This window comes from Phragmites australis, chromosome 11, assembly GCF_958298935.1.
Source record: "Phragmites australis chromosome 11, lpPhrAust1.1, whole genome shotgun sequence".
In the NCBI taxonomy this organism is placed as follows: domain Eukaryota; kingdom Viridiplantae; phylum Streptophyta; class Magnoliopsida; order Poales; family Poaceae; genus Phragmites; species Phragmites australis.
In genome coordinates, this window is record NC_084931.1 from 19531785 (window position 1) to 19603873 (window position 72089).

The 72089-nt window shown below is 41.3% G+C and overlaps 3 protein-coding genes and 2 long non-coding RNA genes across 7 annotated transcripts in view; 3 read left to right on the forward strand and 2 right to left on the reverse strand.

The window, feature by feature from the left end:
- The window catches only part of LOC133884242 (caffeoylshikimate esterase-like), a 6700-nt gene extending 2413 nt beyond the window's left edge, over window positions 1-4287 (forward strand). The window contains exons 4-8 of the mRNA XM_062323590.1: window positions 2059-2205; window positions 2458-2588; window positions 2668-2805; window positions 3530-3628; window positions 3753-4287. Of these exons, the coding sequence (XP_062179574.1) occupies window positions 2059-2205; window positions 2458-2588; window positions 2668-2805; window positions 3530-3628; window positions 3753-4160 (923 nt within the window). The 3' untranslated portion in view covers window positions 4161-4287. The remainder of the gene's footprint in view (window positions 1-2058; window positions 2206-2457; window positions 2589-2667; window positions 2806-3529; window positions 3629-3752) is intronic.
- Window positions 4288-4746: 459 nt separating this feature from the next.
- Window positions 4747-9084, reverse strand: LOC133884241 (UDP-glucuronic acid decarboxylase 2-like). Its single transcript, XM_062323589.1, has 6 exons — window positions 8213-9084; window positions 6788-6934; window positions 5900-5979; window positions 5727-5810; window positions 5552-5626; window positions 4747-5309 (listed from the first exon to the last, which is right to left on the reverse strand). Exons 1-6 carry the CDS (start codon window positions 8835-8837, stop codon window positions 4992-4994), a joined length of 1329 nt encoding a protein of 442 aa, XP_062179573.1. The 5' UTR covers window positions 8838-9084; the 3' UTR covers window positions 4747-4991.
- Window positions 9085-43338: 34254 nt separating this feature from the next.
- On the forward strand, window positions 43339-49264 carry LOC133884553 (uncharacterized). The gene is made up of 3 exons (XR_009903132.1): window positions 43339-44007; window positions 45150-48463; window positions 49066-49264. It is a non-coding gene; the product is annotated as an uncharacterized LOC133884553 (long non-coding RNA).
- On the reverse strand, window positions 45284-53590 carry LOC133884550 (putative E3 ubiquitin-protein ligase LIN-1). 3 transcript variants are annotated; one of them, XM_062324003.1, is made up of 17 exons: window positions 52664-53587; window positions 51496-51556; window positions 51148-51387; window positions 50725-50804; window positions 49463-50644; window positions 49244-49385; window positions 48660-48905; window positions 48281-48578; window positions 47985-48106; window positions 47366-47491; window positions 47074-47205; window positions 46875-46997; window positions 46673-46783; window positions 46453-46599; window positions 46253-46378; window positions 45881-45997; window positions 45284-45790 (listed from the first exon to the last, which is right to left on the reverse strand). In XM_062324003.1, the coding sequence occupies exons 1-17, from the start codon at window positions 53572-53574 to the stop codon at window positions 45773-45775; spliced, it is 4182 nt and encodes a 1393-aa protein (XP_062179987.1). In that variant the 5' UTR covers window positions 53575-53587; the 3' UTR covers window positions 45284-45772. The 3 variants fall into 3 exon arrangements, with proteins under 3 accessions (XP_062179987.1, XP_062179988.1, XP_062179989.1); XM_062324004.1 differs by having other exon boundaries at window positions 47372-47491; window positions 52664-53585; XM_062324005.1 differs by lacking the exons at window positions 45284-45790; window positions 45881-45997; window positions 46253-46378; ... (2 more) ...; window positions 46875-46997; window positions 47074-47205 and having other exon boundaries at window positions 47372-47496; window positions 52664-53590.
- Window positions 50636-52333, forward strand: LOC133884551 (uncharacterized). Its single transcript, XR_009903131.1, has 3 exons — window positions 50636-50917; window positions 51022-51902; window positions 51994-52333. It is a non-coding gene; the product is annotated as an uncharacterized LOC133884551 (long non-coding RNA).
- Window positions 53591-72089: the final 18499 nt, after the last annotated feature.

The window sequence follows — 72089 nt, forward strand, 5'->3', positions numbered from 1 at the left end:
AGAGAAGATGACAGTTATCTAATAATAAGAGATAATGCCGAGCTCCAGCAAAGATTATTGCTTGGCTTATAAGGTTTACCGACGTTCTTGATATCATTTGGCTGAGAGAGTTTCAGTATGTAGGAACTCGAAGATGCTCAATAAATATATTTTCATTTGGAGTTGTCATGATCTGTTGTGTAACATAAGATAATTAATAAATCTACGTTCCATATAACCAAAATAAACATATCTGCCATGGATATCCGGAAACTTTGGTCCTGTTTTGGCTTCAAGCTGTTCTGTTTTCTAGTTATTCTACAAATAGAAAGTAGAAAGGATTTCATATTGGTAGATGTGCAGTTTACTGTTTACAGTATGCCACGAATTTAATTTCGCTGTTAGGGCAATCCTTCCTAAAACTGTGCTGGATTAGGCTTGCATGCACGACAGGTACTTGGTCATAATTTTTTATTCAGGGACCTATCTTCTGCCATAGTTTTCAATGCAAGTCATTTTCATACTTAAAAAAGGAGAGAACTATTCTGACTAGTGTGCTACTCCCATCCAACAGCCTTTATTCCCCTGATCACTTCAATAAAGAGGCATCTTGTTCCCCTTTTAAATGTAGATGTGGTCCTTTCCTGATTCCATGACCTCTCTCTTATGTCAACTTCACTAATTTCAAATTCCAGAGTGCATCCATCACTATCCAGCATAATTGCATTCTGAAAGTTCGTACGTCGCTTCTGATTACAGAAAAGATAGTTGTCTGGCGTGTCCATACAGTGACTAAAAGTTTGTGGGCCTTTTATCTGTGAATCGACATTGCACCAAATTAAGTCCTTTTTCGATATTTCCATGGTACATCAGGCAGATGACCTGTGGATCCCATTAAACATGTTTCGGTCAGGATTTGCAATAGAGCAGGTGCATAGAAACAGCTGCTTTCTTGCTAAGCTGACACCAATTGGTCCCCATGTAAGTTTCACTTGGCAGCTAGTTACAGGTGACGCACATGTAGCCCAAACATAGTACTAGAACCCATTTGTTCATATCCTACGGCAATCATGATTCTCACGTAGCATAAGCTGGGATCCAACCTGCACTCTCAAAACTTATTCACAAGTCTCTCTAGTGAGGCGAGTCGGCCCCTCAACCCACCGCCTCTAGCCTCCGCCTAGATCCGGTAAGGCCGCCGTCACCATGGCCGACCGGCGACAGCGGCGGCGGCCACCCCTCCCTTCCTTCTCCTCCCTTCGTTCCCACCCCTCTTTCCCCCTCCCCACCTCCCCTTCCCTCCTCTCCCCTCCCCCGCCCCTGGCCCGTCCCGCCAGTGTAGAGGGTTGCTCCGATGGACCCACCGGCATGGAGGTATGCTCCAGCTGGATTCGTGCTATAGACCGTCGGATCTACCGCTTCCCGGTCGGATCCGTGGTGTCGTGCATGTGCGCTTGCTCGCTTCTCGCTGTCTAGCTTCAGCTCCGGCGAGGCTTTAGCATGCGGGCTTCCTCCTTCACTGTCTGATCCGCCTTTACTGGCAGCCTCGGTTGGGCCTTCAGCCGGCCGTGATGCACCATGCGTCTGGCGACTATCCATGCTATTTTGGCCAACTGATGGCCTTCTGTGGCCCCTGCGCCATTCGACCATCTCTCGCTGGGGGGTGAACTAAATCACTTTTTCTTCTTAATATAATGACGCGTAGCTCTCTTGCATGTTCGAAGGAAAAAAAAAAAGTTGTCCTGGTGATGATAAACATCTTCAACTATCCACACACTGTGCCATAGAAGTGTTCAAAGCTGAAGCTTATTTTTCACTGTTACATCTACGGTCATAAGAGTATCAAGCTACCAATTCCTTATGTAGCATGATTCTGTAGAATTCTGTTTTTTTATCGAAAAAGAATTATGGTATTTTGCTAGTTGCATCTACCGTTGGTGAGAATAAGATGTTTGAACTGATGAATTGACATTGTTGATCATCATTGTTCACGAGCATTGCTGTTTGGTTACTTTAACTTGAAAAATGCCGCATGCCATGATACATTGTCTAATGGTGGCAAACATTTCTGCCTGGCAGCATGTGGGATCAAGTTGGCCAAGGCAAAGTATGGTGTGTTTGGGATTGATTACGAGGGCCACGGCAAGTCCATGGGTGCCAGGTGCTACATCCAGAAGTTCGACAACCTCGTAGCTGACTGCGACCGGTTCTTCAAGTCCATCTGTGGTAAAAACATCTTAAACATTTACTTCAATTACCTCCAAGACTTCACCGGCACAAGTGAAAAATGCTGTTACCGGTACAAAGTTACAAAGCTTATAACGCTGCATATGATTCTCTATATATTCTGCTCTGCTTAGATGTCAACCTGGTTTTGTATCTCACATTTTGACGTGTCCTAAAATTCATATGAGCGTCAAGTTTTTTTTTTTTGGACTACTTCCATAGGATCGGTGAATTTACTAGATCCTTTTGCAGACATGGAGGAATACAGAAACAAGAGCCGGTTCCTGTACGGCGAGTCCATGGGCGGAGCCGTCGCCCTGCTGCTGCATAGGAAGGATCCAAGCTTCTGGGACGGTGCAGTCCTCGTGGCGCCAATGTGCAAGGTGCTGTATTAGACTGAACTGCCATGAGTTTGGACTTTACTGCTTGGTTCCTGAAGTGTGAACTGACCGTATGATATAGATATCAGAGAAAGTGAAACCGCACCCGGTCGTGATCACCCTCCTGACTCAGGTGGAGGAGATCATCCCAAAGTGGAAGATCGTCCCGACCAAAGATGTCATCGACTCCGCATTCAAGGACCCCATCAAGCGCGAAAAGGTTAGTAAACTCTTGGGGTCACTCTGTTGGCTCCCGTACATATGTTGATGGTGGTCACGTGATCTTGTGTCATTTCACCGAAACATGAATTTTCACTCATCGACTTTTTAGGAAGAGGAATGTCTTTATTCCGGCATTTGCATAAGTTACACACTCAACTACAAATTATTACAAAGTACAGTCATGGTTGTAGATAAGGGACCAACAAATAGCTTGAACTTTTAAAAGTAAATTTGGTGACAATCAAACTTAAGCACAAAGCCTATTAGTAGACATCACCTGTGAAGATCTTCATAGCCGTCATTTCCTAGGCGCGGCATGCTATTTTCATTGCTTCCCTCGCTTGTTCCTTCTGAAGGAGAGAACAGTATCGTGCCTAGTGAGTACTCTGAAGATAACCTGCATATAGGAGTTGAGTTTGTTTTACCAAATACAATATCATTTCTACTTAATCATATAGCCAAACAAAACGCATTTGCTCCAACAGACTTTGATGGCGCCAAATCAATAGCAATGTGAATTGCCCTCCATACGGATTTAGCAAATTGGCAATAAAAAAAAGTGCTGGATCGTCTCATTATTACTACAAAAGCAATATTGTTGGCTACCTTTCCAGCTGCGTTAGCTAAATTATCTATAGTTTGTGGAAAAACCATATTGACCTGCAACATATAGGAAGTTGAGACTTCATCCCTGAGTTAAGTTCTTCTGCAACCATGAGCAGATCAGGAAGAACAAGCTCATCTACCAGGACAAGCCCCGGCTAAAGACTGCGCTCGAGCTGCTGCGAACCAGCATCGATGTGGAAGATAGTTTGTCAGAGGTACTCACTCTAACCTCAGGCTGCTACATGCAACAAGGATTTGTTTTCTATAACATGTGTTTGCGTATTCAATCCAGAGGAGTAAAAACACTTGGTCCTTCAATTTCTTGATATGTTTCTACAGGTGAGGATGCCATTCTTCATCCTGCACGGCGAGGCCGATACAGTGACAGATCCGGAGGTCAGCCACGCCCTCTACGAACGCTCAGCTAGCAACGACAAGACCATCAAGCTCTACCCGGGGATGTGGCACGGCCTCACTGCCGGCGAACCTGATGAGAACGTTGAGCTAGTGTTTTCCGATATTGTGGCGTGGCTCAACGAGCGCAGCCGCCATTGGGAACCCGAAGAACGGGTGAGAACGCCGTCGGAGCCCGAGAAGCACCACCAGGCGGCGTCCAAGAAGATCGCCCGCGTCAGCAGCAGTAACGGCACGGAGAGTCCGGTGTCGGCGGACGGCCGGCCTCAACGGCGCGGCAACTTCCTCTGTGGGCTAGGCGGCCGGCGAAACCACCAGCAATGTAGGATGTAAATACGAAAACCACACCCTTGATCAGTTGTGATCAGTTGTTCATTCAGAACTGTACATGACGTAAGAAACAGATCTGATGATGTAAACAATGTGCTGAACGAATGCTCAATAAAAATCTTGTTTCATCGTATAAAAATCAAAGCCAAATACTTACATGCAGGTAATCTTCAGGAGAATACACTGGATCAGACAGTGATCCTTGCTTCAAGAGAAGGAAGCAAGACACCAAATGAAGTGGGCGTGCCGAATCCTGGAGACCAGGATAATGGAGATCTTCGCCAAACATGGGTGGATGTTTACTTAGGAGGTTTGGTCCGTGAAGTTGCCATGTCATTACTTATGTTTGGTTTCGTTTTAGTTGTGCCATTTGTTGGCTTTTTTTTAGCCTATGGCTTTAACAATGTAATAATGAATGGCTGTGTGCATGCCTAATGCAGAGGCTGGAATAATAAAATATTCCCTTATCTAAAAATATAAAAATTGCTGTTTGTTTCAGTGTAGTTTCTGAGTTCATGAGAAACATCCTCTCTGCCCAAAGCAGGACACAGTTCACTTGTGACAAGTTGTGATTTATACCACGTAGTGCTATGCTCTCAACAAAGAATTAGATCTTCCAAATTTATCTCCATCGGTTCAACTGAAAATTTCGTATAGCTGAGACTCAAGAGAAAGAAGAAGAAAATACAAGAAAAAGAATAACATTACAGCAGCTACCAAGGCATTTTAGTAACACATTCCCAAAGAACTACGCGGCCATAGCTTTGTCAGTAAGGAGAGTAACCAGGCAGCTAGAAGCAGGCCACCAAAATTTCTCGAGTCTTATGCCCTTTCCTAGCCCTGATGGTTTCCGGTGGCGGCGGCGGTGTCTTGGTCACCGAAGATGCGCTTGCGGAAGTTACTGACCATGAGGGGAAGGCCCTCACGGAGGGGGATCTTCGGCTCCCATCCGAGGAGCTCCTTGGCACGGCTTATGTCGGGCTTGCGTTTGTGTGGGTCGTCCTGGGTGTTGGGACGGAACTCGATCCGTGCATTCGGGTCAATGGTGTCCTGGACAACCTTGGCCAGCTCCAGCATGGTGAACTCGCCAGGGTTACCAAGGTTGAATGGGCCAACGTGCTCCCCTTCCATCAGCCTCATCAGTCCCTCAACCTGTGTGAAGACCCAAATCAGGACAAGGAATGAAATGCCATGACTTATTGCCATATTGATAAAAAAATCGTCTAGCTTCCTTGTAATGAATAATTCAGTCATCCCACTTGTTTTAAGAGTTGGCTGAGCCACTGGCAAAGCTAATTTCTTTCATTCTAATGTTTTGCCAATTGCTTTTTAGATGATCAGATAACATTGTTATAGTTCACCTGTAATAATCAGTGGGGTAGAGAAAGACCTACCAAATCAGAAACGTATTGGAAGCTCCGGGTCTGCTTGCCATCACCGTAAACCGTCAATGGTTCCTTCCTAAGCGCCTGTAATCATAATTAAAATAGTTAATTCCAGATTTACATTGCGAATTAAAAATGCTTCAGGTTCCATAACTAGTATAGCAACAGCAGAGCGAGAGTTTACCTGAGCAACAAAGTTGCTGACAACACGACCATCATCGATGCACATGCGAGGGCCATATGTGTTAAAGATACGTGCAATCCTCACCTGGAAACAGCAAAATTCACCAAATACGAACATTTCAACAAAGGTGAAAATAAATTTTAGCCATCCAAACAATTTGGACGGCAAATTACCTCAAGGTTGGCACCACGGTGGTAGTCCATGGTCAGTGTTTCAGCCGTACGTTTGCCCTCATCGTAGCAGCTCCTGACACCTGTTTTTGGGAAATCATAATCATCAGAAAACATATTCAGAAAAGGCAAGATCTTGCTCACCTTGCAAATAATTCAAGCAGTATGTAACAATACTAGATGTACAAATCTAGCTCAACAAACTTCCATGATTTTTCTTCTCTGCTATCTTGATAATCATAGACGTCTTGGTTGGTGGATGTTTGGTTAGGCATAATTGATCAAGTATAGCTTTGTTCCCCTCTTGCTTTATTAAAAGGGATCCACAAAGTGGCCCTCTTGGAGCAAATTCCACCTACCAACCATGCCCGTTTCCACCAAAAAGAATCAAAGCATGCAAGAGCCCACCCAGCTAAGATTCCGCAGCCAGCATCTCCAGCGAGTAAGATCCCAAGATCCCTTTTTTGCAATTGCTTATATAACAGTCTAGAACAAAACTGTATTGAAAAAAAGCACATTCCTGCTTTCTATTGCCTGGGGTGAAAAAAAAAACAAAGATTGGACAACCTATAGCTTTTCTACCTGTAATTTGTTCATAGTCCAGCTGGTTTCTCTCTATTTTCTTTTCTAGGCTTAGTCTACCCCACAATCAAGTCACTCAATGCTATTATTATGCTGCGTCTTGGTCTTTCAGTATCATACAAAGATCATTCGTTTGGTGGCCAACAGTGCCCTGCTAAACAATACGGGGCGATTTTTACCATAAGCATGGCCCAACTAACACTAACAAGAAGCTAACCTCATCATGCAGATCCAAGGAACACGAGAGAGTCTCACTGAAAGCAATGTACTTAAGGAATTCATCCGAGAGAGCATGAGGAGAATCATTACCGATGGGATTGACATTGCCCCAGTAAGTCTCCACCTGAGGGTGCTGGAGGGGATCACCATAGACCTCGCTGGTGCTGGTGAGGAGGAACCTGGCATTGATCCTCTTCGCCAATCCGAGCATGTTCAGGGTCCCCACCACATTGGTCTTGTGCCATCTAAAAGGTTAAGGCTCACAGAAACCATTTACCAAAAGTAATTACAAGCAAAACTGAAGAATGGATCAATCCCCCTTTTTAACTTTTGATGCTATTACTTGATTGTCACTACTTGTTAGTAATAACGCACAAGGAAGTAACGTGAAGTGAACAGTAAGCAAGGTGGGGCTTAGAAAGAGAAAAGAGCAAAAGCCACTTGGCCCGCACTTTTTTGTAGTTGAACATTGAAATGCGTACTTTATGTCAGCATTAAGCAAACTCAACAACTAACCCAGATCCAACGACAACGTGCGCTTGCTTTCTACTTCCATTAGAGAGCATAAAGGGAAGTAAAATAGTACAGAAAAAGATTGTAGTGGCCAGTTTTGGATTGATCAAAGGATGTGTTATCTTAAAATTGAGTCTAGATGCCAACAGCAACTTCAGCTCACGGTAAAACCTACTCAACAAAAAAAAAACAGTTTTTATGCAGACGAGTGTATAATTTCGACAAAGAAATGATCTGAAGACTTGAGATCTTCAGCTCCATCTCAAGCATCTGAACTTGACCGAACACTAGACGCCACATTTCAACATGCAAAGAATAAGAGTAAATTTAAAAAATCTATGACTATTTTGACATATATTGTAAAAAACTATAACTTTTAGTTCTCATTTTAAAAATCTACAACTATTATGACATATGTAATAAAAAACTATAATTTTATCAGCATAGACATATCTGTAATCCTCTGGTAACAAGTAGGCTCACAGTTAATACTTTTATTGTCTATCATAGAGGATGATATATGAGACTATTGTGAGAAAATTATAGTTTTTTTAATATGTGTTAAAATAATTATAGTTTTTTAAAATTTACTCAAAGAATAATTTTAGATCAAACGGGATGGGAGCAGAGATCTGAAACGGCAAAACTCTGCATCAACTCCTCTGCTCACCGTAGCAGAAAACTCCAAAATTCATGGCGAAACGTGGCGCAAATCTGGGGGGGCACGTTCCATATTCCCATTTCAGGAACGGACACGGAATCTGGGGGGGCAGGGGTTAATTTACTGCTCCCAGATGCACTGCGCGATAACTGACAAAGCCACGCAAACGAACAAGCTTTCCACCAGAAAAGCAATAAAAATCAAATCTTTACCACGCAAAAATCCAAGAAAAATAAAATCTTTTTTTGTTTGCCACCACCAAAAAGAAGCGATCACGATTCAAGCATCAATCATGGAGGAACGGAATGAATTCAGAGAAACAGCGGGGAAACAAAAGGATATGATTGTCTTGACGGGGTTGTACTTGTAGTGGACGGGGGACGCCGGGCAGGCGAGGTGGTAGATCTGGTCGACCTCCAGGAGGATGGGCTCGACGACGTCGTGGCGGATCATCTCGAAGTTGGGGTTGCCGAAGTGGTGCACGACGTTGTCCTTGCGCCCCGTGAAGAGGTTGTCCACCACGATCACGCTGTCGCCGCGCTCCAGCAGGCGGTCCACGAGGTGGCTGCCCACGAACCCGGCGCCGCCGGTGACCAGCACGCGGAGCCCCTTCCGCTTCAGGCCGAGGGGCACCTTGCCGCCCACGAAGTGCCGGGCCACATCGCGGTGGGCCGGCTCCACGGAGAAGCGGGCGAGCGGGTTGTTGTTGGAGGAGGAGTAAGATGAGACGGCGGCAACGGTGGAGTAGCCGTAGCCGGACGAACCAGAGGGTGAGGCGATGGAGAAGACCGCGGCGGCGATGAGCATCCCGGCGAGGGCGAAGATCGGGCGGTGCTCCGCGGCGGCGTAGCGGGCAGCGCGGTGCAGCCACGCGAGCGGCTTGGACGGCTTCGGGGAGTAGCCCCCCGCGCTGGCGCCGGCGACCGGGGACGCCCCGCCGCCGCGGTAGGTCAGCTCCGACGCCATCTCTCTCACCGGCGGGCGAGGGACCTAAATGCGAGAACGGAACAACTCTAGGGGCACTCTCCGCGGAACTCCCAGGGACCTGGACGCGATTCGGGCAGGCGGGGGTGGCAGCGACCGAAGCAGAGGTATTTATGGGCGGGGGCGACGGCGAGGACGTAGGCGCGGTGTGGTGGCTTGCCGGAGGAGGGAGGGGGGTTAGGGCCGTTGGATTCGGGTTGGACGGTGGGATAGGGTGGGCGGTGGCGTTGTCTTGAGATTGCGAGTGAACCGACGAAGGAGGGAGGGGGGGGGGGGTTGACTGGTGGTGTGATCAGGTGCGGCCGCCGGGACAGCTGGGCTGTTGTGTGTGCGTGCCACCTGGTTGGGCCTTGAGGGTGGGTGGGGTCGGCGGCGGCTACCACCACCCTATGATCCTGGCTGGACTGGCGGTGGGAGCACGTGTCACAACCTGCAACAGCTCATTTGGTAACGGTGTGCTTGGAACTGAGATGGTGTTTGATTCAAAAAATTGTAATGCTAATGTAGATGTTTTTCAGAATGCACGGTAAATTGCAAATATAGGAAGCACGTCGCAATGCTGGGAAGAATAGATCTAAAATGTAAATAACCTATCATTTCTCGTGTGACGATCAATCGACCAAGGTTGCAAAATGAAACCCTAACAGACAAGGTGAGAATAAAAGTCTGCTATGAAGGTTCCTAGAAAGACGACGATGGGGGCACATCATGGGTTGTGAATGTCACGTGGTCACCACCATGTGACCGCAATTGGGGCGGCTCTCGTGAGCTGAGCGATGGTGCCACGAGCAAGCTATCTTCTAAGTAGACAACGAGGGGTAAGGGAAGGATGAAAGATAGTGGCCATGGGCAAGAGGAGGAAGCCATACAGGGATAAAGGATGGGGAATAAGTCGTGTGGTGGAGGCCTAGAGAGGCAAACAAATGCCACTAACTAAACTAAACACAATTTGATGAGATTTATTACCGTAGAATCAAATTAAGAGCAAAATAAACGAACCACACACCTTCTAATAAGTTCCATAGTAGTCTTGCAGCTATTTCATACAGAATTAGTTTAATTACCGTATGATTCAGAAAGATTGGCTCGGTCTATAAAGAAATATCAAATTTATTCTTTCTAAAACTTGTTAGGAGAAGATGTGGCTACTCATTGGGTTAATTGGAAGTGATTACACGATGCTCAATTTGGGAAATCTAAAATGACAAGCAATTTGCTCGGTGTGCACAATGACGGTACTATGAAATTTGGCAGCAACAAATTATGAGATTGCCAAAAATTGAACGCCAAAGCTTAGTAACGTCGGTTATCCAAAGTGACCATAACAGCATGTGAAAAAGAGTGAACGTGGACTGTATGCCTTTCCCACAACAATGGAGCACGATTAGTGATACTGTACCTATTAAAACCTACCGATTTTAAGCTTTGCTCAATTAAAATTCCTATTACCTCTCACAAGTATACATGCACATAGCCACATGGAGAAGCAACCGTATAGTATATGGGCCGACTTGTGTTTGTCAATTGTGCCTCTCAGTGTCGATTTTCCACCGATTAATTTTTATGGAAAATTATGTAAACACCTCTAGAAGTTGGCTTGAAGCGCAAGGACGCCATGAGAGTTCTACGGAAAACATTTCTTTCATGCGCACAATCCTTCTTCCCAGCTAATTCTTTAGCAGTAGAAGCGGTACTAAAATTTCCATCACCATTTTTTACATTACCATAACGGTGTCATAAATAATTGCATCAGCAAAGAACTGGTGTCCTCTCATGTGAAAAAAGTAAAAATCTTATAATTAGTATATAAATCTCTACTATATAAAATACGAGTTAGTTCTTGTATCACTTCTTCGTCTGCTCTCTTTTTATCTAATAAAACACTTAAAATTCAAATAATTTACTCACTTTTATCATCCATCCTCATCTTGCAGCCTTCCCGTCTTATTACCGACTATAAATATATGACTCATTTTACTAATAAAAATAAATAAATAAATTAGCGTATAACCTTCTTCTTTTTTTCGAATCTCATTTGAAATAAAACTACCATATCGCTCTTGATGTATTCATTTGGCGACGCTCTAATGACACATCCACATCTCAATACTTTAAATTTATACTTAATATTACTACATCTAATATTTATATTTTCGTTATAACATAAACAACGTCTTTTTTTTTCCTAATGCAGTGTCATTGTCCAGCCTCCTAGGCCTCCTGGGGCCTGTGTGATGGAACCCCGCTGGCCCCAACCCCCAGGGGCAGCTGAAGGCGGTGGGCCACAGATCCACTGTACCGTGGGCCCGTCCTGGTGCACTGCACCGGTGGCGGCGGCGGCGGCGGCGCGGCAAGGCAACGTCGCGGCTTCCGGCAACGTTTGACTCGATCGGCTCCACGCGGGATCCTGCTTCGCCGAAGCTGCCGCCCGGGTCTCTTCGCGAGGACGCGCGCGTGAGCCGAGCGGCAAGTCGGCAACCGGTCTCACGGTTCCGTTCGTTCGCCGGTCAAGTCATCCATGCTCGTCAAATTGTTTTCTACTTTTTGTGCTGATGGGAGTGTTGAATCGTTCATGGACTCGTATCTCCTTTTTATTTTCCCGGCTGATTTTACTAGTTTAGCGCCTTCGTTTTTCATCCCTCATCTCCATTGTTTATGAGAGAAATATTGATCCAAACCTACAGATATAGTGACATTTAGTATTAATAGATTCGAATGCTTGGTCGTGATCGTGATCGTCGTCTACGATATACGGAGCAAAGCGGAACTTGAACCGTAGGGCTTTTGTGATGTTTTCCGACAACACTGCGACGGAGCCCTGCCACCATACCGTGCCATTTCAAGGATTTTTTCAAGCCCATGCGTTTTCCTTGAACCAAAGGGGGTCTGATAAGATTCCTTTGCTTAAACAACATATTTGTAGCTGTATATATATCTCTACTATATACGAGTTGATTTTCACATCTCTTCTTCACCATACTCTCCTTATATATAATAAACACTTAAAATTTAAATAATTTATCTAATTTTATCATCCATCATCATTTTTTAGTCTCTCTATCTCGTTACCAGCTACAGATATGAGACTCGTTTTATTAATAAAAATAAATTAGTAAATTAGGAGTTTTTTTCCAGATATTATCTGAAATCAAACTACGATATCGCTCCCGATATAGTCGTTCGGAGGTGCTCCCATATCGTATCCTCATCTATATATATATATATATTGAGTTTGTGTTTAATATTACTATATACCGTATCCAAATTTATATTTTTTTTAAACACGCTAGTACTTAGCTAGTATATGTATAATATAACTGTTTTCCTCGCCAAAAAATAATAATAATCTAAAAGTGAATTGACCAGATCATGCGTGTCAGCAAGGGAAGGAGAAAACGGCATGGTCAAGCGCATATATATGCGTACGTTGCATCATGCATGCATGCATGTGGGAGACAGCTATGGTATATAGGGTGCGTGGAGGCGACGGATGGATTTGACTAGCTCGACATGATCCCGCGTTTGATTAGGTCGCCTAATCACACTCGAACAACGTACCAACTATAATATATATGGCTCATCGATCATTTGGGGACTGGGTCGGCGTGGTTTAATTAAGATGGTGAGCGAACACAATTGGTCTCAGCACAATGAAATACTAGCAATTAACCAGAGAAAAATAAAGTGCATGTCGCGTCTTTGTGTGAAGAGGTACTACATGCATGTCTGTCCTCCTGCTGTCACCTGAACAAATATTGCTACGAATAAAAACAAAAAAGAAAGAAATGCTCTAAATTAGGACAAGTAAGTTTAACGAACATGAAAGGCTTCTTGATGCGTGACGCATAGATTGGTCAAATGAAATGCCGTGCGAGTCAATTACGCTGCACGCTTAGCCAATAATGGCGGGGAAAGTTCGGTAAGGAGAAGCCTCAGATCTATAAGTAGTTGTCGCAGTGCCATCTTCTTTTTCTTCGTGTTCTTTGTCGTAATGTAGACCGACTACGACGCATTATAATATGCCAATGCTCATAAATTATACGATGTCATCCACAGGCTAGCTGATGGATATCAATGTCCAAGTTAACATGAATCATATCATGATGTTGATTGTCAATGAGACTAACGTATCTCTCTGATCATAAATACATATTATTTTAAATAAGATATGATCTATAATACATAACTTTAATAACTATTTTTATTAGAATATATTTATAAAATATATTGAATCTATAATATTATGAAAGTATTTTTCAAGACAAAGCTACGCATATGATTTTAAGAGTTTTAAACTATTTTTTTTAAATCTATTGTTATTCAAAGTTTTAAGAGTTTAATTTAATCTTTTTTTAAATAATATGTATTTATGACTGAATAGAGTATATATTTTACTGATGCTCCTATCAATACAAAATGAGATGCAATTAATTGATGTAATTTAGGTTTTCCAGGCAGCATTTGCACCAAAATACATATACACTAATTCCTTAAGGGGCGGGCGTTGGCGGAGACCCGGGCGTGCTTATATATCTCTCCGTCACATCTTATATTTAGAGCTTGGTTCGCCACTAACTATACGATCAACATGATGGTGGCATACTGTTTTAGTTTTGAGGAATCAAAATATTATTCGTGTGCAATAATTGGGAGGTAAAGTTAGGCTTTGATCGCTAGATCAGCATAGACTAAGTTTGGAGTGAAAGAATCAGCACCTTTCAGCTCCAAAGCAACAAAAGCAGAAGAAACATCAAGCGCTAAACCTTTGACGCATAAAACTATTACATACTGCTGAGGTACAGATACCAAGTCATTTTCTCATCTCAACTTTACAACTGTTATGACGAGAGAAACACTGACACCAGACAAGTGAACCAAGTCAACTAACAAAAAAAAAAAGTGACAAGAGACGTGGGCATCTGATCCGACCATGTGCAGCACTAGCTAAAATAAAAGTGTTGACGCTAGATCATTGGGCGAAAATTTAAAAATAGACAATATATGCACCGTATATTAAAAAATAGATAATATATTATCGTATTTATAAATTTAGTATGTGTATTTGGTATCTTATTTACTAAAAACGTGATTTTAGTATCTAAGGTGCTGAATACGTCAATGATGCCAAAAACAAACTATATTCGGCACATAAAGTACTCAAAACGGTGTGTCAAATATAGCCTTTGTCCGTGAGTCACGCTGGTAAGAAGAACAGAAAGAGAAGCTAGAAGCTAGAATCCACATGAAAATTGAAGTTTTTTTATTTAACTCACGATTTTATTTGGGAGTAAAAAATAGTTTAAAAATTCTAAACATTTTTATGAGAAAACTAGAGCTCACTAGCAACCCATTTTAATTGGTTTGATAAAAAAATCTAAGCCAATATTTAATTAAAGTTCTCCAAATAAGCCAACTTTTATAAATTCTAGTAATTTTTCATGCCTCAAATAAATTCTCAAAAATCTAGAAAAAATAATTAATATTCTTCTCATGTAATGTACTAATTTATAAAAATATTTCCAACCCTCAGTTATTTGGTGAAAAAACGAGTTCTTTTGTAATGCTACATTTATATACATCTTTATCATTTCATGTGATATTCTCTTTTTAATTCAATTTGATTGAATTATATTGACTTTACGTTGTGTATGACAACGCAAAAGTATGATTGAATCACGCAACAAGTAGTAATTAACAATTTAATGCCTTTCAAATTTCTAAAAAACAGTTTAATGGATATCAACAATGTGAAGTTCAGTTCCATAAGCTAGCATTGCTTATATCCTTTCACCTAATCAGCATCATACTATGATACTTGTTTTTTTTTTATCTTGGTACAATACAAATCTTGTTGAAGAACGAACAGAAAGGGGCAGTTTCTCCTTGGCGAAAAAGGTAGGAATACCAATTCAAATGTCGTTCTTTTATCGAGAAAACAAGAACAACTTTTGATTTTGCATTGTTTATTCAATCTCTTTTTGGAGGATTTGTTGTTTATTCAACCTTTAAGCTAGGCTTCTTCTCGAGGTCTATTAATTCGCGCGCGAGCCAAGCCTCTCACGCTGCTAACGGTCAGTGGAGCATGGTCTTATTGTGCCGGTCTGAGTTTGAGGCGCGGCATCCTCTTAATGACAACCTGGGGGTCAAGTCTATCCCTCAGCACGTCATTTTTTCCACTAATATTCTTCTCATGTGATGCATGATAGGTTAACAACTACTACTAAGATGATAAAGTCAGACACTTAAAGAAGAAAAGAATTTTTGCAATTGTGAATACATATTTACATTCATCTTTTCAAAGTATGTAGTAATACAACAAGTTTTAATATTTATCAATTAAATATGGAAAATGATATGTCCAAAATTTAAACAACCATATAATGAGCATGCAGATGAAGATGCCATCTTTCAAAGCAGGAAGAGAGAACCAAGAAAGAAATAGAGCACAAAGAACAGCAAGAAGAGGCTTAATATTAATATGAGAGGTTGCCTGATATTTTCAGCTTGGCACCAGCAACAGATTAAATGGAGCATGTTTGAATTAATCTGAGAACCAAGGTTATGTGTATATTAAATTTGTTTTACTCAAATTGAATTAAAAAGAGAATATCACATGAAATGATAAAAATATATATAATGGAGTATTATAAAGGCTTAATATTAATCTGAGAACCAAGACTTTGTGCATGTTGAATTTGTTTTATTAAAATTAAATTAAAAAAGAATATCACATGAAATGATAAAAATATATATAAATGGAGCATTACAAAGGAACTCACTTTTTCACCAAATAACCTAGGGTTGGAAATATTTTTATAAATTAGTACATCACATGAGAAGAATATTAGTGATTTTTTCTAGATTTTTGAGAATTTATTTGAGTATTAAAAATTGCTAGAATTTCTAAAAGTTGGCTTATTTGGATAATTTTAGTTAAATATTGGCTCATGCTTTTTTTTATCAAACTAATTAAAATGGGTTGCTAATGAGCTTTAGTTTTCTCAGAAAAATGTTTAGACTTTTTGAACTATTTTTATACTCCCAAATAAAATCATGAGTTAAATAAAAAACTTCAACTTTCATACTGATTCTAGCTTCTAGCTTCTATTCCTGTTCTTCTCGTGAGTGAGGCGCACGGGCACATGCTGTATTCGGTAGGTGAGTACCGAATACAATACTGTACATCATATTTTGCATATCAGATGTCGGTAAATAAGATGCTGAATACAATCTATTTTCAGTATCTAAGGTGCTGAATATGGTGCACAATGCCGTATTGGCACATCAGATGTCGAAATCACGTTTTCGATAAATAAGGTACCGAATACATACATTAAATTTATAAATACGATAACATGCTGTCTATTTTTACAATATACAGTACATATGTTGTCTATTTTTTAATTTTTCCCCATCATTGGTGGCGATCGCTAACACTTTTCACTAACTCATGTTAACATGCAGTATCTAGAATATTATTACGGAAATGCTATTTAGCTATCGACTTTAGAGAGGGGAATCTGTTGAATTTCGTACTGTAAGACAAACTTGGAGATTCGTGTAGCCATCTCCTCCGGTGAGCTCCTCCGGTAATGTCTTCTTCTCCAGCGACGACAAGGTTAGGGTTAGAGTTGGGGTTCGGGTTTTTGGGATTTTGAGGGTTGTCGGTTTAGAGGGATGCTCAGGGAGGCTGTCGGTCTGGCGATGGTGGCGAGTGGTGGGCGGGACGGTGAAGCAGCGAGGGCGCTACCTGCTGCAGTGGTGGGGGACAGCCGATTGACCTGTGGTGGTGGTGGGTGCGTCAGGATTGAACATGTTAGTGGTGGCCGGTGGCTCCAGTGACGGTGGCATTGTCGGAGCCGGGTGGGGTGGCGACATAGGCGGGCGAGCTCGGATTCTTGGCCAAAGATGGCAACGGAGCACGGCGGAGGTGGAGAGAGGATGGCGACAGAGGGGAGCCAAGGCAGTAGGGAAGCACGACGGACGATGGAGGGGAGCCGAGGGAAATGGGGAGGCGGCTGGGGTGGAAGTGAGGGGTGACGGCGGCGGGGGTGGAAGTGAAGGAGAGGATTATGGTTAGATTTTTATATAAAGTTGAGGTTGATCTGGGATGTCTGATAAATATCTAACGAATGGAAATTTGATAGAATTTGACTCATAAATCTTTTGGCGGATAACTAGATAGACCCATATTATTATACAGCATCTAAAGCAACTTTCAAAGATATTTTAGTTCTCGCGATATTGTGTTAATGTCCATAGATATCACTGTGCGAGCAATAATGTTTCAGTCGCCCGGTGTGACAAGAAAATCGAGGGAGAGCCATCAATAAAATCACCAGATGTTTGGCATTACAATTAAAAAATGTAGATGGTTGTTTGGAGAGAATTAAAATGGTTAATTTTTAGTCCGACCAACATAAAACATTTGCATTCCTATTTGTGCACAAAGTTGGCAAATGGAAGGGGCAGTTGCCCAGTCGATCGATCTGGCCTCTGTTAACCCTTGTTGCCCGTACAACCAAGGGGTGGTACCGTCTTTTAGACTATAGTGCGTCTTAATTTTCGTTTATAGTATATGACCTGAATTAAAATTTCACGGGAAATCAAACAATTTGGCTGGGTGGCCTATGGAGGGGTGCATCGTAAAATCTTTTATTTGTTCACGGGCACTCACGGGATCACGCGTTATGAAAATTCGACGGTAGACAATACTCTTAACAAAATATAGTATCCTAGATAAAGACGGGATTGAAGGGGTCGGAAAAGCCTATTTTGCTCGTCAGTTACTGAGGCCCGCATCCGAATCGGGTGCTTCTTGACCTTCGTCATCCACTAACTGACAAGGGCAAAACAGACTTGTCAAAGACCTTCCCTTAATTCTCTAATCCGGATATTATATTTGACGAGGGGAGTGCTCACCAGCAAATTACCACAGTGCCAACAATGACCATTAGCAACCTTAGAGCATCTTCAAGAGTCTCACAATCTCACTCAATTAAATTTAGAGAATTTCATCTTAAACCCTAACTCCAATAGCTTTCTAATCCCACTCATAATATTTACTAACCTCAAAATTGTCCCTCTCGCTAGCTACATATGGGAATGCTCCCTCGCTCCCAAAACACCCGACCGGCCCAAGGCCCACCCCTCGTCCGCTCGCTGGGAGCTCGGCCCCGCCCGTCGGAGCTTAGCTCCGCCTCCCTATTCTATAGAGGATAGCTACGATGGAGAGCAACACCTTAGGGGTGGGCCCGATGCGCTCGAAGAGGCCTGCGGAGGAGAGCTGCGTGAGGAGGAGGCAGTAATTGGCCGATGAAGAAGCGGCGGAGGAGCAAGCGAGCCGAGGGCAGGTGGTAGGTGGCGTCCTGCTCGGCCATGATGAGGAGCGGGAGGTCCATCTATCGGTGGCGGTGCCATAGATATGTGGGGTCCATCTGTCGGTGACACAACAGAGGACACATAGGGAATGGAGTTTTGGATGTCTGTTAGAGATGAAGAAGATTTAGAGAGAGAATCTTTTAGGTATGGCTTCCTATATAAGAATATAGAGAGTGATTTTTTAGAGAGTCTCTTGGATTTGCTTTTAGGATGCCCTATCATCCGGTGAACATCACAAAAGCTGATGCCCAACACCCAATTTTGCCATTGCATTTCGACCGGAAAAAGTGCAGCAAAGACCATTGCATTTGGATGCAACACTGACAAAAGCTTCTGGATCTTCAACAGAAGCAGCCAAGCACTACTAAGATCGTTTTTGAAACGTAGGATTCTTAAAACGTAGGAGAAAAAAAATATAGGTTTGGATTTGTCTATCACTTGTAATCCAATAGGAATTTAGAACGCGGGAAAGTTTCTAATGGAGCGTTTGGATGGAGCGCAGGAAAAATACAAGAATTTGAGGACAGAGATTGACACAAAGGTAACTTTTCAAGAAGTTGAACCGCTTGCTAGAATTCCTCTAAAATTCTTATGGAACAAGCCATTCCATAGGAATTTTGAAGGATTTGTTGGAACACAATCCTTTTTCCAAAGTATTTCATAGAAATATTTTCTATATAATTCAAATTCTTTAAAATTCCTCCGTTTTTCCTATGTTGCAAAAGGGTCTAAACCTGCCTAACCACCACACCGTTTCAACGCATCACGTAACAGTGCTCGCTTTCCTTGCTGGTGCACAATTTTCCTTGAGCTTGCTGCACACGATCTGCACATTCCCACATCTGGTCCGGCCTGGTATTCTGGACGTACCTGCATCATCTTCAAATGTTAGGCCCGGCCAACCCACCAAAATGGAAGTCAATAACTTTTTTTAAAAAAAAAGCCTTCGAAGGTTTTCTTTCTTGTGTCAATGCATGCCTCCGTGATCTCAAGGCACGAATGATCGATAGCCGTGTCTTGATGTTCACATAAACGAAAATGAGATGTGTGACAATCGGTTGCCAGTCCAATTGATAGGTCGGTAAGTGGTTTCAATCGACAGCTACGTACATATAAATTTCAATCATCAAGTCTTGTTGTGAACGGTGCAGTAGATGTGTGGCTCAACGTTGTCTTGTTCCAAAGATCTATGTAGATTTTTTTTTAAGTCTTCAATAGATTATGTAGGTTGTAGGTGTCACTGTTTATACCCTTTTTCCTCAAAAAAGGAGAGAAGAGATTGTTAGGATGGTAAGACAGGTACTGCTATCTGATCATGCAAAACAATGCACAAGGCTATGTTTTTGGGGAGCTATTAGCGCCCGAATGTCTAATCCATCAGACGCTTCAATAGTCCGTTGCAACATTGAAAAATAATATCTACAACATCGAAATGACTATTTGCAACATCAAAAGACATGCATCAAAATAGCACATCATATGCATCCGATCTGAGAGAAAAATTCCTATCGCAATATTACGACTTGTTTCATGCAATATTTGCATGCAACACCTATATGGTCATTTGACCTTGAGCTCGTTGCATGAGATCTTGAATGAGTTTCGCTATTTGACTAATTCTACTATAAAAATGACATAGAAAAAGTCATAGATCCTATAAAATCGAGTTTCCTAGCCCTAAATCACAACATCAGCCACACAAACAATTGCAATATCCAACAATTGCTATTGCAACATCTCAAAACACATATTGTAACATTTAAAACTAGCTGTGGAACACTCGATCAAACAATTTTACAACAACCATAAGCCTGCAACGTTCAAAAAGCGTAATTGCAATATTCTTGAAGTATGAATGCAACATCTAAAAAATAGAACATGAAAGTACAAAAGGCTGCAACAACCCGATAACAAGCTTGGAACAAATGAAGAGCAGTTACAACAAATGGAGAGACCAGTTGCAACACCGGCTTGTTGGGTCTGCATCTAGTAAAATCTGGTACGCTCGGGCCACGACGGCAACAAATTGAGGCTGCTACTACATCTTCATGCAAGTGACCATCTCTCTCTTGAGTTCCCTGCCACACCGCAGCCTTCATCGAGTGTGCACAAGGGGGAATGGCCCTGGACTAAAGCGCAAGAGCAAGCTGCACTCGACTAGAGATGATGGCCACGACACTACCTTGTCGAGGTCTCGATCTCGCTAAATCCAGCAAGCTCTAGCCACGATGACACCAAATCGAGGGAGCTCTGGCCTCTTCACCGCAAGATCTTATGGCCCCACAACCTTCCTCGAGCATGTGCAGAGAGAGAGAGAGAGAGAGAGAGAGAGAGAGAGAGAGAGAGAGAGAGAGAGAGAGAGAGAGAGAGAGAGAGAGAGAGAAGGTTTGGGGAGACAGGGAGATGGAAGCCATGGGCCATGGCATGTTGTGGTCTAGTGCTCTTGATGGAGAATTGGAGATATGGAGTTGAGAGCAGGGTAGGAGATAACTGATGAGGATGAGAACTACTAGTTGATGCATGGACGGATGTGAGATGTTTATTGTTTTTGGTTGCTAGAAACTTCGGGTCCAGTCTTAGCTAAGCATGGGGAACACGTGTGCACCGGGTCCAAAGTTGAAGATTGCCAGTGCACCGAGGCCGTCCGTTTCATCAAACAGTAGTAGATGGCAGATGATGCGCCCAGGAGCGAATAGCTCATATCGGACGTAAGAGTTTGAGCATTTCCATTTTTTTTAGAAACACCAATACAATTTGTAGATGTACACACTCACACCAACATATGCACGTACTCACACAACATTTACTGAAGATCAGATATACGAAGCTTAGAGATTGATGAAGTCACCATAGACACCCCACTATTGACAAATACGTCACTTATCACCGAAGAAAATTCCTATCTTTCAAATCTTTAACATTCTAAATGCCGACACGTTCTTGGCGTATGGCACTATCCACGTCGTCACCTGCATTCAGAGTCGTCGGATTTGAGTAGTTGTAGTTGAAGACCGTCCGATCTGGAGCTGTCGCGCTCGGTCCTTCATGAAGCCTCCGTCGCTCGGTCTTTCCTCCCCCTCCCCCCCCCACCCGCTCACACATACCAAAACCTTCGCACAAGCTCCACCTGACAAACCAGACCCACCCGACAGTCAACGGACGATGGCGAGGGCCATGCCGGCACTGCCATGCCCCCCTTCGTTTCTATTTCCTTCATTTATCCTCTCTCTCTCTCTCTCTCTCTCTCTCTCTCTCTCTCTCTCTCCGCCCACTAGATCCAGAGAGTGCTGGAGTGGAATCTCTCTTCTGAGCTTGCCAGAGCGGTGCCGACAGTCAGACTAGTGGGCCCAGTGGGGTGCCTCGGCCTCTCCTCCGCCTGCCCTGGCCCCGTTGGCCATCGATGGCCATGGCATTAGACTCTTGGTGACAACACGACAGTCGCGAGTGCTGCCGGTGCTCAAGGGCTGCTCCCTCCGTGTCCCGTCTAGGCATCTCTGGATGATCCTTGGCGCCCACCCTTGAGTGAGATTTGGATTATTTGCATGGGATTTGAGTGGGATTTGGATGCTGGCATTCACGCCATTGCCATTGAGCTAGGTGTCGTCGTTGTGCCACTACTTGAATGCAAGCGCGACGTGCTTTGCTTTGGTTTTGCTTCTCTCTGATTTGGTTCGGATATGTGTGCATACACATGTGTTGGCCACCAACGCTGTTGGCTGCCATGCTGTGCTTGTTGGCACGGTGTGCGCGCCGATGTCACGTATGCCTCACCAACGTTGGTGTTTTGTTTTATCGCATTTATGATCTGTCTGTAGCTACTGCTAGTTGGGTGAGCTATGACGCCACGCCGAGATAGCCTCTGGTTGGGTGAGCTGAGCCGCCAGGTGCGTGAGCTGTGCCACCACACTGAAGTCTTGGTTCTGACCATCCTTTCTGTCCCTGTGCCGGTTGACCTCACTGTAGTGTGTCTGTCCAGCTGTGTTTGCTGTAGACTTGGTCATACGTGCGTTGACGACCGGATGATCTAAGGGTCACCGTGCGTTTCTATCATTGACTAGGGTGTCAGTGCCGTCACTGGGTGCATCCACATCTTGTTGCTGTCTGGCGTGCTGGAATAGTTGTTGTAGGCTAGCCTGCTGCCTCTACGATGCATTCAGGAGGCATGTGTCTCGCTGCTGCCACAATAATCACTTGTGAGACGTTGGATGGTTTCTTCCTAATGGTGTTGATATGGGGTTCTTTTCTGTTTGAGCTCCCTATGCTGGTCTTGATGTGCAAATGTGAGAAACCAAGTTAAAATGTGCCTTGGTTTGCATGTGATGAGTCATTGATAACGTTGGATTTGAGATGATTGTGGTTCGCATGAGCTTGTTTTTGTGTGATCTTGTTTATGGCTAACCAAAGTTTGAATTGGAGCAGACTGTTGCAGAGTTCAGGAATTTTTGCCTCATCGGAACATCCGGTGTGTGGTTTTTTGACCACACCAGATAGTTCGGTGTTACAGTAAAGTAAGCACCAGAGCATTTTCAGTACTGAAGCAGAAATGGAAGCAAACTCTGGATGATCCGGCGATGGACATAGATAGCACCGGAGTATTTTCTGTAGAGAGAAGATTTTTGGCATCAAATCTGAGTATGTACGCCAGATGGTCCGGTGCTGACTTTATGAACACCAGAGAATGCGCCGGATTTTTTGTTGCATAGAGGTTATAGAAGGGGATTCGGTGGATTGGCACACGCCAGATTATTCAGTGATGGACATAATATTACCGAAGGCTTCTATCGGATCTTTTCTTACAGAGAGCAAAATTTTCCTAGAATAGATAGTGCTACACTCATCGAATGATCCGGTGTTTAGGAGAAAAACACACCAGAACATCCAGTATTCACGATTTCTGCAGAATGTGCTCTAAGTTGAAGTTTTTGATTTTGTGCTAACCTAGAGATGTTTTGGGGTGTGGAGAAATTTGTTTGCTTGTTTCATGGTGTGCAAGTGATGGATGCAACTTGACGATCGATGATGGGTGATCGGGGCTACGTGGGTGCTTGGTGCCTGACGATCAAGGACGACCAAGCGGAGTCAAGGGTGATCCTAACTGTACATATGGAGGTCAAGTAAAGCATGAAACGGAGGATGAAGACGGCGTGTTGACAAAGTCAAGCGAAAGGGATGCCAGTGTAAGTGACAATGCAGCCTGAGGGATCTGGAGCGGGAGAGACCTGCTGACGGTCAAGATCGTAAGATGGAGAACACGCATCATCATCAGGATGCTTACTTCAGGTGGAAGCAGGTGGTGGCTAGTCACGCTTTAAGAAGTATGCTAAAGTTTTGAGGTTTGGCCTCAAAACCATGGGAGGACTGGAGGAGTACGTGGCACCATCATAAAGCTTGCATCAAGGTGAAGCTAAGTCGTGAAGGCACCTATACCGTCCGATGAATGAAAAAGAAAATGGACCAAAATGTCCTCAGTGATAGGTAGGAGTGTATTACAAGAGAGGGGTAGTTTGAGAAAAAGCTAAAAAACTTAGGGTCAAGTTTTCTAGGCCTATAAATAGAGAAGTAATGCTATGGGAGAGAATAAACCTTCTATTTTGAGCCACTTGAGCCATCCATATGAGCCTTGTGCTAGGGTTTTAGAGAAGAGGAACATAAGTTCTTAGCCTATATATTAGGTGAGAGATTTGTGAGAAAAATCTTTGTAATCTACTTAAAATATGGCTAACCTCTGCTGTAATAAAGTTTATTTTTCTTCTTGTTATTGCGCTCACATTCTTCTAGTTTCCCTCTTTTGGTTCCCTTGCAAGTTTGCAAGTTTTTCGGTTTTCGAATTTGATTTTCATTTTTGTTTTTGGGCTAAAATTTCAGCACCATGTGAGGTCATTTTTCTTATTGCTAGAGACATAAAATTCGCATACACATACTAATGTGATGTGGTCTTGAATTTTCTTGTGTCTAGACAATCAACTTGGAGAGTTTCGTTGCTCAGTATTTATCTTTTCTTGTTTCGTTGTAAGTTGTGAACTTTCGAGTGGTAAGACACATGGATTGATCTTCAATGGAATCTATGGTTCATATACCATCCGTGGAGTCATATTGTCTCAATTTTCTCTTATTAAAACTTATCTCTATTTTTGCTTCCGCTTGAGTTTTGAGGTGCGTTGGGTGATCCAAATAGGAGAAGATCATTGATTTTGTAAGGAATTTGTTGAGACTCCTGTTCACCCCTTCTAGTCACTAGTCTCGTTCCTACAATTGGTATCAGAGTTGGTTTAATTACTTATTGACCTTAACTAGCTTTGTGATACGTAGGTGACATGGAGAGAAGTAGGAAGATGTCGTTGTTTGATGGGCATGATTTTTCATACTAGAAGATGCGCATGGAGGCTTATCTTTTAAGCCAAGGAAGTGGAATTTGGGAGGTAGTTGATTCCAACCACGAGATCCCTGTTGCTTGTACAAATCAGGTACAAATCGAACAGTATGAGGCCAACAACAAGGGCCAAAATCATATGTTCACGAGCCTGAGTCGAAATGAGTTTGACAGGGTCCAGCATCTCTATACTGCCCAGTAGATCTGGACTACTTTGAGTGTCTTTCATGAAGACACTAATCAGATTAAGGCCAGACGCCAAAGCACATATACCTAAGAATATCAAATATTTATGCAAGGCCCCAAACAGTCTTTGGATGCCATGTTTGCTCACTTTGATGGAATTGTTAGCAATCTTAGATCAACTGGAGTTTTGCCCTATTCTGACCACGAGAGAGAGATCAAGCTTTTATATGCTCTTGACCGTAGCATATGGAAAGTGAAGATCTCGAGCATTAAAGAGTCACCAAGTTATGACACGTTAACTTGTGATGAACTCTTCAGCAAGCTCAAGTCCATCGAGATAGCCAAGCTGGCTCGGATTGGCCTCGAAAGACCCCCTATCTCAGAACATGACGTTGGTTTCCGAACCAAATGGTGGCAATCAGGCTAGAGCTAGCTTTTCTTATGCTAACACTTCACCTAGTGGTTTTGCTTTATCTTTCTTAGTGTCTATCACAGAGGAGCAGGTGGATGCACTGGATGATGAGGGCCTTGCTCTCATCGTGAAGAAGTTAACTCGCTTCTACAAGAATAGGAGAGACCAAAGAAGAGGAGGCTCCCGTGCTTGTTTTGAGTGTGGTGATACCACTCACTTCAAGACAGACTGCCCTAAACTCAAGAAGAGGAAGGATGGCGACCATGACTACAACAAGCACAAGAAAAAAAACAAAAAACTCTTCTTCAAGACAGACGTAATTAACCGGTGAGCCTCGTGAAGCCTCGGGAACCGTACTTAGTGGGTACAATGATTTATATACCTCCATACTTTATATAATTCCTCTAATGCACTTTTTTATTCCTACATGATTTGTTTAGACAGGTGCGAAGTTCTCTAAAAGATTGTGTGGTATCTTAGTGATTAGGAGGTACCAACTTTTTCTAAAATATTTTCTTCGTATGCTTTTTGAATCTCGAGTCTAATTGAGTTAATGACTTTGGCCTCACAGAGGGCAAAAAAATCTTGATTCTGTACCATGATAATAATGTATGTCAATGATATCATTATGTTGATAGTATGCTCGATACATATTTTAGAAAAAATGACACAGAAGCACTTTACAAATGCTTCACACTTGGCAATATTGAGAATTTGGTTTTCAGTCTCCTTTATCTTTTTTGTATGATATTTCTCCTACAAATACAATATTGCTGAATTATCTATAAAACATGCTTCGCACTTGGCAATATTGAGTACTCACATACTAGCTTGTGTTCATTGTTTTGGTGAAATGGAGTAGCGCGGTCATTTAGGCTTGTGATTTTGGGTGGGTCTGGTGTGCTTCATACCCATGACTGGCTTCATTGCCACCATTTGTGCGGAGGTAAGAAGAAGCATGGATTTCTGATGCTTACTTTTCCACCTGATGATTTTCCTACTGCTAAGTAGGGCACTCAAGAGATGCTGGAGTTAGATTGCAAGGATTCAACCCCATCCCCAAGGTAATTTAGCCTTAATAGTTTTTGAATTCCCCCCCCCCTTTTGCCATTGACATGTAAAATTATCAGTAGCTTGCTCTTTTGATGCAAACTTTCATCCTGTGGTTATCGCTTGAGGAACCTCCTGGATCTACTACTATTCTGGTGCCGACACCAACAAGTATAAGAAGATCACACTTGGTAAGTTAGTATTTGGATCAATTCCAAACAAAATTCATAAATTCAGAGCAAACTCTTATTTGGTGCTCATTTCTGCTTATCTGCTTTAGTAATGTAATATTATAGATTGGTACGGGAGGCCGAGGAAATGGAATAAGGTTGGTGCATTTATGTGTTGACAACTTCCTGTTGACTTCAATTTTCCTTTGTTGCAGTTGATGTTATAGCTGAACAGGTCACACTGACTGAGCATATGAAAAAATTGTTACAAATTGCTACAAGCAGCCCACTTGTAACAATTTAATAACTCTGAGATTTGGTTGTACGCTTTTAGCAGTGCTATAGATGAATAGTAGTAGTCATTGTGCTTGCTTGCTATTGTAGATGAACAATTTTTTTCCTTCCTAAAAGACGGTTATTCCAATCTTAATCAGGATAAAGCTTGATGACTTTGCTTAGCTTCCTCTTGAAATGCAATGGACCATTGTTAACCAGGTGAGTAGTACATTTCACAATAGTTTGCTTGAATTGAAATTGTATCCTTAATAGCTTTGTTTCTTGGATACAGAGCCTTCCGATGTAGTTTAGTTGTTACTTGCATAGAAAGATGAGACATTACCTTGGTCCTGTCGAGGGGAGCTACATTACACATGTTTGTTTCATCTGAAACAGTTCAGTTTAACCAGGGCCAGACATTTTAAGCTTGGGTAAGACTTTTCATGGCTACCAAAATGAGATTTAAAAACTACCCAAACTATCATTAGAGAACTCTTCCTGAATCTTTCTAGGTCAAAGATTTTGAACTTGTTTCCTCTCCCGTCGGCTTCTAGGATCAGCGACGGTGCTGCCTCTGACCAGTGCAACCCCAGGAAGCTAGCCAGATGCCAACCGCAAGAAGATGAGGTCATAGTAGTGCTCCCTACATTCCTCTTCTCCTCCCTCCAACGCCTTGGTTTGTGTTAAAAAAAGGCAAATCTGTGTGTATGAATCATTGATTGAAAAAAAAATGAAATTATATCACTTAATGAATCATTAGGAAATCTGGTTGCCTTCAATATTAGGATTCCATATTTACAGCACAATTACATGGTTAATGACTCAATAAGGCATAGGTACAACCTGATGGTTACAATAGCATTAATCTGCATATTTTCTCTCAAAATTCATATAATTTCAAATGCGTTGGTTGTGCGGGTTACCATCCAGCTGCTTGGTGTTTTTTTTTTGATGAAAAAAACTCCAGAGAAGCCTTAGGTGTGATTAGCAATAGTCAGGATGATTTTTGTAAAAAAAAAGGCAGACCATTTTGGCTAGGTCTATTTCGGAGGCACACGCCTCGCTCTTCAACTGAAATTGAATGATGATTCTTTGTATGCTGCCTTGGTGGGACAAAACATATTGAGATCCATCTATGATATATAGCTAATGTACAAGACACTTGTCTCCTTCAACTAATTCCATTTTATATTTAATTCTGCACTTATTTATTAATTGAACAAGCTAACATGCAACATGACTCTGCAGTTTCATGTTGAGCTACTTTCTTGGACCGATGTTGAGGATATTTACAAAGATGTGTGATGTGCTCTCTAACTCTTTTAGACAGTTTTAGACTTTGAATCTTCCAAGTTATAGCGACTGATAATTTGTCCTTATGGTTTCAGTGTTACATTTCTCCTAGCGTACAAAATTTTCCTCTTGTAGTTCATCGCCCATTGTCACTTCTATATTCTAATGTTTCTTCTGGAGGGAGAATCTGCCTCACATACTAAAAATTTGATGATTAACCTGGCATATTGTTACACCTGGTTTCAACGGACAAAACCAGATACGGCTTATGTGTGCCCAGGATGTTTAACACACATAAGGACGTTACATGTGAAGTAATAAAAGCAATACTTTAAAGAAATAAACGTCAAACTCTTACAGCAATTGACATATATTATCTTCTATGTAGATATCTGCAGCGGAACAGAAGTACTGGTGCCCAACAACACCGTAGGCAACCGACCGGGAGACACGCACCTAGAACGTCACAACCAATACGCTGACACATGAGCTTCTTTTAGAATTATCTACTTGAGCTGCTTCTGATCTTGCCTACTTAGATATTTTGCATGCTCTCCTTTATATTCTCATCTTCCGCATGACCTTTTTGAACGTTCTCATCCAAGGTGGGTTCCACTCCCATGGCTATTGCCTCCACGTCCATGACAAACTCTAGATTCAGTCACCGAAATTCTTCACATAAGATTGGTTGAGCTTCTTGTAGCATGGCCATATTGCAATATGCTTTTCAACTTAGCACATCCGTCACTACGTTTGCCTTTCCAGGGTGGTAATGGATTCCCATATCATAATCCTTGATCAGTTTTAGACATCTCCATTGTCTCATGTTAAGATCCTTTTTTAATTAAATATGTACTCGAGGCTCTTATGATCCATATCTCTCACACCGTTTACGAATAAAGCAGTATATCTGTATCTTCAGAGTATGCACTTTGGCTGCTAATTCCAACTCATAAGACGAGTAGTTCTTCTCGGGTGTTCTCAATTGTCAAGAGGCATAGGCTACAACTCGACCATCTTACATCAAAACTCATCCCCGTCCCTATCGAGATGCATCATAATATATGTCAAAATTCTTCTGGGTATCAGGTAACACTAGCTCTGGGTTGAGGTAGTTTCTTCTTTAGAACCTTGGAACTTGCTTCGCAAGCAGAGGTCCACACATACTCTTTCTTCTTCTTCTTTTTTTGAAGCAATTCCATGAGCGGTTTTATTACCTTAGAAAACTCTTCTATGTAGCGACGCTAATGTCCTGTTGAACCAATGAAAAATTCATACTTTTGTAGCATTTATAGGTGATTTCCAATTTAGCACATGTTTCACCTTACGCAACTCCTCCGGTAGATAGAGTAGGTCTGAGGAACATCACTTCTTTGAACCAGAACTCACACTTACTGAGCTTAATATTTAACTAATGTTATCTAAGCTTCCCAAAGCTTTTCTCAGGTGATCCTCATGATTTTCTTCACTTTTAGAGTAAACCAGTATGTCATCGATAAACATTTCCACAAACTTGACCAAAGACTTCATGAAAACCTTATTCCATAAGGTACCTTCAGTTGATGATATCTTGGCTTTGGGTCTAACTTTTGAGAAAACGCTGGCTCCGGTGATTTGATCAAACAAATCCTCAATTCTCGGTAGAGGATGTTCGTCTTTGATAGTAACATCATTGGGAGCTCCATTATACATAACCTTTGGCCTCCGTCTTTCTTTTGGCAATACTTTGGGATGTACAACGGAAACTCGCAGACCACTTGAATCTACTCCAATGTTGCTCCTTTTATTCGATTTAAGGTTTTCTCCACTACTGTTGGTCTGCCTACCACCAACTCGACCTTAACCATGGTGATTGTTCCTCCAACACCCATATTCACTCCTTTAACTTGGCCAACCCAACCTTTCTAGGGGTAACATATTCTTATTTTACCAAGTTTGGTGGGAGGTCCACCCCCCTTAAATTAAGATTTTTCTTGGAGCATATGGGTTTAGCTCTTTTTTTCATCGATAAATATTGACATTGAGCACTTCATCTGGCTTTGAAAATTGAACCTGTCTAGAGTTAGGTACTTCTTTGGACATCAGCTGTTCAACTATATTAGTCCTCCAAAGTAGAAACACATTCTCTCAACATCAAGACAAGAGACTCTTGGAACACTTGCTGGCATAATGACCTTCTTCCCTGCTTGTTTGTATTGGAGGGCTCTAGCTCTTCCTCTTCTTGTTGCCGCGCCACTGACTATGCTCGTCTTCTGCACGCAGAGCTTCTGTGATCTGTAGTAGACTTTCCATATTCTGAGCCATGCCTTGAAGGATCTGAGTTTGTATTATCAAAAGTTGTTCATTGTTGAATTGAAACGACATCCTCTGGTTGTTGTTGGTACATTTACCAAGCTAACATTTCTTTATGTTCACTATTTGATCGAGATTGAGGGGGATTGTTGGGGTAAGAAAAGAAAGGACTAGAGGGAGAAGGCCCAGTTGTACTATTAACTATAGAGGTAGTAAGCCTATAGGAAATGTGGCAGTGTACTAGATGCTAAAGCATCCCACAACGTACACCAGCACTCAGATAAAAAATCCAAATCACACAAGACACACCACACAAAAGCACACTACTAACATCGTTCTAACGTTTATGAAGAATAGGGAAAATTCTCCTATGACTCGAAAAAAAACTAAAACTGGGAGTAGCACGGAGGTAGATCTTTATGTCTTCAGTGTTGTGGTAGATGATTCTTCCTGGTAGTGAAGGGTCTTCAACTCCATCATCAGAATCTTCATACGAGGTAAGAGCATCAAGTGAGATATTCAAGTGCATCCTCTTGGATCAGAGAAATCAGAATGGTTCAACAACTAAAAGTTTTGAAAGAGGGAGTGATGAAATTCATTTTGCTCAATATACTGGAGAAGGTAAGTAGAGAGAAACTGAGAGGTCATAAAAGCATGAGGATGGTTTTTTTTTCTTTTCAAAATAAGCTTTTTAAAATACGACCTTATAGCACGACCAATCTATCTAGGCTTGCGTCCTACGGTCAGCATGGCTTTGATACCACTTCTATCACATCCGGTTTTAATAGACAAAACCGGATGCAGTTTATGTGTGCACAAGATGTTTAACACATATAAGGACGCCACAGGTGAAGTAACAAAAGCAATACTTTAAAGAAATAAACGTCGAACTCTTACAGCAATTGACATATATTGTCTTCTATGTAGATATCGTTAGCGGAACAGAAGCACTGGTATCCAACAATACCGCAAGCAACCGACTGGGAGGCACACGCTTAGAACGTCACAACCTTGTCCTGATAGTCTTCAACATCTTCACCGATAATTCCATAAGCAATCGACGGAGAAATCTCACTAGAATGCATCTTTCACGAGGTCTTCGAATTATTTCCCAACTGAGTGTTTGGTTATAGCAAATGTGAGCACATGTCGTACTCAGCAAGTTGTGAAGGAAATATTATGCATATGAAGGTTTTGATAAGGTAGGGCTAGTTTGGCTCTTTTGCATAAAACAACTTTTAAGTAAAAACATTTGAAAAATAGTAGTAATTAAGTATATGACTGTAAACAACTAAGCACCTCAAGATTTCACCCATCTTGACTTAACCAACTGACCACCTCAACCAAGGTTCTAACCACTAAGGTTGAACACATAACACCTCAACTATGGCTTCCACCGCCAAAGTTGAACTACTAACCACCTCAAATATGATTCCCACTATCGTGACTGACCCACACCTTAACTATATATGGTCCCAACCACCAAAGTTGACCACACTGACTAAACCATCAAGTTATAATTATGGTAGGTTTTCCGTACCGCTCGTGACCGTGAGCGCGACTGAATATTCAGTTTTAACTCTGCATAGGTTGTACTTTACCCACAAGTCATGATTTCATCACCCACAAGCAGGTGACTAGGTCTCCATTTTGCCTGTGTTAGCTAGACACTTGCACACATCCAAGATGTGTGACCAGGAGATCACTACAAAGCCTTTACAATACTCCTCTCAGCACATGTCTACCCACTAAGGTTTCACCGCCACGTGATTTCACCTCAACAACAGAAGCCCCCTCTTACGCCTTTCAGGTCCCAAGACATTGTCCATTCATCGCTCTTCTACCTGGACTACACTATACTGAGAGTAAGCAAATTATTTGGCTAGACCCATCCCATAACAGGCTTGTGGTTGACTGTAAACACAGAAATGTCACCCCACGAACCGGTCCTTAGATTTGAGTAGGACTACCACTTTTCAAACTATACATCCCATCATACCACATGCTCAAATTCCTATACCATGTTGCTACAAAAGGTATTCCATCATATTTTATCATTGTTGCATATGACCATTATCAATATTGTAGAGCATTAATCATGATTACCATCCCAAAGCAAGGCTAAGCATCATCTACCATTTCCTAACCCAAAACCATAATATGGCGACAAGATGATAAGGGAAAAACTAGGGTAAAGTCTAACTTTTGGGATTCCCAACAAATTATTAGCATGCATATTTATAAAATAAAGCATCTGTAAAACTGGAATAAATATGATCAAGAACACAACTTGCCTTCACTCAACTCAGTTGGGTCTACAGAAAAGTCTTGGTCTTGAAGTCCTTCTAGCTCCTTTGTAACATTGACTAATCGCGAAAACTACTGACAAACAACATAAAGAAAAACACTAAGAACAACATACCAAACATAATCAAAACACTTTCAAAACACTATAGTTGGATGGGTATGATTTTAGAGAAGAAATTTAGATGCAAGAATAGCCTAAGTTGGAGTTAGGGTGAAAGATAACAGCTTTCAGAAGATGGATTAGGCTGAAAAGGAAAGGATGATTTACCAGAGTTATCTTCATATAGGAAAAGGTTTATTGTGCAATCATTGTGTTAGGTATAGAGCTGACTAGACTTCACTGACTAGGCGAAAGAGGATGATGTGGTGCTAACTTGGCATGCCATGAAAGCATTATCTTGAATTAAAGAAGAGGTGAGCTGAGGTCTAGCCTCAACCACCCATGATGGATCAATCGCTGGAGGTTGCGCTTCTAGTTTAAGGATACTGCCAGCGACTCTGCGTAGCGGCGACAGCTCAGTTTCATCGGAGACGACGATCGGGCGCGTGGCCACTGACATCGGTGCTGGGCTTTGGTGGTGTTTCAGTGAAACAAAGGAAGCATGATGTAGAACACGGAAAGGCTAACTCAAAGGTATGGTCAGTTTTGGAAGGAATCATCTGAGGTAGTGGCAAAACAGCGATGACTGCCCTCACATTCAACAATGGCCGTGTCTAGATGCGGTGATGAAGATATATGCGTTCCCAAAGATTAGCTATAAAATTTGAGAAACCGTATGAACAGAGATGTTCCTATTTCTGGGGAACACAATGTTATAGCACGAGTTTGGGTAGATCAACCCCTAAGAGGAAGAATGAACAACTGAGATGAGATGGGTGATGGCTACGGCATGCTACGGTTGGCAGCTGCGTTCTGGTTGTGTCGCTGCACAACCAGTTAAAGGAACATAGGGACATGTAAAAGACTCCATGGGACATGTCATGACGTGGATGTCACATCCATATGGCTTCCGGATTGATTGGGGAACGCGACAACAAACTCGGTGCGCCATAGAACGCGTCCAGAAACCAAACAGCAGGCATGTCGACCTTGATCCCGGTGGTTTGGCTTATATACTGGACAAATCGGTTCGTGAGGGCGTGGGCAACATCATGGGTCATGCATTGGTGAAAGGGCATGGCGATTTGACCTCTGGGCAGCTCGGAACATCGATGCCAATCAGCGATGGCGTGGCTGTCCATGACGATGACGACTGTGGTGGCGTAGATTGGGCTTTGACTAGGGTTAGGGCTTAACTAGGGATTTAGTATGATGGTAAAACTAAGGTAAGGAAGGATAAGGAGGAGTCCTCACCTTGCTTTGACAATTGGGGAAGGAGAATTCGCGAAGATGACGACACCAGAGAACGACGGAGCACAGGCAGGGCTGTTGTGGCTGCTAGGGCATGGAGGGATATAAAGGGGGTAGGGGAGGATGTTCAACACCTATTTATAGGGCTAAGGGTGCCTGGTTGAGGTGGATTCCAAGTCAAACACGATTCGGATTCGAGTTCGAGTCAGTTATGATTTTCGTTTTCGTCGATCTCTATTCTAAGGACGATATCTCTACCGTTAGGACTCCAAATTGGACGTTTCTAGACTCTAAATTATAGTACTAAAAAAGATCTACAACTTTGGTATTCATTGTAACTTCTAAAAATGTCATTTTGATTTCCAAAAATGTGTCACAAGATAAACTATTTGAACTAAGACTTATCTGCGCAGCACTAATTCCAGGGGCCATAACTCCTATCTCCATTATCCAAAAGTGGACTTCCATAGGTCCAAATCAAAACTATCGAAGAGACCTACAACTTTGGTATTGTTAAGATTTGCATTTTAGACGTCTTGAACTCTGAAACTGCATCGGAAGATGAGGCTGTCCAGGACTCTATGAATATTTATAGATTTCATGGATCCTTTTGTTTGGGCTTCTAGAGGACTTGTGTGCCGGCCAAGAGCTTGAGCTTGGGTAGGATTGGGTCCCAAGGTACTTTAGGCATATTTAGGGTTTCAGGAAAGAAACTTTTGCAGAGAAATTTGAATAGGGTTTCAATTTGAATTGAGCTTAGAGTGAATTTGAGAGAAATAAAAAATGAGGTTGACAAGAATGGGAGTAGATAAGGAATTTAATTTGGATTTGGGTAAAATTTGAGAAATATGAGATATTGGATTTAAACAAGAATTTAGATAAGATTTGAATTGAACTAGAGAAGAATCAGATATGATCAAGGATGGAATAAATGATGAATTCAAGAATTTTGAATTCCAACCATTAAGCTCCTTGACCTACCCACTATTGAATTTTGTAAAAACATTTTCAAAACCTTTTTCACTCCAAAACACAAAAAAAAAGAAAAAGAAAAAGAACTCTAATACATTTAACTGGCTCCTAGCAAAACTCAGCATGCAATGCACAAGAAATAATAATCTAGGTTGCTTTGTTGTTTATGAAAATAGGTTTTAAACAGCTCTACTGGTGAAGCTACTCACTAAAGTTGAAATTTTTTAAAAAGTGGTAAAATCTTGAAAAGTAGGGTGTTACACATACTTGCTCAATAGGATCTTGAATTTTATCATGTGTCAAATTCAACACCATCATAATAAAAGTCAAAGCTTTAGTGTTTTTGGTTATTAGCATCCAAAATTTAGGTTGGGTGGTGCCTTCATTAAAATATTTGGCTTGTTGGATGCTTTTGTTTATTCACTACTTGACGTACCAGAGTCACCACATGGTATAAGCACATGGAACTCACAAGATTTCAATATTGAAACATCAATACTTTGCCATGTTAGATGAGCAGATTATTACATTATTATTTATCTAACAAATTATGTTGTAAGAAAGAAATTTCTTTAAATGCTGATTATGGCTACCACATGCTTAGATAATGTTTCTAAATAAATTACAAAGATGACGTGTCAGTTAATACAGTGATGCTATTAGAACAATTGTCACGCATGCAGAGCTACCTTTGATAGCAACCTTTTTTCTATCTGCATATGTATTCATGCAATTCTAATATTAACATTTCAGAATTAATTGCAGAGCTACCTTATTCTCTTTGCTGCAATAGAGTTTTCTCATTTGAAGGCTATAGTTTTAATTAAAAAAGAAAATAATGTACTAATTTTAAGAAGCATTATGCCAAAAGACAAACAAACAAATAGAATTTGACATAACAAGGAATATGTAGCACACAAACATGCTCCCACAAATCCAACTGTTCCTCTGTTCATTCACATCGTGCATGAACCGCTATAGCGAAAATAGTCCTATTAGGCCATGATTGTGATTTTGGTAATTAATGATAATATAGTCATTGGAACTAACATGTTTATCAAGAATATATATTAGTAAGTCTCATGGATGCAATACATCAAGAAGCCACCGCAGCCGGTTACAAAGTTTGATTGAGTTGAAAAAGGCCCAGGAAGATTTGCCTCACCAGATGGTCCGGTGCAAAGGAGTTTGCACTCACCAGAGCATTGTGTCCAAATGTTGATAGCCTCACCGGATAGTCCAATGAATAGAATGTGAGACCATCAGAGTATTTTTGATAAAGGGCGAGAAGGCTGAGGACCTCACCGGATAGTCCAGTGATCTGCACTAGGTAACACCGGAGTATTTCCTGCAGAGAAGAATGCAAATGCAGAAGACTAAAGATCAACCAACCAGATGGTTCGGTGCTTGGTTTGTACACACCGGATTACAACACTGGAGCATTTTCTACAGAGGCGACTGTAAGTGTTGAAGAATGAAGAACAACCCACCGAAAAGTTCAGTGCTCTGAAGATCAATGCACCGGAGCATTTATTATAGAGAAGAAGTGGCGCGATCTGGCTCAAGTTAACCCATCGTAAGGTCCGGTGATGGAGTTGAAGATCTCACCGGAGTATCCGATGTTCACAGAGGCATTGAGTCGAGCTTCAATCGTTAGTTTCTGAGGTTGTACTCACCGGATGATCTGATGTTAGTACTATTGGTCTCATCAGATCATCTGGTGTTAATAGCTTTACTGAGCCGTTGGGAAAACGGCTAGTGCACGAGTTTGAGACTATAAATACCCCTCCACTTAGTCATTTGAAGGTATGACATGTTGCTGGAGTCCAGAGAAACCCATATATACTTGAGAAGACATCCAAGCCACCAAAGTGCTTAAAGTGATCATCCAAGGCAATTGAGCATAATATTGGTGAGTGATTAGTGCTTATAGGCCTAGAGAGAGTGTTAATAGGTGATTGCAGCCTAGAGAGTGGATCAAGGAGTGATCCGAGCTTGTACCGAGAGGTCCACCAGTGCCTTGGAGTCTTGGTGACTTGCCAGCATCTTAGGCCTTAGTGGCTCAAGCTCATTGACCCTCCGACTTGGTGTAGAGCGGTAGTAAGATGTGTATATGGGGACACGAAGACCCTTGCATTGGTGGATCAATCTCTAAAGTGGTCACAGTGGCAAGTAATCAGAAGAGAGGCTAGTGGTGAGACCTTACTTTGGTGGCTTGGTTGCTCATCTGGCTTGAAGTCTTTCCTTGGTGGCTCAAGAGTAATGATCGGGTGCCGATCGGGAGCATATCTTTGGTGGAGTTCCAACGTGGATTATGTGTGACATTCATACCATAGATAACATGGGATAAAAATCCCTTGTGTCGAGTTTATTTCTCTACCTTATTTACATTTTCGTATTTGCATTCTTGCAATTTGCCTTGCTAGAGTCAGTAGCAATTCTCTTGAGTGGTAGAGTAGACACACTAGATAAATCTAGAGTACATTTAGATAGAACTTGAGATAGGTTTATCTTGTAAGTTTTTAGAGCCAATTTAGTTTAGATTTTTAAGTGTCCTAATTCACCTCCCTCTTATGACGTCACCGATCCTCAAAATTGGTATCAGAGCCTCGTGATCTTGATAGGTTTAATCGCCTAGAGTTATGACGTTCGGAGTTAGGATGGATACTTATAGTGCTCCACATTTTAACAATACTAATTTTCTCTATTGAAAAATTCTAATGACTTGTTATTTGCAAGCTAAAGGTTTAGATATTTAGAGGGTCACCGAGAAAGGGATAAAACCTCGCATCACCAACAAGGAGAGACAGTTATATGCATTGGCGAAGAGTATCATTTATCATCTTTAAATATTGATGCATTTAATTGTATTTATTCTCTCACCAATGTATATGATATTTGGACTAGTCTTATTGAAATACATGAAGGCACAAAGGATGTACGTAATGAGAAATATCATGTACTTGTTACTAAGCTCAATGGCATCAAACAATTTGCCCATGAAAGTGCTAATGACATATACTCACGTTTCAATATTCTTGTCAATGAGATCAATGAGTTAGGTTTCATGCAAATTGATGATGATCAAGTGATGAGAAGAATACTTTAAGCTCTTCTTCCGAAGTACAAGTTGATAGTCTCCATCATCTAAGACAACAACGACATCAAGAAGATGACTCCAAGTCAAGTGCTCGGTGAGATCACGACCCAGGAGATGACCATGAACATAGGGGTGAAAGCCTCTTCCTTATCCAACACCAAGAACCTTACTCTCCAAGAAAGTAAGTACCATGCCCACACATGAAGGCAAAGATCAAGAGGCAAGAGTAAGAGTCAAGTTCAAGCGAAAATGATAGAGATGAAGATGAAGAGATCAATAAAGATGATGAGCAAAGCACATCAGGTGATGAAGAAATGGACTCTGAAGTCACCAAGCTCATCTCTCAAGTGGAGAAGAACATTAAGAAGATCAATGCCAAGATTGACCATTGAATCTCCGTGAAATACTTGGTCAAAACTATTGATCACATCAAGAAGGAGAAGAGGACCAAGATCAAGAGGGAGACAAGGGGAAGAGCCAAAGTATTTGCAAGCATGGGAAGATATGTGAGTGAAGATGAAGATCCAAACTCAAGTGATGAGAGCTTCATCACCCACTCCTATAAGAGAAGCTCTTACTCAAGATCATCATCACGTAAGTCGTCATCGTGTAAGTCATCACACAAGTGTCTTATGGCCAAAGGTATGGATAGCGATGTAAGTGATGACGAATCTGATGAGGATTCTCCCTCCTATGATGAACTCCTTCATTTAATCAATGAGTAACAAAGGGTCCTTAAGAAACAGTCTAAAGAACTTAAGAAATTCAATACCCTTAATGAAATTCATGCTACCTTTGTTTCTAATTTTGAGTGATTATTGAGCTAATTCAATTTGTTAAATAAGGAGCATGAAGAGCTTAAGGCAAAATTTGAGTGCATTGAATCTTAATCTAAGTCCCATTTAGAGCAATCTGCCTCTCTATTTAATTTCAATCATAAGGTAAATGCTTGCACTTCTTGTGATAATTTAACTGATCTATCTATCTCACCCCTTTGCAATGAGATATGTGTTAAAAATATTATTGTAGAAACATGTGATGATCTCATTGCGTAAGAAAATGATGAGCTCAAGCAAGAAGTGAAAAAGCTCAAGAAGGACTTAGCAAGATTAAAGGGCAAGAACCATATCCAACTCCTGAAGATAACCATGCTACCATGGTGAAGAAGCTTACAAAGGGGCCCGTCTTAACATGCTTGAATGTCATCAAGAAGGTCATAAATTCTTCCAATGCAAACAAGCTAAGATGGAGATCAAGGAGAAGAAGAAGATCATGAACCTATCTAACAATACCTCCAACATCTACACCAAGCCTAACTATAAGAATAAGATCAAGAGCAACCATTATAAGCTCAAGAAGAAGGAAAATGGCAAGGTGATTATACATATAGTTGAGATAAAGGACCATGGATGGAACCAACCCATTGGGTGCCCAAGTAAGTCATCGCCAATATAAATAGGCCTCAATCGATTTGGATTCCAAAGAAGACTTAAAGCCCGAGGTGGCTATGGAGGTTTGGAGACTAGCTCACAAAATAAAGTAAAGGTTCAAGCAAAGAAGTCAAGTGTATAAGATTGGGCGCTTTGATCAAGATCATGATCATCATATACCTAGATCCCTATCCAAAGGTAAAAAAAAAGTTAATGGATCTAGATGCAAAGTCTTTCAATTGTTGTAGCTCATTTGCCTTGTCTAGAATTGCATGTGCATATTTTAATTTATTACAATACCTAGTGTAGGTTTTTATATGGTAAATTGCTTGTGTTTCTCTCTTTCTTATTAGCAACCTACAAGGTTTATTAGTTATAGGTTCCTTTCATGACACTAGTTTTACAATTGATATATTTCATGTACCATGATCCAATCTATAGCATAAATCTCCATTGTTATCAATAACAAGTGCATAAATTTCACAAGTATTCAACATTTATATGCACACATTTAGGGGGAGCATATCCTATATGTTGTGATTTTGAGTCTAACATGTATTGCTAGATATATCTTTTGTAGTCTCATAGAGAAATCAATATTTCCTCAGAGGTATGCAATGTTTAAACATTTTAATTGGTATCATTATCAATTTATTTGTTCATTTAAGCTATATATATGCATAATATTGCTTAAACTTCCTACCTCTCATATTGTCTAGTTGTGAATTTGTTTCTTTCTAATCATATGTATACACACATATAGTGAAAATTTAAATCATATTATGTGAGTTTCATGAATTATTATCCTTATTTGTCCTTTTCAATTGATATCAATGTCTGCTATTCTTACAATTGGTATTATTTCATTGGACCATGATTTATGAAGCTCTCTCCTATGTGCTCTAACGATTTTCCTCGAGCTCAACATGTGTTTGTAGTCCTTTTTGAGATTGTTGATAAAGGGGAAGAAGTTTTTATGACCAAAGCAAGTAGTAAGATACAAGATGTCTAGAAATACCGAAGTTGATAAAGTGAGAGAAGAAGAAGATACAAGAATAAAAATGAGACACCTAGGTTGACAAATGAGGATAAGTTCTTGCATAGGTCGATCAAGGGAGATAGTAGCAATGAAGAAAGGAGGTCACAACAATGGGGAGACTAAATGGTAAGAACATATATCCAATTAATACGATAAGGCTTTGTGCTATTTACTATTGATATCATTTATTATTTGCCACTTGTATTGATTGTGTTGTCATCAATAAAAAAAAAAGTGAAGATTGCAACGAAAATGGTCATATTAGCTCATGATTGTGATTTTATTGATTAATGATAGCATAGTTATTAGGACTAACATATTTGTCAAGAATATATGTTAGTAGATCTCATGAATGCAATACATCAAGAAACCACTATAGCCAGGACAAAGTTTGATTGAATTAAAAAAGTCCTAGGAAGATTTGTCTCACCAGAGCATTGTGTCTGGGTGTTGATAGCCTCACCGGATAGTACAGTGAATAGAATATGAGACCATCGAAGTGTTTCTAACAAAGGGGAGAAGGCTGAGGACCTCAATGGATAGTTCAGTGATCTGCACTAGGTAACACCGGAGTATTTTCTGTAGAGAAGAATACAAGTACAGAAGACTAAAGATCAACCCATTGGATGGTCCGGTGCTTGGTTTGTGCACACTGGATTACAACATCGGAGCATTTCTTGCAGGGGCGACTGCAAGTGTTGAAGGATGAAGAACAACCCACCGAAAGGTCCAATACTCTAAAGATCAATGCACTGAGAAGAAGTGGCGCGGTCTGGCTCAAGTTAACCCACCAGAAGGTCTGAGGATAGAGTTGAAGATCTCACCGGAGTATCCGATGTTCATAGAGGCATTGAGTGGAGTTCCAATGGTTAGTTTCTGAGGTTGTACTCATCGGATGATCCGGTGTTAGTACTATTATTCTCATTGGATCATCCGATGTTAACAGCTTTTCTGAGCCACTGGAAAAATGGCTAGTGTGCGAGTTTGAGGCTATAAATATCCATTCACTCAGTCATTTGAAGGTGTGGCATGATGCTGGAGTCTAGAGAAACCCATATATACTTGAGAAGATATTCAAGCCACTAAAGTTCTTAAAGTGATCATTCAAGGTAATTAAGTACAAGATTAGTGAGTGATTAGTGCTTATAGGTCTAGAGAGAGTGTTGCTAGGTGATTGATGGCTAGCGAGTGGATCAAGGAGTGATCTGAGCTTGTATTAAGAGGTACATCAGCACCTTGGATCTTGGTGGCTCAAGCTTGTTGACCCTTCGATTTGGTGTAGAGTGGCGGCAAGATATGTGTACGGGAACGTGGAGACCCTTGCCTTGGTGGCTCAAGCTTCGAAGTGATCACGACAGTAAGTGACCAAAAGAGAGGTTAATGGTGAGACCTTGCCTTGGTGCCTTGGTGGCTTATCCAGCTTGAGGTCTTACTTTGATGGCTTGGTGACTCAAGAGTTACGATCGGGTGCTGACCGAGAGCATATTCTTAGTGAAGCTCTAATATGGATTAAGGGTGGCATTCATGCCATCGATACCACGGGATTAAAATCCCTTGTACCGAGTTTGTCTCTCTACCTTATTTATGTTTTCGTATTTATAGTGCAATTTAATTTGCTAGAGTAGGTAGCAATCCTCTTGAGCGTTAGAGTAGATACACTAGATAAATCTAAAGCATATTTAGATAGAAATTGAGATAAGTTTATTTTGTGAAGTTTTTGAAGCCAATTTAGTTTAGGTTTTTAAGGGTTCTAATTCACCCAATCTTAGGATGTCACCGATCCTCACAACCGCTAGCAGGTAGCGATGTCTGTGATGGGTGCATACCAATATTCTAATATCTTTATTAATGAGTTTTCTATATCATTACTTTATTTGTTTACTACTTGACCTGCCAGAGTTACCATTTGGTATAAGCACATGTAACTACTTATATTTCAATGTCGAAACATCGAGATTGAAATATAAGTACATGTAACTACCTTTGATAGCAACCTTTTTTCTATATGCATATGTATTCATGTCATTCTAATATTAACATTTTAGAATTAATTGCAGAGCTACCTTATTCTCTTTGCTGCAATAGAGTTTTCTCATTTGAAGGGTATAGTTTTAATTGAAATAGAAAATCATGTACTAATTTTAAGGAGCATTATGCCAAAAGACAAACAAACAAATACAATCTGATATAACAAGAAATACAACATACAAACACGCTTCCACAAATCCAATTGTTCCTCTGTTCATTCACAGCATGCAAGACCCGCTAGCAGGTAGCAATGTCTACGATAGGTACATACCAATGTTCTAACATCTTTATTAATGGGTTCTCTACATCATTACTTTTAATTATCTCATACCAATGTTTCTTTATTCATTTTGATTATCTCATACCAATGTACGAAAATTAACCACATTATTCATTTATTTACCAATATCAAATTATGTTACCATCTTCATAATTCTTAGTGTTATCTCACTTTCAGTACTCAACCAAAAATTGAGAACAAGAAGATACACATACAGATAAGCAATAAACCAAAAGGTAAAAAGATCTATAGTTTCTATCCTGCCTACTATTAAGTGGGAGAGACAGCTCCAGATAGTAAACAGATATATCAGTATATTAGAATAAAGTAGATAAGAGTAAATATAAAATTTAAGAATTGATGTCCCTAAATAAGATTGATAGGGATATTAAATTTTTCAATAACGGGTTAACAGCGCACGCTAACTGCGCGCTATTTTTCTAGTAAATGCTCTAGGCAACAACGTGTTAGAACATGCATGCGACCTATGCTTACGCACACGTGCACCTGGGGCTCGTCTCTTGCCATGGGACCGTCTCAATCAAAAGGAGCACTGCTCGGCCCGAGGGCGCGCGGGGGCCGTTATGCTTCGCCTGGGAGGACCAGTACGGTACCACAGGGACCTGCGGCGACCGTCGCAGCGCCGCATCTCGCTCGCGCCTCCTCCTCGTCGAGACGCTGCCTACCCCAATCGTGCCCCTTTCTGCTGTCGCAGCGCCGCGTCCCCATCGAACCTCCTGGCCACAGCGGACGGAGGCTGATCAAATCATGGGAAACGGAAGGGGAGAAGCAAAATCGGACGGATCGAGATCAAGCGAATCCGTCCCCGGCGCAGTTTGGAGAGACGGGAGGGGAGAGGGAGGAGGCGACAGAGGGGGGGATGGAGCGGTGGGGGGAGGACGAAGGGTGAGCGAACTTGTGCTATTCGTAGCGTAGGCGACATATAATATTGCTGGGCGCGCGCGCACCTGCCTTCCTCTCCTCTTCCACTGCGTGCTCCAAGCTCCTCGGCGCTCCGAAGGCAGCAGCATTGTGCGGATCAAGAACGGCTGGGCTGCTGGGGCCCGGAGTGGTCGTCGCGGGTCACGCCAGCGAGGTGCTCGTCGAAATGCGCCAACGGGCTCCCCCGCCCGCCGCTCGCTGGCCGTTGGCCCCTGCGTTCTCCTGCCGTGCAGCAGCACGGAAGCCCGCCTTGAGCCGAGCCAGATATCTCAGGTTTGCAGCTTGTATCTCGATCCCATTTGTTCACCCTGCCTGATTTAGTGTTTCGCCTTTTTCCTGTCTGTTCATGTTGCGGCTCGTTTGCACGTTACCTATAATGCTTCCTATTTTTTCTTTTAAGAGTGAATTGTATAAAACAACAAGTATTGTGTTATTTGTAACATAAAACTATTATTGTATACTAATTTCACACAAAATCCGATTTTAGTTAGATCCACCTAAAAAATAGTCTTATGTTTTTTTAAAACTCCTAAAAATTTTTGTACGTCTTCTATAATTCATGTGCAATTCATTTTAATTGGACTTACTAAAAAGCCTGTATATAATTTAAACTAAAATTTTACAAAAATACTACTTTCATAACTTCTAACAATTATTAGTGCCTTAAATAAAATCCTAAAAATATGAGAAATTTTACTAATATTCTTCTTATATGATGGACTAATTTCTAAAATTACAAAGGCACTCACTTTTTCACCATATAATATAGGGCTAGAAATAATTTTAGAAACTAGCCAATCATATAAGAAGAATATTAGTGATTTTTTCCATATATTTGAGATTTTATTTGAGGTCCTAACGATCGTTAGGAGTTATAAAAGTAGCATTTTGAAGAATTTTAGTTTAAATTCTACACAAGTTTTTTTGGGTGAATCCAATTAAAATAGGTTGTATATGGATTATGGAACACATACAAAAATTCTAGGATTTTTGAAGAAACATAAGACTATTTTTTAGGTGAATCAAATGAAATCGGGTTTTGTGTGAAATTAGTGCACAATAATTGTAGTTTTGTGTTAGTATTCACAATACTTGTAGTTTTGTGTTACAAATGACATAATACTTGTAGTTTTGTGCAATTCACTCTTCTTTTAATCTTGGAATGGGGTCGGTATGCCATGCGAGTTCGAGACGACTCCTTTGAGGAACACCATACAGGCTTGTTTCAAGTCAAATTTCTCAATGGCACACGTACTTGCACAAAATTATCATGACATATCACTTTGAAGAAAACATTTCAACATGCTCCATAAACATTGGCTACGTAAATAGCACGCAAAATTCCATGCCATTCGGTCCATCGTGTTCTCATCACGAGGACCTAACAGGCCGAATCTCCCTTGTGTCTTTTGCAGGGCCCATGACATCGAAACATGTTTGCCCGAATGGCGTATGCGGTTTTCTGAAATATTTTGCTGCTTAGTTGCTTGAAGTGTCTCTCTACTATCCTCCCTAGGTTACAAGTACTTGTCGTTTTTTGACATACATGAAGTCAGATTTAATATTTGGTATTGAAATATTAAATCATATAGGTGGATTTGTCTCAGAAAAGTACTTCCATAAGATTACAACACAACTTAGTGGTCAAATTCACATTTTGGAGACCGTGTTAATATCCACAAAGATGGTAGTATATTATGTTTTCTTAAAAGTCCGGTTCTAGGATAATTTTGCACAAGTATGTGTAGTTATAAGAAATTAATTCTACTGTTTATTAACATACACAATCACCATCCCTTCCAAAAGAGAAAAGAAAAATGCACTCACTATTTAGTATTTACATTATGAAGCTACCAGTTACTTTGAAGAATTTGCTGATCTTGGACTTGGAGTTTGTGCACGAATATACCAGGTGCGCTGCTGTGTCTTCCTGAGAGCTTATACAATGTTTTGCTTCTTTTTCATGTTTCCTGTACACTCTATCTTTTCTTTTCATTTACAATTTCAATCCTTCTTCTGTTCCTTTTGCCTGTAGTCTTCACAATGGAATCCATGCCTGCAGTTACATTTGCAAGAATTTTCTATATGATGTTGTTCTCAGAGAAATATAAATGTCACTTCTCAAGATTTATTGTTTGCTACTGACCTTGATTAACCCGGTTTCTGTACCACAGAAAATCATGTCGTTTGCGGTAAACATGCTCGTTATCTTGCTACCTGCAGATAGTCTTCCTACTTTCTGCTGCTTCTCCCTCAACCATATCTATCATAAATTCAGAAGCAGAATCAGCTATGGCTTCTATACTTTGACCATATTTATTCTTCACATAGAGTTTTTTTTTAATCAAGGATGCAATCAGAATGTATCAGTCAGCGAGTTCGGAGAGTACATATCCAAATTTATAACCAATTAGAGATCACCTAACGTATATTGTCAAGTACAGGAGCTGTGCTTGCCCTTTTTCTTTCCAAAAAACTAGTGTAGCCAGTACGGGAAAAAGAGAGAAATTCACATCACCTGAATGATACTGGGGTTTTTGCTGCAGTTCAAGTAGATGAAGTCTTCCACCACTGCCATTGCCTCTACATTTGTTCCCTTTGCTATTGGCATTTTCATATTAGGTTTGCATCGTTTCTTCCAATCCTGGTTTACAAATAGTACAAAGTTTCACATTTCTTTTCATCTCATACCTTTCAAAGGTCAAGTTTGATTAATACCTTTAAGGTGGATCCTTCGACTTGAGCACCAGCACAATACATCCAATCTTTATATACAACAATGGAGCTAATGGATTGTTTCCTGATCCTCCAGCTTTTTGTAGGTGCCCTTATCTCAATCTTGGATTCAACTGACGTGTCTAGTTCCTGTTGACAAGTTTTCTCTTTACATATAGTGTTCCTAGATGCTATTATGTGCATTTGTAACCACAAAACTGACCTGTATACTCAAGTCTCTGCAACCAAGGTAAGCTTTGCCCTGGTATATAGCTAGAGATTTGACGTGCTTGCTCCTGTAAAATGTTTGGGTGCTTCTCGATGCACAAGAGAACTGTGACAGTAAAACAAAGTAGAAATACCATTATTGTTATACGTTTGATTTGTTGAGGGAATCATCTAGATCATAGTAAGCTGTTGAGTACCTTGAGAACATTGTTATGTGTTTGTACGATGATTTGGTCACTGCAAATATCAAACTTCTGCACAGGCTCTCTTATCTGAATCACCTGAACACACTCAAGCTTGCGATGTGCCATTTTCCATACCTGCAAATGAGCCTGTTATTCAACATTCTGCAATTGCTTTTCAGTTGTGGTTGAACACCGCGGTTGCATTTGTTACCCGAATAGATTTGTCAGCTGATCCACTCAAGAGGTTTTCCCCAGTTTCTGATACTGCAAAACAAGTCACTGCCTTCTTGTGCTCTTTTACCTCCCTGATGATTACTGCCCTTTGGCCTTTTATGTCCCATGCCTGTACAGAACATCTTAGTATTAGATTTTTTTACTCATATAAATACTAAAGTCACTTTCAAAGTAGCTTTTGTCACGCAACAAATTGTGAGCTAATTTTGTAGATTTACGGGTAACTGGAAACTATGTTGATGATTTGAATTCTGACATATGGAATATACCATTACCCTGATGGTGCCATTAGAATAACCAGCAAAAAGCTGTCCTCTGAAGAATGCTATAGCAGTTGCTGCACCATTGCCAGGTTGACCAATTTCCAGGATTTGTGTATGTACACATGATACACGCTGCACTGACAATATCAGATGATTACATCTTATGTTTAAGAAACATGTTTCACAAAGGACAAGCTAGGAAAATGATTTTATTATATCTTTCGGAGTTAACAATGCCAATAGTAAATATCCTAAAGAATTTCTGATTAGATTATAATTTTTTTTTCCGAACACGTAGGAGAACTGTGTGTCATTATATTAAGGACATAATAAGGACCATGTAGAACTGATATAATCTTAGCTCCAAATATTGTAAGCAGATCTAAGTTAAGGTCTACGCTTGCTATTACTTAGAAGGCAAAATTAGGTGGATACCATCGCAAAAGTGCTCATATTGGAAAATACAACCGTCTGTGAGGATGACATATGGGCCTAGGGTCCACATGTCATCCTCACACTGATGGTATTTTTCAACTTTTGTGATTTTTGCGATGGTACCCATCAAATTGCCCCTAGAAAAAAGGAGGAAAGAAAAAAAAAGGAGCTAAATTCCAACGGTACTCACTAGCTTGTTGGGAAGAAAATAATCTGTAACTTGAAGTAACTCCTCAGCCATCCATGTGAATGATGACAGCCTCCTAAGAGATTCTCGGGAACCCTCTGACAAGCTCATCAACATTTGTTTTCCTGCAGTTAGAAAAATGTAACTGTGTAAACAAAATGCTTCAATTAATCCTTTCACTTTGGCTTGAATGTTTTCATTCAAAAGTATTTAGGATGTGCAAGATACCACTTGAATTTTACTTCATGCCAAACCATTCAACTGTAACTGGATAATAGTGAAATACGAGTACTATGTACCTTTTCCAGAGGTGTAGTTATAGAGACACATGCATGCTAGAACCCTTTCATCAAGCTCAAATCCTGGATGCAGGTGACTTGCTATGTCATGTAACAAGATCTCACAAGCATAATATCTAACGTCATTTTCACCAAGGGCAGCCAGCTCGCTTCCGAGCCATGCAGCGCATACGAGGCAATCATGTGAGGTTCCCTTCACCTTGCTTTGCATTCCTTTGGCTAAAGCGCCGATAACTGGTACTCCTATTTTAATAATTGCACGTGCGGATTTACTGCTCCATGTGCTTATTTCTGTATCCTGCATCATATTATTATGTTCTTTACCAGTAAGTAAGTTTCTGCTATATTTGCCAAATGAAAGAATGTTTTCGTACTTAACCTGCAAGCAAGAATCAAGCCAGTCAATGTTCCTGATTGTATTTCTATGAGATGTTGATGTGAGACCTGCTTTCTTTGCAAGCCATGCAGCAGTATATGATTCTCCTGACCAGGAATAAGTCCCTCCAAGGTTTGAAAGAAATGATGCTGATAATGCCTGCACTTGACTGTTTTTTTGAGATGATAAAGAGTCCAATAGGACTTCCATTGCTTCATCTTTGAACACACTCCTGCCATCTGATTTTTCCTGCAAAAAATGAATATAAAACTTGTTATTTCAGATAATGTGAGGTTACTTGCAAGTTGCAATATTGTGTAAACATTCTGTTCTATACTTGTATATATTCGAAGTAATACTACTACTAATGAGCACTGCTTTTATGTCATTTGAGCTTGTGTTTTTGCAGGATTGATAAACCGTGACAAACATACTGGTTTGTGGGACAAATAGAAACATTTTGGGGCGTCATTTTGCAAAAATTCCTTTATGATTCTTTAACATGCTGGTTTGTGGGACAAATAGAAACAGTTTGGAGTGACAAGTGCTTATTCAGAACGGGGGTATCTGGGATATAGTGTATATACCATCATATCCAACTGCAGGAGAAGGTTAGCTGCCAAAACTCGGTGTTCAAGTTCAGTTTGATGGAGGCTGGCCATCAATGTGTGCATAATAGCAATGCCTCCTTGATGTCGTATTTCTTGCAGCAGACAGTTTGCCGAGGACCTGAAAGTTAGCACAATTCCACAAGCTATTCAGACAAATATTTAACAGACTGAACCTTTTCAGGGTGTGCATCATACCGGGGAATCTGAAGAATCTCATGGAAATATTCAAGTGCAGCGCACTTGGCACGTTGCCCTTTTCGTCTGAGAAGGTGAAGGAATGGGTCCACTGGAGTAGCCTGTGACAAGAACTTTTTGCAGTTACCATTGAGTCGAACACACCTGACGAGAATAGCTGCCAGGGCCACACCTTCTTCCAAGTTGTTGTTCTTCGCAACATCAACAAGTTTAGACAGAATAGGAGGAGAGCTGAGGGCAGCCAAGTGGACATTGTTTGTTACATAGTCAAATGCCGTCACTAAGATCTCAATGAGAGCAATTGATGCTGATGTCGGTGTCAGTGGAAGCAATGTAGGCCATTTTTGGGCATCTGAGTTACAGGCAACATGTAGAAGAGTGGGTAACAGATCCAAGTTTTTTATCTCTAAAGGTGTAGGATCCAACAAATATATCAGAATGGCTGCTTCATGCACATCTCTTTTCAACGCAATGGCTAAATTGGATAAATGAAAGTCCTTCCTCTTGATGCCTCTCATTACATTCCTATCTTCAGATATCATAAGCAGCAGTACATATACTGATGCCCTGATCACTTTATCCTTTTTAGACGTGGAAATGCTATCAAGCAATTGGTCAAGGATGTCTTGCCTTACTGATGATTTGTGTCTGATCTCAGAAGTGTTATTCAGTAACTGCCATATAGTTGTGACCTCAGAGCCAGCATCTAGGCAGCTTTCTAGTCCATCTGAAACCAATAGTTTCGATACCGCCTTCTCAAACCTTTCAATAAAATCTGCCTGACTGTCTTTCCCCCAGAGCGAGCTGGCGTTGCTCCAGTTCTCACTGGTTGCGGAAGTCTTGAATTTCCTGCTCATGCTTCCTCTGGAAACTAGGTCGGACAGAGCACTTTTCTTGATGAATTTGGTTGAGAAGTTGCTGAAGCATCTGAGATCATTCCGTGGTGAGCATTGTGGAAACATGTCATCCTTGGCGGAATAGTTGGATGTGGAGTATGAATCTGCGCTCTTCAATCCTAGGACCGAATTTGACAGATTATTCAGTGAGCCGTGTGATCTGTTTGACTGCAAGTAGTTTGGTTTCATCTCGTGGTCATTGACGTGGTACATAGGAGATTCCGGAGCATATATCATCGCATTTTCAGGAGATGTGCACCATGTAAGATTCTTGTTGTGGCTTGATCTAAACAAAGATGATATCAATACAAAGAATGGGTTAGGCAACACAGGAAACAGTAAACCAGACAGTGTCGAATGGAGTACCTTTCATGGAGTGTAGCTGACGAGAAATCTGCGTCGATTGGCATGATCTTTGCTGACCTGCCTTTGTTATATTGAGCTACCTGCTTCAGATGAATTAGATGCCATTAAAATCGAAGGGTTGCTCCAACATTTCTAAATGTTGCAATTAATGTGTGTCTCAACTCATATATACAAAGTCCAGTCAATGATTTTGGTAAAATATTTGAACAACATATCCAGTTTCCAGTACTTAGTTAACACAAATCTTGGTCAACTTACGCTTGTACCTCTAATCATTTGGACTTTCAACTTATGCAGGGACAATTCACATGGTTGATTGATATTTAATTGTACTTCTGATAACTGTACTACTACAAAAACTGAAATCAAGTTCTACTGGATATGGTAATTATATCCCTTCACCAGTAGAATTGACTGTCTTACCTCACTGTCACTTTCTTCACTAGAATCAAGATGTGAGTAGAAGGAAACAGGCGAATCAGACTGGGACTCCTCAAGCATCTCATGGAGGCACCTGCTGTCATAGCTCCCTTTGGTATCTTCCTGATAATCTTCATCTGCAATGCTGAGAAAATCCTTCAGCTCAGTGAAACCATCATGAGCACCGTGCGATGTGGAGGCTGTGCTCATTCCTTCATGATCAACCGATCGGGTTGTCCTATCCTGCACAAATGTTAAATTCGCTTTCAGCTCTCAAATGCAGGCTAGATCAACTCTTCTATGCACGCATTGCATTCTATCAAGATATGTATACAGAATATGATAAAATACCTCTGAAAAATTCGGCCATCGCCGAACGACAGAGCTTCCCGATCTTCCTAACTGAAGACACCTGCTCATGGCAATATATGTATCTTCAGACAGTGAGACAACTGTGCCTTTTTTACTATATACCTATGGGTAGCAACAGCAACTAGCAAGCACTACTTCAGACAGAGTATAGACAATGGAACAACTACACTGACAGCATCATTTCACCTATTGGTTTTTGAACTATGTATAGACAATGTAGCACAGCAGCAGTACTCAAGATGATCTCTCTAGATGCTGTTATCATTCTGCAGGCATGCAGCTGTGGGTCAGGATGGTTTAGTGTACATGCTTGTCTCGAGCGCAGTGGAGAATCTTTGCCGCAGCTTTGCTTGAAGGGTTAGTCAGGAATGAGAAGGTGTGAAAAGGTGAGTGGCATTTTGCCTTTAGAATCCCTTTTGGAAAAGAAAGACTGCTGATTTTACCTTTTTTTTTTGCTGCATTTGAGGGACTCGCTAGAAAGTGCAGATATATGCCCATGATTTTCACAATGTGCTTCAAATATGGGCGTTTTGGACAGAGCAAGGAGAAAGGAAATCTTTTTTTTTTCAAAAATCCCAAAATGTTGTCCTGCAACAGAATTGTTCAAGAGAAAAAAGGGCTCCTCTTTTATTTTGGCTAGGATCAAGGAATTTAGTGTAGCTATGACCATAAATTGTAAGTTTGCAATCTTTATGATTTGCTCATGCAGTTGCAATTGTCGCCAAAATACAGCCATAAGAAAAGAAAAACCCTCCTTATCTTTTAATATATATATTTTGCATAAAAATCCATGGAGAAAATTTAGCAAGGGAGTTGAGGAGCACAAATGAAAAAGTGAAAGAGACCTTAGACAAAAAGGCATGCACACTCCCATAACGAAATCTTTTCCAAGGAAAAAAGAACACCAGACCTACTTCACCACATCACCATCCTATCAATCTATGAAGAAAAGTTTTCCCTTTTCCCTTTTCAGTCTCCTTATCAGCGTGCCATGCAGCGTCAGTCACAAGTATACCGTATAATTGTACACTTGAACTGCTAATTATACGTACGCATATGTATGTTTGCACTAGCTGTACGTACTCATATACGTATACAGTTATAACTGCCGCGGTAAAGTTCCCACTCGTTTGTAGCAACGACTCACCCGCCACTTCCCGCGCCGGCCACCACCTTGTAGTACATGAGCCAGTCCTTGTACCGCCTGGCCGCGCGCCGCACCGCGTCCTCCTCGCCGGCGCCACCAGCCCTGGCGAGGACGGCCTCGTCGAACAGCCCCTCCCAGAGCGCGCGCGGCGCGAGCCCGCGCTCGACGTCCCCGGCGGCCACCGCGGCGGGGGACACGGCGACGGCCTGCAGGAAGTGCATGGCACTCTGCCACGCGTCCCCCTGCGCGGACCGCACGAGCGCCAGGTAGAAGTAGGCGCACGCCGCGACGCCGCGGTTGTCCAGCCCCGCCGTCTCGCCGTGCTCCGGCAGCAGCGCCGGTGCCTGCAGCGCCTCCTCTACGCCCGCGAGGCAGCAGGCCGCGTCGCCGTCGACGGAGGCCGGGAGGAGGAACGCGTCGATGGCGCCGTGGAGCGCTGCGAGGACGGCGGCGTCGTCCTGCTCGTCGGAGGAGTGAGCATAGCGGCGGTGGCGCGGGGGAGGAGCGAGCAGCGCGAGGCTGCGTCGGCGCGCGGCGTGGAGCGCGGCGGGGTCGGCGAGGAGCGCGCGGAGGTGGTGGTGGAGGAAGGAGATGAGGGAGTCGATGGAGGTGCGCGGCGGCACCGCCATTGGCACCGTCGGCATTAATGTAGGAGACGTTCTTGGAGGGAGAGAGATACACGTATGCTCCCGTGGTTGCAGACTTGGGCAATCTTGGGTAGGTATGGGGAGCAACTGATCCCTTCTTGAGTTCATGGAGCCATGGAGATGAGTGGAGTGGATTGCAGAGAGAGAGAGAGAGAAAGAGATTTGTAAATGTGTGAAGTAGAGTTGTTCTTTCACACTTGATATGTGCACGCCAGCCATCTTATATATGGCTAGCGTCTTCAATTGGAGGATGAGCAACCCCATGAGCCCTCGAGCTTAACTAATGGTGAACAAGTTGACTCTCGCCAAGATACTACAAAGTATGATCAGTAACTCATCCCCCTCTGACTGTAGTGACCATTTTCACCCCTTGTGCAAATCTTGGAGCAAAAAAGTTTTTGAACCGCACAGTACTTAGTCATGTACCAACGAACGAAGGGCCTGTTCGGAACATGGGATTAAATTATGGCGTGTTGATCGAGAACCGACCGACCATGTATGCAATTAGTAATTTCACGAAAAGAAAAAACTGCGTGTTAAGATTCCTGTTCCGAGAATGAAATAGAGCACGGGAATGTCGCACACGTGCCTCGGGTATAGGGATCCTCGATTTCAATTATCTGTGAACCGCTTAATCTCAGGTAGATGGATAAAATTTTATATTATAATAATTTTTTAAAGTACATAATATATGCACACTATCTATTTACTTCATACTCACACCACACGTACACACGCGTGCATACCCATACACACGCTAAGAAGGGATGAGAGGCCCGATGCCTCTAGTACATGAGAATGTGCAGTACAACCGAACGCGCATGCATATGTACCTTAGGTACGGAGCAAACTGATGCTCGTACCACCGAGCCTTTGATGCTATAGTATTTTTACGAACAATATAATTGGTACCATGCTTCGTGGGCAATGCTAAAATAATATATTGCAAATTATTATATATCATCTCACAAATTATAGTTAGGCTTCTTGTGAAGTCAGAGGATTTATATCCGTATCTCAAAAGGACAACAATTGGCTCAAGCCCATTCGATTAACTTCGTCGTCATCGTAGATTGCTCTAAGTTTGATTGGAAAAGAAAAGCATAATGGTGCCACCTTTGTATGATCGCAAACTATATTGCACGAGGCGTTAAACCTAGTGTAGGAAGAATAGATTATGTATGATTATTGTGTAGGTTGTATTGAGCCTTAAGGGCGGAATATATAGAGTACAAATGGCTTAGATATCAACCAATTCTAGAGATAAGATAAAATCTAATCTTGTCCTATCATAACAAATAGATCTTTGTGTATCCTATATCATATACTCTAATACCCCTTGCAGTCGCAGTGGACGATGAGATTGCAGAGGAAGACAAATGATATCCCCTATAGTTGAAATAGTGCGATGCAGATGCTATGACTGGAGAAACCGACGATTTGGTCATGCAAATGGCAACTCTTTGTGCCAAAGTCGAGGTAGCCAAGAGCGAGACGAGTAACCGTGGTCGAGGATGCCATGCGTGAGATAGCCGTGGTCGATGTAAAGGCGTGAAGACGGCGGGCAGCAGGCAACGCAAACCGATCTTGAATCGGTGAAATCAAAGAGAAATGTTAATCAACGACCAACGATAGAGAAAAACCCGATCAACTGATCGGTAAAAGACTTTCTAGGGCAATCGATCAACATGATTAGTAGCGTGAACCCTAGGTACGGGTGGCGTTGCCTCCGGTGGAAATCATGGAGATCGATCTCCCCAGGACGTGCGGTACGAAAGCTGACGGTGGCTAGAGTTTGTGGTTTAGGATAGATTGCGTGATACCATGTAGAAAGAATAGATTGCGTGAGATTGTTGTGTATGTTACATTAAACCTTAAGTGTGAAATATATAGAGTATATATAGTTTAGATATCAAACAACACTAAAAGATAAAATAAAATCTAACATTATTTTACCATAACAACTGGATCATTGTCCTATACCATATATTCTACCATCCAATACATATAATTTTTCATGTTCCGTTCCAAACACACCTTACAATCAGGGCCGTCTATTTGCTCTCGCATATTGTCTGAGTCATACTAGTCAAGATTGATTAGGTGTCGGAGGGCATCTCATCTTTGATTGGACGAAACTAACCTATGGTGTTTGGATAAGAATATTGTCTTGAAAACTCATAGAAATTAGTTTAAATTTTAAGGATTTAAATCCTAGCTCCCCTTATCCGAATAGGCTAACATATATGTGTTTGATCTACTGGCAAGATAAGTTTTTTTAATACTTGCAGGACACGGATCTTGTGCTCTTATACATTACTAACTGAACCCTGTCCCGGTTAAAACATCCAACCTTTAGTCCAAAATTGCATGCTGCAGTCCAAGTTGAAGTCGACAGATGAGACATCCTACCTCTTTACCACACAGTAATAAATAATTTATTAAGCTACAAAATAAATTGAGCACCACCTTCACCTTGTCCTGTCAGGATTGTGTCCAGTCAGGATCAGATTGAATTTCTAAATCGACTGTTCATGCATGCATAGTACACATGCGTGGTGCGTGTCGTTGGATTATCGGATCGGTGATGCGAACGGCTCACCGACAAAGGGACGGCAGAAGGGGACAATCCTGTCCGTTCAAATGGCGCTAGAATAAGCCCGTGAAAGCCTATTGTTTACCAGTTGGGATCTGACAAGTGGTGGCTTTAATAACTAGCTTCATGTCGATATAGAGAACAAGAACATGGCAAAAAGAAACTTAACTTTATTTGTTTTTTCACTGACCTGTAGTAGGCTAGTAGCTGGTAATGGTTAACGAATGCCCTATATATATAATCAGATTGCTGATGAAGTTAATCATACTAGTCTGATTAGCACGTCTACTACGCGCTTGTTTTTATTTTCTTACACAGAGCATAATAAAAGAAGACTAAAAATTAGGTTCACAAATTTTGTACTTTTTAATATTTATTTATAAATTTATTAATGTTTAACACATTCAATTAATTATAGAGAAAACAATAGTACTTTATGCATGTACATAGTTTTAACATGTAGATGAAAGTAATACTAACCTAAAAAAATTGTTTCATATTTTTTTGAGTTTTAGATATTTCTCTTTACATTTTAGATTTTTCAGCCGATTTATCAATATAACTAATATTCATTTCGACATTTTTCTAAAAATTTTCAAAAATGAAAATTACACATGTATGTATATGTATATATGTATATCATATACGTATATACCCAACACTAGGTCCCACTGCTACAGTACCTACAGTAGCAGAGGGTTTGAGAGGCCGCCGAATCTTGACTGGACTGGATAGTATATGTTATTGATTCGTGTTAGCTTGGTCATATTAGTACATTAAAATTTAATCTCTGTAGCATAGGGATTGTTTCGGGAATTTTTAGGATTTAGTTCAGATTTAGGTTGAGATTTGGACCGGCATTCCCCTATCCAGACATCCATACTGTTCTGAGATATTTTATGTTCTTTTCTTATTCTAGAATGCAAGTTTGATCCAATGCTATTTGAAATTTTAAGCTGATCCAATCCTATTCGAAATTTGACGGGACATAAAGGGTATATTTCCACGAGTGCACGTTTCAACTTTCTCCAAGGGCTCGCAATAACGGAGGGGGCCCTGTCCTGTCCTATTTACGATTTCTTTCTTATACCGGAAGCCCTCATACATTCTGGTCAAATGAATTTTCAGTATTGATTGGTTTAATCCCAAAAGGTCATATCATTAAGGTGCTTCTATGGTACAATGTGACCCTAGCGGCACTAAAGTTTGAATAAAGAACTATAACTCAATGAGAGGAAAAGGGTCTCAAAACAACCTGGCCATCCATGGCCCAATCTTGGATTCATGCAAAGGGGTGAAGTAGTGTGGCTAGAGCAACCATTGAATTATTGCTTTTGTATCTTATGCAGTCTCAGCCTGCAAGGTCCAAAGCTCACAGAGGGTTTGTTGATCCCAACAACCTGGCTGGTGTGTGCTGCGATGGGGATGTACACCATCTGTTATCAAGATCTTCAGAGACCACCAACTTTGCTTCGTTCTATATTGCCTTTTTGAATGTGAACCACTGGTGAATTTCTAGCTATGGTTATCGTGCATTCTATAGTGATAAAAAGTTGAACATACCCTAATCGTAAATAGATCATGCACACAACTATTTCTTTTGGAGTATTCTACTTAGATAGTTACGTCTACTTAATAAAGAATATAGTGTAATCATCGATTCACCATAGAGGCAGACCTTCACTATCACATTATTTTGCATATCCTTAGAATTTTAGTCAACATTATTAATAATCTTAATGTGATATATCACCTTTCAAATATTCCAAAGAAAGTTAAAACATTCCCAGTAAGAAAATATGAAATATTTAACTATACTAGGCGAGAAAAATAGGTAAAATATGAATATTCTACTTTATTCGAGAAGATTACAACCAAGTCCCTTAGAGGTTACAATCCTGCATGGAGTATAAAGGTCCCAAAATATATATTTCCCTTTAAAAAAATAACATCTTCTCATGAAAAATAATCTGCCTAATATAAGATGAGATTCTAGCCATGCTTGTTGAAGGGAATGGAATCCACAGTAGCCAAAGCACGATCCGGATGCCTATATGGATGAACAAACAAAATAATGGTGATAGAAGATCAAGCGGCAGCTCGTGCAGTACCATCTTGGAACGGCACGGCATGCGTCACGAGCCTCTCCGAAACAGCAACAAGGGCCAAAAGACAGGATTAGTTTACATGCCACAACATTCCAAGGGTCACAAGATCGATTCCCTACCAAGGAAGCATCCCATGACAGAGAAAAATAGAAAAAACCAGTGGAAGAAAGAGAAAGGAATCAATACCTGTAGTAAACGATTGCTACAAGTGTGCTTCCAAAGGCATTTTTTTTTAACGACCGGCGCGGGAGCTACCTACCTATTATGTTAAAAAGAGAGGTTAAAAACTAGACGAGATATTAATCGGCTTTTTATTAAAAAGAAATAGTCACTTAAATTTATATCGAGGAGGACTCCAACTTTAATAATCTAAATGTATATTCATATTCTTAACCAACTGAACTACTCTTAACCAACTGAACTATTAGTTCGTTAGGAGGCACTGATTTAACATTCCACAAGATTATCTCTTTCCTGACAAAAAAAAACACCTCCATGACTGCTTGCATGCAGGGCATGTTTGCCAAAAGCTGTGGCTTGAGTCACATGCATGCTCACATCATCGGACACCGGGGTTGGCTAGTCCTCGTGGTTGCCCCAACAAACTCCTCTGCATGCTCACATTATATATAGGGATAAAAACAGATTAGATACTGGTGGATAATGGTTGTTTCATCTCTTTATCTGTATTTTTAATTGGAAACGAAAACAAATATGGAAACTTCAGATACATAAACGAATACAAATAGTATCAGAAATAAATACGGTGTGAGTATAAATTGAATACAAATACAGATATTGATATCTACCCAATGATAAAGGCCCCTTAAATTATACATATAAAAATAACAAAAATAATAATGTAGTATAACTTCACACATAAAAGAAATAAATTATACATATAAAAACAGCAAAAACAATAATGTAGTATAACTTCACACATAAGAGGAATAAATTACGAACATAAAAACAATAAAAATAATAATATACTGTAACTTCACACATAACGAAAATATCATTTTCGTTTCCTTATCTGTATCCGGGTAAGACTGATCGTATCTGTTTTTCCGGATATTTTCCGCTCTGTTTTTAATCCTAGTGACTTGGCTATCCCCTTCATGCAAGCAGAAATTCAACCGCAAGATATGCAATGGAAGCTCTGCCTCTGGCTTATAGGTGCTGCAGAATGCTGCACCCAGCATAGAAGCTCTAGTTAACAGGCGTTGCATTCTGCATCCTCCCACCTGAACTATTGCCACTGTCCCAGTTGAGGGAAGCCATAGTTTGGTGGTGGCAAAACAGCAGCACCCATGTCATGAGCTGCTGCCTGCTGATGAGGAGAGTAAGTTGACTGTGGTGACTGTGGTGATCAGTTAGCAGGTGACAAATGACTGCAGCGTGCTGCTGTACAACACTGCACAGGGATGATGAGGATCTGACTGTCAGTCAGCTCACAGTGATCTGAGCTACAGGAAATTCATGCATGCAGATGCCGTGCGGCAGTAAGTCAGTATTGTACTATGTACTGGTGTAAAGGACTATACCAGCGCAGATGTTGGGATATTTTGAGATTTTAGACAACAGACACCGCCGTATTTGTGAAAATAGACAACATGTTGACGTATTTACAAATTTAGCATCCGTATTCGAAACCTCAAACGTCGAAAACTGACTTTCGGTAACTCAGAATCCGAAAACAGTCCGACCCCACAATTTTCGGCAATTCAGTTGCCGAATACGGCACTGTTCACCGTATTCGGCAACTCAGTTACCGAAAACACTGTAAACAGTGCCGTATTCGGCAACTGAGTTGCCGAATACGGCCTCTGCATGCGCCGGCGCCCGGAAGAAGCTAGCAAGCAAAAGTGTATAAAAGTGCATGTTTTTTATTTAATTCACGATTTTTTTTGAAAATACAAAAATAGTTCAAAAATTCTAAATATTTTCATGATCAAACTAGAGATCACCAGCAACCCATTTTAATTAGTTTTGTCCAAAAAGCCTGAGCCAATATTTAATTAGAATTCTCCAAATAAGTCAACTTTTATAAATTCTAGCAATATTTAATGCCTCAAATAATTTCTAAAAATCTAGAAAAATTCACTAATATTGTTATAATGTGATATACTAATTTATAAAAATATTTTCATCCCTATGTTATTTGGTGAAAAAGTGAGTTCCTTTGTAATGCTTCGTTTATATGTATTTTTATCATTTCATGTGATATTCTCTTTTTAATTCAATTTGAATAAAAATAATGCAACATGCACAAAATTTTGGTTCTCATATTAATATTAAGCCTTTGTAATGCTCAATTTATATTTTGTTTTACATTTCATGCCAAATTATCTTTTTAATTCAATTTGAATAAAAAATTCAAACATGCACAAAACTTTGGTTCTCAGATTAATATTAAAGCCTTTGTAATGCTCTATTTATATGCATTTTTTATCATTTCATGTCCTGTCAAAGGTATTATTTTTTTATTTTGATGTGTTACCTTCTTTGTTCACTTGCTCCATAGTTTCATCAACCAGTAGGATCTTCAAATGATATTTCATATTATTGCTGTTCCTCACACCATGCTCAAGTTGTGTTCTTTTATTAGATATATTCTACTAGTGCTTGATGGTATCTGTTTTTTTCACCAGTCTGGTTTGTTACCCTGTTTCATGCTATTAAACTTTTACCACCTTTTTGCATTGCCACAGGTGGTGCTCTCAAGCCAACAGATGTTGACCAACTGTGGGTTCATGTTACATGCGCCTGGTTTCAACCTAAAGTCTCTTTTCTAGTTGATGCGACAATGGAGCCAGCAATAGGCATACTGAGCATCCCTGTAGAGTACTTTAAGAAGGTTAATACTTTGATTTGGTATTTTCTCAATTTTGTGCAAGATATTTATTGTCTGTGCTTATTTGTTCAAATCTCACTTAATCTTTGTTAACGTGATGCTTTCATGTCAACTCCAGACATGCGTTATATGCAAGCAGATGCATGGTGCCTGCACCCAGTGCTGGAAATGCTCTACTTATTACCATGCAATGTGTGCATCAAGAGCGGGATATCGCATGGAGGTAGACTGCTTCTGTCACATTTTGTGATGGACATTTATGATGACAATTTTGTTTGTTTATCCATTTTTATAATTAATTCAGCCTGTGCAAATCTTATTAAATGAGCATACAATTATTATCTGCTCTACGATTCGCAGTATTCAAGCACCTACTTCTCACTAGGCTATCACTTCATTCTTAAGATAGTTTGTGCTACTACCTTTTGTGTTTAACATACGTCATGGGAAAACTAACTTCTGTAACTATTTCATTTGTATTAATGTCCAAACAGTTCCATTGCAGCTAACACTTAATATAACTTAATGTGCTGTCCTTCAAGCATAACTTGTCACATTTGTTTACACAATCCATCCTTTGATGTAATAATTTTTTATTCAAATTGAATTAAAAAGATAATTTGGCATGAAATGATAAAAAAAATATAAATGGAGCATTACAAAGGCTTAATATTAATATGAGAACCAAAATTTTGTGCATGTTGCATTATTTTTATTCAAATTGAATTAAAAAGAGAATATCACATGAAATGATAAAAATGCATATAAACGAAGCATTACAAAGGAACTCACTTTTTCACCAAATAACATAGGGATAAAAATATTTTTATAAATTAGTATATCACATTATAACAATATTAGTGAATTTTTCTAGATTTTTAGAAATTATTTGAGGCATTAAATATTGCTAGAATTTATAAAAGTTAACTTATTTGGAGAATTTTAATTAAATATTGGCTCAGGCTTTTTGGACCAAACTAATTAAAATGGGTTGCTGATGATCTCTAGTTTGATCATGAAAACATTTAGAATTTTTGGACTATTTTTGTATTTTCAAAAAAAATCATGAATTAAATAAAAAACATGCACTTTTATACACTTTTGCTTGCTAGCTTCTTCCGGGCGCCGGCGCATGCAGAGGCCGTATTCGGCAACTGAATTGCCGAAAATTGTGGGGCCGGACTGTTTTCGGATTCTGAGTTACCGAAAGTCAGTTTTCGGCGTTTGAGGTTCCGAATACGGATGCTAAATTTGTAAATACGTCAACATGTTGTCTATTTTCGCAAATACGGCGGTGTCTGTTGTCTAAAATCCCAAAATATCCCAGATGTTGCCTGACACTCAAATCCTCATCATTCTACTCTCGTAAAGTATAGTACAAACTTATATTCTATAAATACTATATATTTATAAGAGTACATGATGATCGTATATATCCTACTCGATTAGGATTAGGCGTAGCTGTCACGGATATGGAAGCTATCTCCTATTCAGTTGGAATTATGGATATTTGGAAGTCCATCAATTCGAAAAGATTACGTCTAGAGGAGTACGAATAGGTCACATCCGAGTTCTCCAGACTATAAAAGGAGGAGAGAGGGGCACATTCAATGGAAGAGCCAAGCTACGCCAATTTAAGCGAAGACACACCAATTGAAGCCTCGTAGCAACTTACGCCTTCAGATCTCCGAAGTCGCAAACCCTCAAAGCAGATCTAGTCAGGTAGAACACCAATACCCATCAAATATCCATGGCAGAATCAACTATTATCCGGATAGATCTTAGCAGTAGGAACATGAAGCAATCAGCCTAATTCTTATTATATGATCTCAAGAATAATCAAGAAAAGACAGGACGTAGGGCTATTATCTAACTTGGAGGCTTGAACTTGTATAAATATATGTCCCTCTTTGCGGTACTCTTCGACAACTACGTAGGTATCCCTATTTTCATATTACGAACAATAGACAGTCGTGTACAAATCCTCAATAGCTAGCGTTGTCTACGGGGATACAAGCAGATCAGTCGATGTCAGAAGACATTGTGTCTCCCATCATGGCTAACTTAGATCTCGGGTCCTTCAGTGACTTTGGCCTCGACATCTACGCCAAGTCGAAAGAATTACCAGTGATTAGTCAATCTTGAAAGGAAAATTATGGCCGATCGACTTATGAGTCAGTTGGTCAAGGCGGTCTCCCAGGCGATCGTGCAAAAGGGTCGGGTTACTCGACTTCCAAGCCAGTCCCATCTATCGGTGGTGTAAGCAACCAAAGAATCGAGGGCTCCAATGAGGAAGTTTCAGAGGATGAGTCCCGATTTACTGAGTTCAATGTTTCTTCCTCTTTAGGTTCATCTTGCAACGAGGAGGAACATCATGAGGTTAATGTTCTTGAAGTTGGGAACCAAGAAGATGGGGATATCCTGAGAATCCATCCAACTTGGCTACCAAGGACAACCTACTTGCTACCACTACGCTACAGGGGGCTACCTACAACTCCAACAGCATGGAATAGTCAACCGCTCCGTTGGTGACTTTCTGATCGCGGGTTTCATTTGAAAAACTCCAACAACATGGAATAGTCAACCGGTTGTTCCAATTCCTCCAATGAACCCCCTCACAACTACTGGCCAGATTCTAGGTCGAGACAATGGGACCCCTCTGATCCCTAGGAACCTATTTAGTTAGTTCACTAGCGCCTAGTACGCATTCGACATGGCACGAGTGTTGGAGCATGCCAGTATCCTACTCTTTGACCTCCTGAGGGATTGGGCAAAGCCAACACCATGCATTGGATGCAGGAGATGGCCGGATGTATCGTTGGATCCTAGCAGCTAGCCGAGGCTTCTACAAAGCAGACGAGCGACATGCCTCATGTTTGCCAGCACCCTTCTAAAGGAACTAAGCCAAGGAGTGCACAAGAGAACCTTCCCTCTCATCCTCAATAGGATCATCCTCGTAGGGCCCCTACAGAGAACTCAAGAGAAGATGTGTGTTGTGAAGTCAACAATTAGTACAAACAAGACATGAGATGAAGAATCCTATGAAATACCTCGCTGGGTTCTCAGGATTCAGGCTCAGTTGGATTTCAGAGGGCGTGATGATGATAGTTGGAGAAGTCCTATGGTTATCGGATATCAGGCTTTCACTCGGTTTGATTGAGAAATATAATGAAAATACTATTACAATGGAGTTTCTCTAGATATATGTGACAACAATCTAACTATCTTGGGGGACAAATAGGTCATGGCCAATAATTCCTCACAACTCTTGAAGGGTCAATCTGGTCGTGGATGACCAATCTGCCTCAAGATTCGATTGACTCCTAGGAGCGATTGACCAATCTACCTCAAGATTCGATTGACTCCTAGGAGCAATTGTGCGATGTTTTTTTTTTGCGCAGGATACATACAAGCGTCCCAGGAAGGAGGACGATCTCTAATGCCTTTGAAAAGAGCCCAAGGTGTTGCTCTATGAGTTCATCAAGCAGTTCAGCAATGTAAGGAATACAATCCCTAAGATTACCAATCCCACGATCATTTGTGCCTTCCGACAAGGCATAATAGATCGTAGGCTAATCGAGGACATGGCTATGTGATTTCCTCGAGATGTTAGAGAACTTTTTGAGTTGGCCGACCATTGTTTGCATATTCCAAAGAGGCAATCGCCTGGAACTGGTCGATGGACAAAGGTGACAGACTATCTCAGTCGTGCAAGGAGCCCGAAGGCTCCAAGTCGGTGGAGAAGCGCAAGTCTAACATGAATTTGGATAAGACCAAGAAGAAGAATAAGATTGGTGAGCATAATGTGTAGCAAAAATAGCCCTATTAGGCTATAATTGTGATTTTGGTGATTAATAACAACATAGTGTTTGTCAAGAATATATGTTAGTAGGTATCATAGATGTAATACATGAAGAAACCACCACAGTCATGACAAAATTTGGTTGAATTGGGGAAGTCCCAAGAGATTTGTTCTCACTAGATGGTCCGGTGTACTAAAGGCTATAATCACTGGAGTATTCTCAGCAGAGAAGAAAGAATGCACTGGATAGTTTAGTGTAAAGACTCGTGTGCTCACCGGAGTGTTTCTGCTCAGAAGGAAAATTGGAACAACCCACCGGATGGTCTGTCGATCAGTGGAAGATATACACCAGAGCAATTCTTCTAGACACGGTTGCAAGTGCTGAAGAGCAATGATTAGTTGACTAGATGGTACGGTGTTTGGCTTGTGCACACTAGATGATCTCACTGGAGCATTCCTATCAGAGAGGATGCAGATGTTGAAGAAGAAGAAGGATGAAGTCACCGGATAGTCCGGTGATCACAGAGATAGTTGTACTGGAGCATTTCTAGGGAAAAGAAGAGATGGTTTAACTCACCGGATGGTTTGGTGTGAATGGAATGAACACCAAATGAATGCATCAGAGCATTTTACACAGAGAGGTTGCAAAGGTGCAGTGTAGCTCAGGATAACTCATTGGATGGTCCGGTGATGAAAAGATGCACATCGGAGGCTTCATCGGAGCAATTTACACAGAGAAGATGTAAAGGCTCGGATGACTCAAGATAACTCACCGAAAGATCTGGTGATGGATTTGAGTATACACCAAAGAATTTGCTGTTCAAAATTTTTTTGAGTGGAGTTGTAATGGCTGGTATCCACTGATGTACACATCAGAAAGTCTGGTGCTAATACTATTGTTGTCACCGGATCATCCAATGTTTACAGTAAAGTTGAGACGTTTGAGCAACCGCGAGTTTGAGGCTATAAATACCCCTCCACTCAGTCATTTGAAGGTGTGGTATACTGTTAGAGTCTATAGAATCCCATATACACTTGAGAAGACATCCAAACCACCAAAGTGCTTAAAGTGTTCATCCAAGGCAATTTAGCACACCATTAGAGAGTGATTATTGCTATTAGTCCTAGAGAGAAGTGTTGCTAGGTGCTGCAACCTAGAGAGTGGATCAAGGGGTGATCCAACCATATATCGAGAGGTACGTTAGCACCTTGAGTCTTTGTGATGCACTGGCAACTTGTTGACCCTTTGACTTGGTGTGGAGCGGCAGCAAGACACATGTACGGGGACATGGAGACCCTTGCCTTGGTGGCTTAAGCTCCGAAGTGATCATGATGACAAGGGACTGGAAGAGAGGCTTGTGGTAGGGTCTTACCTTAGTGGCTCATCCGGGTTGAGACCTTGTATTTATGACTTGGTGGCTCAATAGCTGTGACCGAGAGCATATCCTTGGTGGAGCTCCAACGTGGACTAGAGGTGGCATTCATACCATCAATACTACGTGAAAAATTCTTATGACGAGTTTGCTCTCTCTACCTTATTTACGTTTCCGCATTTACTTACTTGCAATTTACCTTCTTTAGGTTGCAAGCGCTTTGATCGGTAGAGTAGACACACTAGATAAACCTATAGAATATTTAGATAGAAATTGAGATAGGTTTATTTTATGAAGTCTTTGGAGCCGAATAGTTTCTAAGTATCCTAATTCACCCCCCTCTTAGGACGTCACTGATCCTTATAATAATGTCATGGCTGCATCCCATGACAAGGCTTACACTTCCCAGAAGACCTCTGATAAGTAGAAGAAGTTAGTATCGAGGGAGAACTCGAAGAAGAGATGGTGTACCTTCCAAGAGGCAAATACTCACAACATGGAGTTCTGTTGAACTAGGCTCAAGCAGCTCGATTAATAGTAGAAGGGCATGCACTTTGGGAAAGCCTCTTGTTCCATGCCATCAGAAGATGACGATGACGACCTCCCATTCCAAGAGGGCCCTCATGAGGTGAATCACATCTTTGGGGGAGGGGGTGGGGAGTCATCTAGTTACGAGTCCAGGAGACAGATCAAGAACAACGAGAAAGAGATCCTCATCATCACTCCTAGACTGCCCAAGGCCCTTAAGTGGGTGGAGGTCCCCATCTCCTTCGACAAGTCTAACTGTCCCGCAGTCATCAATCAACTAGGCCACTATCCGATAGTGGTTGAGCCCACCATCAACAACTGTATCCTAGAGTATATGATATCATGGGAACCCCTGAATATGTTTTTTACCTCAGAAAGAAGGACTAGTGGGGCCACATTTACATGGGTGAGGGAGTTCCACCTAAGGTGCCTGTTGGCCCAATGGCCTTTTTTTGGGATAATTGTCTGTGGATCATTCCTTCTATTGGGAATCGACTCTAATGACTTGATGGTCGATTCGTCCGGCGGGAAGACAACTAGCCTCCCATCCTGGATGCTCCAATTGCTGCTTCCGCCTGCGGGGCTGAGGCGAGCGTGGCTGGGGGTTGGTCTGGCTCAAGTGGTGCATCCCCTAAACTAGCCGAAGAAGGCTGGGCCATAAGTTCACCAAAGGAAATGCCTGTGCCACCATAGTCAAGCTACCTCGACCGATGATCGGCTCACAACTTCCTCAGACACTTCAGGGGGTGACGAACCTACGAGTTGTGCGATGAACGAACATGCACAACATCGTAATCTGCCTACTCACTTTCTTTGTACATATCTACTCAGGATGATGACTCAAGGAGAGAAAGAACCTACAACGACTGTGGAAACATAGTCATTATTTGGACTACAAGAGGCCACCAATTTTCGCCAAAGGAAGGGTTTCTTATTCGGATCTCTCTCTCCCTAACATCCATCGGGATGTCGTACAAAGCCTTAGGGACATCATCACAATGCCCAGGGTATTGGTCGACAAAAAGAAACTTGTCCCTTTGGAAGACCGCATTGCTTGAAAGGACTACGCCTACGATAAAGAATTTCTGTCATACACTAAAATGGCTTAGAGAACAATGAAGAGGTGCTCGGATGATATCTTTTTGCCGACCAAGGTCTCTTGTCAGGGAAGAAGACCCTGTGTACTCCTAGGCTAGGGATTCCCTAGCCTACAGAGGATTGATCCGATGCTGAATGAAGTCAAGAGTCAAGTCCCCATCAGTTAATCCTCGTTCCCTTAGCCGCTTGATTGCTATGAGGATCGTCTAGACTTGGGGCATAGGCTGGACTCGTGTTGCCCTGCATGGGTTTCTCTCCGCTCGAGTACTCTTGTACTCGAGGGGTTTCTTAACCTCACACTGGTAGTAAAACTAGTGTGAATGCCACCCTGACCAGGAGATCTTGGGTGAGAAGTAGAGGTACTCGCTGGACACCCCACTCCTAATGGCAAACCCAGCAGAGCTCGGACCATTGTTGGAAAGACCTTTCAAATGATAAAGATAGCGAAACACACTAGGTAAGGACTTTACCCCAATAAACGCCTCACACAGCTGAATGAAGATGCTCATCATGGTGATGGAGTTGGGATTGAGGCGAACAAGATTCATGCCATAGAAATCAAGAGTCTTCATGAAGAAATCAGAAGCCAGAAGCTGATGTCCACAGTAGGCAAACTCCTCGAACATCACGACTTCTTTGGTGTTCGAGATGGGGAAATCCTCCCCATTCGTTGCCCTCCATGGGACTACGCTCTAGGGAGGAAGCAAACCTTCTCCCGTGATCCTGTTCAGGTGGGAGTTATTCATGTCCGAGGCTTTCCATCCATTTGGAGAAGAAGACATGATGGGGTGATTTTGGGATGAAGGTCTGGGAGAGAATGTGAGGGTTTTCGATTGTGGGAGACTCATGATATGGAGGCTAACATCTACCTACTGCACCCGGTGATAAGGGGGTGTAGTGGCAATGTCTCCCTCTGTGACGCTGCTATCATTGCACCTGTGACAAACAGTAAAAATTTATGAACGCCTTGGCTTGTCTCCTTTTTTTGTTTTGATAGCTTGATGCCTCGAATACCCTTGGGAGGTGATTCTCATTAAATGTGATGCTTCTCGAGTTGGAGGATGTGACAGCTGATCAATACTCGAGTGCTTTTGCGACTGGAGTGGTTCCCAGTCATATAGGTTATGACTGGGTCAAATGTTATATTCGGTTGAATGCCCTTTTCTCGATTAGGAAGGACTGACCCAGGTGGGGAACCAATACTCAAATGGATTAAAGGATCCCGATGATTAGAAGAAACATTCTCGAAAAGTAAAGAGATGTTTGTAAAGGAGTTCAACTTCAGCTAAAGACTTTACATCAATTGGTGCCGATCTGCACCACAAAATCCTTGAGTCCTAGTTCTTTGGGAATCTTAGGATGAGCATAATAAAAAATAAGAAGAGAGATCTAATAAAATAATGTATGCCTCTGGTTCCTTCCTTCGTAGATATTGATGGGGATGAAGTTGCTTGTCACCCCATTGTTGTTGTCATCTCTGGAAGGAGGTGAAGAGGACGGCGAGGAGCCAAAAGACTCTATGACTTCCTCGTCCCCCTTGGATTTCTTCTCCTCCTCTTTCCTTGGCTCCTCTGTGAGAAGGATATAGTCCACCTCCTCTTGGCATGGAGCAGGGCTCCCAAGGGCAGAAAGGTCCTCCGACCACTTGAACTTGACCTCCACGAGCTCGTCGGCCACCACAACTTCTGTTACTTCCTCATCAGAGGAAATGGAGATGACCTCAATAGAGGTGACTGAGAAGGCGACTGAGGGAGGTGGAATGTTCGGAGGAGAAATTGGCGATGGAGGCAGCGATCCCATCGGTGAAGGCGGTAGAGGTCCTAGTGGTGGGATCCTCGAGTCTCTTGAGAAGGAAGAACACAAGGATGCCATTCCTAGAAGCTTGGAGGAAGATGAAAGAGGGTTTTTGGTTCGAGTAGCAGGAGCTCAGAGAATGCGAGCTTATGATATAATGCTCAAGGGGTTTTTGTTTATAAAGACTCGCTACTTTGGAAGTACTCACTTTATGGGGTGCAACAGATCCATCAAACAGTAACAGCAATCCTGACCTTTCAATTCTCAGTGTGGTACAGTGAGAGCTAAAGCACGCTAATTCATGATCTCTGGTCTCTGAGGAGGTCTACCAGGAGTCTAATCATGTCAACTCCCTTCATAAGTCGTGTGTGCCTGATCTAATGCTACAGATAAGGATGGAAAGTTTGAAGATTTTTTGGGATGTCCAACCAAGTGTTCAGAGCATTGTAACTTGATTTGATCGAAGTCTCTTTCAGGTAGACCCATCTCATGCAATCAGAGAAATTACCGATAGGAGGGATGCGGTCTGATTCGACCAAGGAAAATAACCATCGACCCTCTTCTGAGCAGAATTAGGAGGTTAGCTGATGAGAATATATAATTACTATATATTCTGTAGATATCATATATCATATAAGGGGTATATGACAATCGTACATATCCTACTCAATCCGGGGTTAGTCGTAGCCACCACAGCTTAAGGGTATACAGATAAAATATAAGAAAAATAATTTTATAGGATATGGAAGCTATCTCCTATTCGGTTGGAATCCTAGGGGAGCCTGTCAATTCAAAAAGATTAGGCCCAGAGGAGTATGGGTAGGTCACGCTCGAGTTTCCTGACTATAAAAGAAGGAGAGAGGGGCACGTTCAATGGAAGAGCCAAGCCAAGCCAATCAAAGCTAATTCAAGCAAGGATATGCCAATAGAAGCCTTATAGCAACTCGTGCCTTCGTATCTCTAAAGTGTAAAGTCGTGAACCCTCAAAACAGGTCTAGTCGAGTAAAACACAAACACCCATTGCAGATCCATGGCGGAATCAACCATCATTTAGCTAGATCTTAGCAGCAAAAACACAAAGTAATCCACCTAATTCTTACGACCAGATCCATACATAATCCCCTCTGTATGTGATCTTAAGAATAATCAAGGCAAGATATGATATATGACTATTATCCACCTCGGGGACCTAAATCTTTCCATGTCCCTCTTTACGGTACTCTTAAATGACTACGTAAATATCCCTATGTCCATATTACGAACAATAAATAGTTATGTACAAATCATAGGTAGATGTTCTCACTGAGGTAGAGTCAGAAGACAACCGTTGTGTCAGTATTACTTCAAACAGAGGTGAAATTATTTGCTCAACACAATAAACTGGTAATCCTAAATCTGTAGCCACATGAGACCTAAGGCCTTCCATCATTCAGAGATCATAGATGCACAAGATCATAAAACCAGCCTAGAAGCATCCGTTGTAGGGAAACAGTGTCCGATGCAGTGAGCCAGTGAATACTGGAGAGTCAATTATGGAGAGCAGAACAGAGGATGCAGTTGTTGACACTTGACAAGCACAGGGAATTAATAGGAGGCAATGTTGACCCAAGTCGGACAAAGCTGGGCCACGCTGTTTCTTGAAACATTTTTCTCTCTTAGGGTTCATGAAAGAAAGCTCCAAATGCTCGAGTTCCCCGGGTGTAACGGCAGATGGTGATGGAGGCAGTTTCAGCCGGCGGCTATCATTCAGTTTTGAGACACACACATATTACACACGCGTAGCCATCTTGGCTGATTGCTGGCCTGAAAACCAGAAAAGTTGAGCCTCGAAGATAATTGTGGAGAATTCTATTCTGACAGTGAGTGACACTAGTTAAACCGGCAGGAACTGGACTGCTAATTAACACAATTTACTACAGGTCACGGCCGAGATCACCCAAGGAAATGCTTCACAATATAAACATTTATGTACAGCTTGAGTCACAACCATGCATTTAAAGAATTAGATTCGTATGTAATTTGAGCCATTCCATCCTAAGTTGCATGTGAGTTGTAAGAAAATCATATGTATAGCACCCAAATAGGGAGGGCTATGCAAAAAAATTATCGATCATTCGGGATTGGACTTAAGAATGGCAAAGCTATATAGGAACAATACTAGAGTTGCAGAGCTGAACGGTTCTGTGACGCTACAGTCCTTGTTAGGTACAACCATGCAAGAGCTGTGCGGCACAGAAGGCTCAGACAACGATAAACGACAGATACACATAGCCTCGATGAGACAATTCCAAATGCATACAAAAATACGTCCTTTGGATGGTGGCACGTACAATTAGGGATGTGCCTGCCTCCTTTTCCATCATTTCAACGTTCAATAAACAACAAAACAAAACCCGTATTTCCCGTGTCTCCATTCTCTGACGCTTTTGAGGAACAATGATGAATTCTAGGCAACTGAAGTCTATCAGATCAGTAAATTCTTAAAAAAAAAGCGTATCAAATCATCCCAACGGTTGTTTTGTGGTTCAGACGACTCGCATGAACGACGTATACCATATCTCACTGCCGTAAAATGTTCTAAATAAAAAGAAATATCGGTGTAATAGGTAAGGGGTGACCTGCGTCG

What these genes read in the sequence shown, in the direction of transcription:
- LOC133884241 (XM_062323589.1), bottom strand. Translation starts at nt 8,837, where the DNA reads ATGGCGTCGGAGCTGACCTACCGCGGCGGCGGGGCGTCCCCGGTCGCC. An exon ending in TCAGCAACTTTGTTGCTCAG is followed by an intron (nt 5,627 to 5,726) that starts GTAAACTCTCGC and finishes TTATGATTACAG; the next exon opens with GCGCTTAGGAAGGAACCATT. An exon ending in TCCAATACGTTTCTGATTTG is followed by an intron (nt 5,310 to 5,551) that starts GTAGGTCTTTCT and finishes GTCTTCACACAG; the next exon opens with GTTGAGGGACTGATGAGGCT.
- LOC133884550 (XM_062324003.1), bottom strand. Translation starts at nt 53,574, where the DNA reads ATGGGGTTGCTCATCCTCCAATTGAAGACGCTAGCCATATATAAGATG. An exon ending in GGCTTGATTCTTGCTTGCAG is followed by an intron (nt 48,579 to 48,659) that starts GTTAAGTACGAA and finishes AATATGATGCAG; the next exon opens with GATACAGAAATAAGCACATG. An exon ending in ATTTTCTTCCCAACAAGCTA is followed by an intron (nt 47,492 to 47,984) that starts GTGAGTACCGTT and finishes TTGTCAGTGCAG; the next exon opens with CGTGTATCATGTGTACATAC.